This window comes from Eucalyptus grandis, chromosome 11 (genome assembly GCF_016545825.1).
Source record: "Eucalyptus grandis isolate ANBG69807.140 chromosome 11, ASM1654582v1, whole genome shotgun sequence".
NCBI lineage: Eukaryota > Viridiplantae > Streptophyta > Magnoliopsida > Myrtales > Myrtaceae > Eucalyptus > Eucalyptus grandis.
In genome coordinates, this window is record NC_052622.1 from 39,199,390 (window position 1) to 39,271,478 (window position 72,089).

The 72,089-nt window shown below is 37.9% G+C and overlaps 3 protein-coding genes across 9 annotated transcripts in view; all 3 read right to left on the reverse strand.

Annotated features, from left to right (window-relative positions):
* The window catches only part of LOC104441253, a 3,643-nt gene extending 1,177 nt beyond the window's left edge, over positions 1–2,466 (reverse strand). The window contains exons 1-2 of one of the 3 annotated variants that reach the window (XR_005547258.1): positions 1,920–2,464; positions 1,569–1,650 (exon numbers count right to left, since the gene is read on the reverse strand). Coding sequence is in view for 2 of the 3 variants with exons in the window: in XM_039304081.1 (XP_039160015.1) it covers positions 1,959–2,219 (261 nt within the window). In the remaining variant the exon portion in view is untranslated. Of the gene's footprint in view, positions 1–1,221; positions 1,651–1,919 lie in introns of those variants that run through there. The other 2 variants (XM_039304080.1, XM_039304081.1) reach the window with 2 other exon arrangements.
* Positions 2,467–4,922: 2,456 nt separating this feature from the next.
* LOC104441255 (glutathionyl-hydroquinone reductase YqjG) lies at positions 4,923–10,424 on the reverse strand. Of its 4 annotated transcripts, none has more exons than XM_010054295.3 (7): positions 10,289–10,403; positions 9,530–9,619; positions 8,453–8,677; positions 8,204–8,380; positions 7,851–8,075; positions 6,075–6,203; positions 4,923–5,460 (listed from the first exon to the last, which is right to left on the reverse strand). In XM_010054295.3, the coding sequence occupies exons 3-7, from the start codon at positions 8,663–8,665 to the stop codon at positions 5,230–5,232; spliced, it is 975 nt and encodes a 324-aa protein (XP_010052597.2). In that variant the 5' UTR covers positions 8,666–8,677; positions 9,530–9,619; positions 10,289–10,403; the 3' UTR covers positions 4,923–5,229. The 4 variants fall into 4 exon arrangements, with proteins under 4 accessions (XP_010052597.2, XP_010052600.2, XP_010052596.2 ...); XM_010054298.3 differs by having other exon boundaries at positions 9,507–9,619; XM_010054294.3 differs by lacking the exon at positions 9,530–9,619 and having other exon boundaries at positions 10,289–10,424.
* Positions 10,425–22,069: 11,645 nt separating this feature from the next.
* LOC104441256 (putative acyl-activating enzyme 19) lies at positions 22,070–54,193 on the reverse strand. 2 transcript variants are annotated; one of them, XM_039304498.1, is made up of 17 exons: positions 53,742–54,193; positions 53,051–53,524; positions 49,133–49,329; positions 47,909–48,112; positions 46,507–47,220; positions 45,755–46,419; positions 45,149–45,224; positions 44,969–45,055; positions 34,782–34,825; positions 29,946–30,054; positions 29,107–29,166; positions 27,022–27,106; positions 26,869–26,933; positions 23,892–23,951; positions 23,388–23,432; positions 22,662–22,753; positions 22,070–22,597 (listed from the first exon to the last, which is right to left on the reverse strand). In XM_039304498.1, the coding sequence occupies exons 1-17, from the start codon at positions 54,076–54,078 to the stop codon at positions 22,357–22,359; spliced, it is 3,555 nt and encodes a 1,184-aa protein (XP_039160432.1). In that variant the 5' UTR covers positions 54,079–54,193; the 3' UTR covers positions 22,070–22,356. The 2 variants fall into 2 exon arrangements, 1 of the variants encoding a protein (XP_039160432.1); XR_005547517.1 differs by lacking the exon at positions 22,070–22,597 and having other exon boundaries at positions 22,663–22,753; positions 23,892–23,941.
* Between the last annotated feature and the right edge of the window lie 17,896 nt (positions 54,194–72,089).

The window sequence follows — 72,089 nt, forward strand, 5'->3', positions numbered from 1 at the left end:
GATCTACACAGTGAAGAAAAGTAACAGTAGTAAAGCAAAACTTTCTATTGCTGAGCGCGTGTGAGAATAAAAAGTGAGTAGAGTTTGTAGTTCTCCAAGATTATCTCGTGTCTTATGAGCATGTAAGTTGTGATATAAATGTTTTCCAATTTGGTGATCACGATCCTGACCAACAGCATGAATATGAACTTCACCAAGTTGCCGGTGAGTCAACTAAGGTGACCCAGGACAGTACTTCATTTAATTCCGGCAGAAACTTTGCATGTCAATTTTTATTTAGCTATTCCTTCATTGCTCTTTCATCTTTGTTAAGAATGGGAAGGAGAGGGGAACAAGAAAGCAATAGAACATGCGCATCTTCTGCATCATGTAAAGCAGACGCACTTCACAGTATTCCTTTCACAGGCTTCGTCATGTCAAATAACTTGTGAAAGCTGCCAATAGCAGCCAAGGAAGTCAAAGTTGCTCTATGTACATAGAGAACTGTCAAAGGAAGTTCTTCAGGTAGGTGATGGGGGAAAATTGATTCCTCAGTCAATTTTGTGCCTATCCATGGACACTGTTAATCTGTTCATAGACAACTGGAACTGAAATTTTCTGCGGAATCCACATTGTGCATAGCATCTATGGAACTGTGCATCTACAAAAGTTCACTAAACCAAAGGGACCGAAGAATCAATCTCTAGCATGAAAGTAGGAGGACAATTAACAACCAGACTCCAGCCCAAGCCCCTCGTGCCATTATCAGTATCCATATCTAAGGTCATAATGATGGCTTTCATCTACATTAGGTTCATTTAAGCTTTTTCTTTAATAATAGTATATATAGATTCCTTAAAGTTAGTTAATGATTATTCTTATTCCGATTCAACTTCTGTCTTACTTGAATACTCCTAATACTCAAGAGTCCTAAAAGTATGAAGTGATTCTAAAAATGAAAGGGACAGGTTAAGCAATTATCTGTCATCCTCCCCCTACCATAATCTAGTAAGCATTTCCAGGTGCAGATTCCATCATCATCAAAGAACTATTATACGTTTCTTACATTTAAGAATTCAGATTTACAAATCCAGGAGAAACTTGAGTATGGAGTTACTAAATTATCTAGGCATTTACATACACTTGAAATGCTACCATATTAGCTATCGGTCTTCAAGCATCTCTTCTGTTTCGAATTGGGAGGTAACTTTCTGCCATCAGAACATAACATCCGAGAACCTATAGACTAATAATTTACATTCACTGAGATAGACATTGACCAACAAAAGAATAATACCCGGAAAATGTTTATAGACTAAAAATGATGCCCGATTCCAACAAGGCAGAATCATCCTTTTGATTTGCCCTCTTTTTAATCTTTTGACAGCACAACATAAGTACACTGATCCCCACTAGGCACCTTACATAAGTACATTTTTACAATACATCACCAATCAGGGTAAGTTTGATCATTTAATGGAGAGCCAAACAAAGAAATGACAAAGTGTAGTCAAATGCCTACATTGGAAGTAAACAAATACTCGTTCGTAGAGTAGGAAAATGTTCCTGCTCGTGGTAAAGGCAATGACCCGACGGTTCACTCGGAGCCTGAAACGCAACCTTCAGTCAACCTTCGAGACTGCTTTCCTCTGTCTGTCAGGTTTCAAGTGACTGATCAAATCAACAAGAAAAGGAATCAAAACTCGAACGCTGTTGTTATAAGCTCAAGACAAACATGAAAGCAAGATATTCATGGAGCGAATGACGGACTACAGGTCCGCAATGCCTGCATTCAACACGGCAACAAGCGCACACACGATACCGATTCCACAAAACTCCAAACAACATCAGCAATCAAAATACACAATCGCACGATGTCGCTACAGGGTGCAAACGAATGCGGAACGCAGTAGAAAGAGCGAATTTGAAGAGGAAATCACCCAGAGGGAAATCGCGGCATCTAGGGTTCTCGAGGAGGATTAATCGCGTTGATGGGAAGCGAGACAGACGGAGAGATCGAGCTGCGCCTGCCGGCACTGGGAACGCTTGAGGGCGGTCCCGCCGCTGGCGCAGAGGCTGCGGACGGCCTCCGACTCGTCGGGGCAGACCTCGGACACCAGGCACTGGGCTAGGGCGCTGTTCAGGTGCCGGCACGCCGAAGCGCGGGCGAGATCCGACGGGACGCGGCGGTGGCACTCGCGGAGCGCGCGGTGCAGCCGCTCGCACCCTCGAGCCTCCATGGCATGACCTTCGCGTGGAGGCGCGCGGGTGGTTCGAGGGAGGCAGAGGGAAAAATGCAAAATGGCGCACCCGCGCAGGGAAACGACGGCGTTTCAGAGGACGGCGACGGCGACGGCGACGGCGACGGCGGATGAGAGACGCTGTTCCCGTGACGCCGACGCCCCCGCACTTACGCAGATTAGAAGGGTGGAATTGCAACGTCCGGCCGGCGTCCGCAACTTGCTTTTGGCCTTCCGATGATCCGTTAGGTTTTGATGGACGGAAAAACCACGTAGCACCTTTTTATTTAATATTTTGTTATTTTTACACTAATGATGTTGATGGCGGCACGTTGATGGAAAATCTCTAAAATTTAAAAATAACACATAGTTTAAAAAGGGAAATCAAAACAATAAAAAAAATTGGAGAAAGAGATTGAAGTGTAGATGGACAGGCAACGTCATTGGAGAGGGTTGGGGACCCTACCGACCTAAGGTCACGGCAAGGATGATGGCTTGATGATGGCTTCTAACCAAGCCATCAGCAAGGGCAAGGGGCCTTTTTCGATGATGTCCTCGACAAAGCTCGCATCGTGACCACCGGAGCTAGCTCACTCTTATCTGATGGTGGCAACTTCTAAGCAAATTTCATGCCCAACTCATATATGATCGATTGAACCAACCCAATCATTACTCATGCAAACAAAAATCAATTTCAACTATAATTAGATTCATTGGGTCCAAGACTAAAGTTGTTCATTTTATGGTTGCCAATCAACTACCTAATTGTTGATTTACAAGATTAGTTGTTAACTTTGAGGATCTCCATTGATTACCAAGCAATTGGAGGTTGTTTAGGTTGATTTCCATTTATGTGAGTTGATCTTTTAAGGAGATTATTCGGCTTCAAGGTTGGTGGATGAATTTGGAGGGTCTAATCTTAGATTTGTGTATTTGGCCTTCGTGAAATGAATTTAATCTTAGTTATTAAATGTGTCGATTATAATTTTTAGTTTTTATGAGTATTAAGGGTGTCGATAATTTCAAGAGTCACAATTGCGTAACAGTTTAAGAATCCTTAGGTTATATAATTTTAAGAGTCATTTTGGTTTGCTTAATTCACTCTACAAATAGAGTATAAGATTCTTTTACAGCACAAGACTTGAATTTAATGAATACATGAATTTAAACACAATTCCAATCTGATTTTTGATTTAAAATTTATTTAAAACATATCAATAAATAAAATAAATCAGGCCAGTGATGTTGGGCAGCAACGACCAGGACCCCACACGTTCTCACCGTTGGCTTTCCTTCTTCTTCTTCTTCTTCTTCTTCTTCTTCTTCTTTTGTATTTTAGTTTATTTGTTTAATTAAATTTAAATAATATTTAAATAAAAAATAAATAGACTACAACCACATCATTTAAGTCTTATTCTTCATATTTTAGTCATGTTAACATAATGTAGAAGAGAAAAATATAATAAGAAAGTCATGTTTGTGTTTTCTATTAGTTAAACTGGATAGAATTAATGAAAGAAATTGATTACACTAATTTAATAAATTTTAAAATTTGATTACACTTTTTGAAAATTTATGACTTAATTGTACATTTGTAATAAGTTTTAATACTAGTGCATGTATCCATTCATTATATAAGCAATATACACTTTTGACAAAATCACTTTGTCAAAGTAAGGCGGAATCTTTTTCACATACTTTTGAGAAAGTTAACGGCATATACCCATCCGCATCCCGTATGTCGTATCCCGCATCGCATAACTTCCATTGTGTAAACTTCTCTTTTATTTTATTTAGAAGTATTTTCCTAAGTTGTTGGCCCCAGCATGTCCTACTTTCCTCAATCCAAACACGCTGGTTGCTCTATAGACTATTTCAATCTTTTTTCCGGAACTTGACATTGTCTTATAATTGCCTCTCTCTCTTTTTGTTCGGACATTTGTTGGGGGATTAGATCAACTCTATTATTAGCTTTTCTTCTTCAGATTTTATGTGGGTCTTTACAAATTTCACTTAATTATTCACATAATTTGACTCATCAAAATTCAGATTTATTCACCTGTGCATGTACTGGAAATGACTTGTGAAATTACTCATAAGTAAAAAGACTGAGAAGATAGTATATTGACTTGCTACACCTAGAACGGAAGATGTGAGGATTCTTTAGCTAGATGTACATGCGTGCTTCAAAATGAATCAAATTATATACTGAATAAGTAGAGAGTATCATTACACAATGCGGACATGCAGGTGGCTAGGATGTATATAATATATATGTCAAACTTAAGAAGTTTAAGAGTAAAGTTTCCCATCACATATTACAAAGTTTATCGACTCTTGTTACTCTCTCTTTTATAAGGTAGAAATTCACTTTTGATTCTTGAATTTGTACATTTTTAATCAAATCTTTGAATTTTAATTTGCCTAATTAAATCTTGAACTCACATAACTTCGCTAATCGATCCTTCCAGCTGTAAAACTGGTTAAACTGCATCTCTCTACAACCATTCGAAACGGTTATCTCGAACGTGTCACAAACTCGAAAACTAGTTACTCTATTAATTCATGCCCACCTAAATCGCAGGCCACGGTGGCTAAGTGGACAGACCATATTCAATCATGCGGGAGGTCATTCAAGCAGTACGGTCGCATATGGATAGCTCACACAAACCTCTGTGTCTTCAGCAATATTCCCAGAAAGAATTCCTGTCGTAACCTATGTTTAATCAATCAAGACGGAGCTAATATGACAAACCTTATAACTCTTTAAGTACCAACACGACAAAATCCACAAATTTTGCATCATAAGCAGGGTACCATCCACAACACAAATGGTACATGACGCATGAAAATCATGGAATATTCCTGCACAGGCGTGGACCGCATATGTCAAACCTAATGAACCCTCGGGTCGTCCCCGACCCATTATTAGATTCCGTTCAACACACTGTAAGTAAGACCGTAAATAACATCACAACATCTCAATGCTCTAGACAAGGGGGGTTGTTGATTAGGAAAATCTCTCTCTGTCGTGAGGTGAAGAGTAGTCGATGTTGGGGCCAAGAGGGATGATACCAAATGGATTGATACTCGGATGGCTTCCGTAATAATGTCGCTTGATGTGCTCCATATTGACAGTGCTACTCATGCCAGGCACTTGGAAAATGTCTTTGGTGTAATTGAACAGATTCGGGTATTGATGAAGCTGTTTTTTGTTGCACTTGAAATGAACCACATAAACCTGTCATCAAGTCATGGCAAAGTCAGAATATAATTGAATTGATGCAGACAAAGGATCTTCAGAGAAGTTTCACAGAAAATAGACGCTTGCAGATCCTCATAAACCTAAAGTTATTCCATTTTTTTTTTTTTGGGCATTCTGCAACAATTTTTTTATGCGTACACTTTGCTCGTCCAAGAAAAGAGATTTTCTTAGAAAATGACAACAACAAGGGTAGTTTCCTGGCATGATTACACAGAAACTAAAACATGGGTCTTGAAAAACAACATAGAAAGAAGGATAGTTTTTATTATCTTACCAAACTTATTTTCTAAGAAAACATTAAGAGTGAGTGCAAAGGAGAATGAGACTGCTTATCTATCACAAATGCTTGCCTGTAACTTTAAGTATGGAAAATGCACACCATTATTAAGACATCGATTTGTCCAAGCAAAGAAATTTCCCTTTTTTCCCTTGTCTTGTTCTATGACAATGGAAGTCATTCAACTAGACATGATTATCCCAGTTCTTCTAAAATGAGATTCTTATGGCTATTTACGCTTTAGTGCTAGCTTGTTTAAATCAAAGAAATGACCAGAAACTCCCAAATATCTCAATATAATAAGGGCCACTACCTCATCAAATCTTATCAGGGTGACAAATAACCGAATATCCGTTTCAGAGAGTGTGTTCCCACACATATATCTTTGCTTGCCAAGTATTTCTTCACACTTGTCAAGAGCATCAAACAATTTCTTCACGGCCTGAAGGAAAAAGAAGCAATCAAACAGAAAGATTCATTAAAAAGTACAATCAATAGACCTAGTAATCTACGTATATTAATCCACCCTTGCAATCAGGCAATACAGGATTTAAATTTTAGACGCCACCCCTGCAGAAAAGATTCTCTATAAGCAGTCCCAATCACCATCCAAGCAAAATTAAGGTAGTCACTTGAATAGAAAACCAAGAAGTGGATGTTGATCAAGACCAGTTTTGACAATTCTTTTTTCTCTACAGATAGTGTTTATAGTGAAAAGCCCAATTCACAGCGATCAAACCTGTTTATTAAAGAACCATACTAATACACCGGTCTGACAAGACGGATCAAGATTTCAGCAATAAGATTTTGCTGACATGACGTCATTAAAGACTCATAGTCACCAACACAATCAACACTCTAAAAGAATCATCAGCCATGTGCACTGACTAGAGATGATTTAGACAGTCCATTCTTGCATCCTGAAAGCTAATCAAATAGGAAAAAGAAGCATAAAATCAAATTGAGTTCTCTATTATACTTCTCTAGCTAGAAGAGCCAATCAAACACCTGAATAAATCTCTACATAGGTCAGCATTGCAAAGAAGTCATCTGGGAATATGGTTGCTGTTATTCAGCATCAAAAGCCAGAGTTCTCTCTTGTTCTTGGAGCACTGTCCTACAGCCAGCCACCGTGCCCACCACAATTTGTATCTTTTAATCAACTTCCCAATTTTTCATGTGCATGCATGCTGTATCACATGATAGCTCGCACGCGATCTCCCAAAGTATTAGCTAATATATTCTCCACATGTCCACAAAAACAACACCATTCCCTCTACTGCCAACTACAGTAAGAACATGACACCTGCTACTCTTAAAGTAAGAGTTGCAAAATCAATAGGGATAGGGCCCTCAACTGGATCCATATTCCAAGACTTAACCACATATCCAGACTTGGGGATAGAGTCACTCAACTGCGTTCATATATCCGGCTTACCGTATTTTATGGTGTCACCAGCATAATTTTCTGAAAAATCACCAACAACCGCACCACTGACAAACTCTTGTTCAGGAAAGGGGAAGCAGACAAAGGAATTTAAAGCATTTACATGATGAGCAGTGTTTAGAAAGCAGAGAAGGGAGGAAGGTGATTATTTGTGGCAGTGAAATTTCATCCTTTATTATTTAATTAAAGAACCTGACATTTGCACCTGTCCTGCTTTGCCCTGTGGCCCTAACTAGGGTCTTTCAGTGCCAGAACCTGGGGAGGGAGATTTCCTAATATAGTTTTCATCAGATGAAAAATGTGCTCAAAGGGAAATGGTCCTCGACCTATAAGCTTCTGTGGCATAGGGGATTTCATTTTCCAAGAACCTCAGTAATCAACAAATTAGCTATTTTCTATGGCATATGAAGGCTCTTATCATCAGTTGAAAAAGGTTGTAACAGGTTTTACATGAAAGAGTGCAACTAAAAAACAACCCACATGAACTTTACCAAAAAAGAAAAAAAGAAAAACAACCCACATGATGATTATCATTTTGTCGAAGGATAGATTGTGTAATTTTCCAGATTAAGTTACTCTTCTTGATTTAAGTAACAAATGGAATGACAAGTCTTGCGCAAGTACAAACTAAGAGATAATTACCTCATCATATGGCCCCTGCTTCCTGGCAAAGCCACACTTGTACACACCATTATTAATGGCATCATATATCCATTCATTGGTTTCATCAATAAGAGTTTGCAAGTGAGGAGGATATAGGTCCAAAGCAGCATTCTCTGCTATGTTATTGAACTCAGTGTTGACCATGCGAATGATCTCAGAGCTTTCATTGCTAACAATTGTTTTGAGTTTCTTATCCCATAGAACCTAATCCAAAAGAAAAAGTTTTACCTCATCAGATATGACAACAAATGAAAAAGATCAGAAAAATATATGCCGCTTTTGACAAGAAAGAAAGCACAAATAGCAGCACACATCCACATAAGGTCACTTACAGGGACTGTGAACTTCCCAGAGTAATTGGTACTAGCTAACTCATAAAGCTCTCTTATACTTTTTGCACCATTAAGAGAATCTGGTTCAGCTCCAGGTTCCTCAGTATCTGAAGAAGGGAAAACCCACCCCATATGCTCATCACTTTCCTTTGTTCTCTCCCACCGAGGTTTGACTGACTGAACATGGTTGGAGATCCCAATTTAGTAAAGTTAATCCCAATTTAACTCTAAACCCCTAATTCAATTTACCGTGAAACTGATGGCCTTGTCGAGTCCTTTGATCTTCAAGTATGCAAGACACCGGGACGCCCACGGACAGGCATATGATATATAAAGATGATAACGTCCAGATTCTGCTGGAAACTGTGAACTAGGATCCCTCGAAATAAAATTACGAAATGTTGAAGCCGTTCTGAGAAATGCACCAGAATCGGACATCTCATCAAGCGCAGACCGAGCCATCTGACTACCGTTCTGGGGACTCCACAGGAAAACATGATCAGCTAAAGAGTCTATCATCTCAAAACTACAGTAGCAGTTACACTGGAAAAAGAGAGGTCTTACAAGTAATTAAAAGATTTCTTTCCTTACAAATTCACCAACTGATTAAACAACTTCTGAAGCTGCTATTGTGGAAGTTTAAAGCTCAAACACCAATATAAAAACACATGGATGAAATGGTATCTTTATTACAAGGTTTATTCTAGAAAGTTTACATTTGATTCTCACATGATCCACACAGTCATATTTATCTAGAAAGAATTTTTCTCTCCTGATTGATTTCAAAGGCAATTTTCATGATAATTTAATGAATAACTCAAATGACACACTTAAAGGTAAAGAGAAATTCAACTATACGGTCAGCTCGAATTAATGCGAAAAAATTGTAAATAAGATTTCTCAAATAAGTAGATGAAGTTCCATGCAATGATTTTGCTGAACATGTCCTAAAAGTCAGTAACAAAGAATTCCAAGCATTTGGTGCCTCTTAACTATTCAGTAAGGTTTTGACCAAAAAAACAGTATTCATTAAGCAGGAATCTAATAATCGTTCAAAGTAAAAATTGTCCAGTAAAAGAAAAAATCCACTATCTCTCTTCAGGTTTTTCCACCAAAATTGCCCGTCGACAATCTCCAACATTGAAGTAGAGCCAATTCAAAGTGACAAGGCTCAAGTACCTTTGGTAATTGCAGACTTCCAATCAGCATGTACTACACTTCTACCATTACTATTGCAGGGAAAGGAAAAAGGAAAAGACAAGATGGAACATAAAGTGCAAGCGAAGCTAAGAATCAGCATTAACACCGAGAAGAGTTGCAATCAACCTCCAATATTCACCCAACGGCGCAAAGTCGCAATATTGCAAATGGCAATGACCACCAAATCGCCATTGACAGCAACCTTGTGGCCTGTGGCTGTAAACAGCCCCAAACTCACAGTCAGAAGAAACTTCATGGGAGTTGAGATCGACCATAAACAAAATTTAATGCGTTCAACCGGGTGTGTGAAACCCTGATTTATGCAGACCGTTGGAATCTGCTGGATGGGTTTGAACCTGATGGACCAAAAATGCATTTGGGTGGTGCCCAAAACAGTGGCTCCACGATCCACCGCTTAGAACCGGTAGATCTAAGAAAGAAACCATTAGGGCCACTGAAAGCCACGCATGGGATTCTCCCATCAATTCTAACCAAACATGGGATTTTCCGACACAGTGAGCCAAAATGAAAAGTTTCGATCACAAGTTCAGGCACCAGTAGCAGCAAAAACTCATTCATCTTTCCAAGAAATTTAGCAGCCCCCCCTCCTCGTCCAGTCACATACATGTATCGATCACGAGTGATCAGCTCAGCGCAGTGCACAATTACTAAGTACCCGACAGCCCGACACCGACCCAAAATCCCCATCCAAGAACTCTGTCGGAACAGGAAAAGACCGATGGAAAGTGACAGTCGATCTATATCTGCTAAAGACAAAAGAACCCCCGTCGGACGTTCGATCATTCAGCAGAGGACGACACGACACGACACGACAGAGATGGGGAGTGAATTCGAGAAGGGCAGCGAGGGGTTTCAGCTCGATACCTTGGACGGAATCCGAGTGCAGCAAGAGAAGCGGTTGGACTTGGGAACCAAAGCAGATGCTAAAAACTTGGGCTTGAAACGAGATGCGATCATATTCATTGGTCCCGCCATTTTATACTTCTTTTTATGGCGCACTTGCTGCGACTATTGTGGAAGATTGGTTTTGTCCTGTTATATCCGTCTATTTCTTCAGCGGTGGGCTGCGTCGGGGCCCGTCACGCTTACGCCCGTTCCAATCCAACTACCAATTCGCATCTTTGAAGTATAATAACTTTTTTTAGATTGGTTTATTATTCTTGTAGCTTTCAAGTTTCTTAAGATTAGTTAAGATATTCGACTCATATTAAAATAAAATAATCCATTTATTTTTTAAATTTGTTCAGCTTGGAAAACTATTCATCCATATTATTTGGTGACTGGGATTAATATATCCTAATTTGAGTTGAATATCTTATGTGAATAATCTACGTATTAGTTATTTTTCTATTCACCATTCAAACATATTGGATCAAAAGTCAAATTGACAAATTCTGTTAACTTGAATTAATGAAAGGTTATTATTGAACATTTTTATATAGTCTATATAATAAATTGAATATGTACTAAAAGTTCAGGATTACATTAAAGATATTAAAAGTTCATAAACAATATTACATATTGGCTTAAAGTTCAGTAATCACATTAAACAAATTAAAAGTGAATGGAAGACATTGCACATCCTATTAAGGTCCAGAGACCAATTGTGCAATGATCCTATACTTAAAAAAAAAAAATGGCGGTCATTTCATCAATGATCAATCAAGTCTATTTGAATTTAGGAATCAACTAGAATTGATTTAATTCTTGAGTTGAGCCGATTTCATACATGAAGTCAACAGATAAAAAGAATTTTTACACTCATTAAGGTTTGAGTAATAGTATCAATTATAAACAAATAATCATGTAACCTCTCGATCAAGGACATATTTTATAATGAAATGATGCAATTTCTATATAAAATTTTTAATTTTTACACGACATAAAATATGGACCGATTTCAGATGTGTCTAACTACTTGGTTCAAAACCAATTAATTCAGTTTCCAATTCCAAAATTTTGGAACTATTAAGTTACATCCACTGAGGCATATAGTTAGAGACTCTCTTTTGCCTTACCATATGGTTAAGCAAGAATGAGAAGCTGGTGTGGCAAGAGGCTCTCAGGGAAAGACTGTAAAGTTTTAACTGATCAAACCTTTTGTAAGAACCAGAAGTTGGTCTGACTCTTGCTGGACAGCTGCAGCCCATAAGATCTGTTCCATCATTGTTTCTTTCTGGTGTGGATCTTATTTTGCCCAAGAAATGATGCTGCGGTTCATACTTGTAGTATGGGGATGGTAAAAAGGTGAAGGTAAAATGGGTTGATGTCTGCCTGCCCAAGAAGGAAGGAGGTCTAGGACTCTCCAATTTTATAAATGGAGCAAGTGAGCTGCGATGAAACTACATTTAGCTCATGGATTCTAGGTCCCTGTGGACTGCATAGGTCAAGTCTCATCTACTAAAGAGGGGAAGTCTTTGGCATGTTCACAAGTACCTGCAATTTCCTCCTATATTTGGAGGAAGATCCTTGATGCGAGGAGGAATATTACCGGCAATGGGAAGGACACATTTTTTATGGCTAGATCCTTGGTAACCTTGTGGCATTCTCACATTTTTCCGTGAGAGTGCTCCATGATTCTAGATTACCTTGTGCGTGCCAAAGTAGCAGACATGATTGAAAATGGTGTCAGGGTATGGCATGTTGCATGATCAAATCTACTGGGTATATCCAAGCTAGATTTGTGGTCTTATTGAGCCTAACACTGCTCAAAGAGAAAATGTGATATCTTCCTACTCCTAATAAGTTCTTTGTTAGTATTGCTTAGAGTGTTATCACAACGAGAGATCGAAAGGTTTCTTGTCCTACCATTTTCCCAGAAAAGAGAGAGTGAACAAAACCAAGAATTGAATAACTAGAATTGTCTTTGGAAATGAGAACAAGTACTTTAAGCATCTGTTTTGTAACTAGCATGTGTTTTTTTATTTTTTTTTAAATTTTTTTATTCCTCACAGTAGAAAAATAATATAAATTTGTTTGGTAATATTAACTAATTTTTCTATTTCCTATAATAGAAAATTAGATAGGGAATAGATTTAGAACGGAAACAATATATATATAGTTTCTAAGAACAGTTTCTAAAATAATATTATTTTCATTTTTTTTTTCCTCATCAAGTGAGTCTAGCTGGTTGTCAAGAATATAAATATTACCAAAGTCTCGTCGGTTGTCAATGATATAAAATATTACCAAAGTCTAATCGGCTATCGATAATATAAATATTACCAAACGTAATTTAATAATTCTCAGATTCCTAATCTTGCTGTCAACTTCAAAATCATACGTCTCCCATCAACATCCCACCAACTGCCACCACCACCGTCCATCAGCACCACCCACCAATTGGGGTGCGAATAAAAGACCGGAATCTCGAAACCCCACCCAGCCCGAAATTCATGGGCCCAAAATGGTCGGGCCAGTCTTGAGGCCTGTTTATTTTTTCTGCTGTGGGCCAAGCCCAAATGACCCTGCATGGCCCGAATATTATAGTGTTTAAGTATATTTGTTATAACAGCAATTACAAAACGAATAGTCTTTTTTTTTTTCAAGAGGAAAATGCTTAACTCTTTGTTAACTTAGTATTCAATTATATTATTAAAAAAAACTTATACGAATGAGATTAATCTTTATGAAACTAGATGACCCAAATTAAAATCAACTAAGAATTGTGGAATTGCGTTTGACATTGGTATCAAACATAACACTACACACTTGATTTGTAATAGTATTTTGACAGAATTCAAATACGATTATAAAATAAAATAGTAAATTGTTCCAAAAGTTCAACAGAGTCACTTTTATGTGTACGCATTTAGCCATGGCACTTTAGCACTTTTGTGCGTAAATGTATTGGGTAGGTGATAGTACTCAGCACGTGTGGTACAAAAAAAAAATGAAATAAAATTGGAATGGAATGAAATGGTAATGAAGAGGGAATTAATAATCTTTTTTTGGGCTTCAACAATGGAATGAGCTAAATGAACATTCTTTTACTAGCTTAGTTGATTCCAATAGAAAAATTGTACTGAATGAAATAAATATAGTTTCAAAAAATTGTCATTGGATAGATATTTTCTCGCTAAAAAATATTGCTAAAATTAAGTGGCTAATAAATTAATTGATTCAGATTGACGTTTTAAGATGATTAATATCATAATAATTTTCTTTGAGATAAATGTGTCATCTTGTTGTTTTCTTTGAAAATAGAGAAAGTTAACACTATCTTACAGGAAGGACGTGCCTTGCATGAGCATCTATTCTTCATGTCAAGACTTCAAGAAAAGAAAAAGGAAACTGTCGACGACGGATGGGATTGGGTACTTCGAAAAGAAAACGAGGATTTTCTCGTTCCTCTCTCCAAATCACGGCATCTCCAACGCCTCTCTCTCTCTCTCTCTCTCCTCGTATCATCGGACCGCGAGCAACTGCCGGTTCACACCATGAGCCTGTGACAGCACCGCCATGAGCCCGACTCCGCAGCCAATCCTCCGGTAGAGTGAATTTGAACACAGGAGTGAGCACAGCGGTTGGATTTATTTGGTAAACGCTTAGAAAGTGGTGGCGCTTAACTAATTCGACTATTGAAGTGGCGGTGGCGCTTAACTACTTCGACTATTGAAGTGGTGGCGGCGCTAGCAATTAGGTAGTACCAACACTTTACGAGAGCTTTCGTGTCATGTCGGAGTGTCACACACTCTTGAATACTCTCTGACATTCGATTAACACATGTCAAAAAATCTAACATCTGATCAACTTTCCTGACACTCGAATTGGAATTCTGACATGTAAATTTTCGGTACTTGATTCCGATACGCAAAATCAATTTTAAAAAGTTTCTATAAATGAGGGGTCATAATGTGTGTGTATATATATAAAATAAAAAACAATAATAAAAATAATAAATGGGGAAATAAGAAAAATTTAATTTTTTCTTCTCTTCTGACTTTTACTTCTCGTGATGCACAATTCAACCCTAAAGTTTTTTCTCTTCTCTTCTGACACGTCAAACACACAAGTTCAGAATGTGAATTACTTGTTTTTTTTTTCCAAATTTTGTAAATTATTGGAATGGAGTTGAATTTGTCAAATTGAAATAATGAATAGTATTAATAAATGATGTACTAATATTTTTAGTATAAATTCATTCTAGGATTTTTTTATTATTTATTTATTTATGAATTTGAATCAAATTACATAAAAATAATAATTTTATACAACATCTCATGTCACATGTTAGTATCAGTATTACTTAAGCGGGTGGCATTCGAAGGAACAACAATGGCTTAGACTCCACCAACTTAGGGCCTGCATGGTTGCACCTTGTTTGTTCCAGGAATGAAATTTCTGTTTTTGTTCCAGGGGAACAGAAACATGTGCGTTTGTTTTTTTTTTTTCTTTTTGTTCCGCGGGAACAAAAAAAGAAACGAAACAAGAAACACAAATTTTGTGTTTTTGTTTCGGAACACAAATCGAAATTTTTTTTTTTTCTTTTTTTCTCTTATTTTTGTTCTTCTTTCTTTTGGCGGTCGCCGCCTCGGCCATGGCCGGCGACCGGCCGACCGAGGACGAGGGCGGCGGCCTCGCCCGGCCACGGCGAGACTCGCTCGCCCCGGGGCGGCCGACGCCGCGCCAGATCCCGGCGAGGCCGAGGCTCGCCGTAGCGGGCGAGGGTCGGCCTCGCCATGGCCGGGTGAGCTCGAGCTCGCCCAGATCCATGGCGAGGCCGAGGCTCGCGCCGGCCGGGCGAGGTCGGCCTCGCCCGGATCAAGGCGAGGCCGACCTGCGCGCCGACCTCGCGCCGGGCGAGCTCGATCTCGCCCGGATCCGGCGAGCTCGGCCTCGCCGGATCAAGGCGAGGCCGACCTCGCCGCCGGCGGCGAGCTCGATCTCGCGATCCGCCTCGCCGCCCGGATCCGGCGAGCTCGAGCCTCGTCGAGCTTCGGTCGCGTCCGGCCAAGGCCTTGGCGGCGACCGGCCAAAAGAAGAAAAAAATGAAAAAGAAAAAAAGAAAAAGAAAAAAAGAAAAAAAAAAAATAAGAAAAAAATAGAAAAATAAAAGAAATAAAAAAATTATCCAAATTTACCAAACATGTTTCTGTTTATTTTTTATTCCCGGAACAAGTTTACCAAACGCGTATTTTTGTTCAAAATTGTTTCCTGGTAAATACTTTTTCTATTTCTGTTCCCTGGAACAATTTTTAAACAGAAACACAACCAAACGCGCCCTTAGCTTCGACCTCCTGTGGCTCCACTAATGACGGTGGGAAAAAAAAACTTCCAGCGTCGGCAACTTCATGAAGATTCTTTGTGTCATTGGCTATCGTACTCCTGGCTTATCTCGAACCGAATTGAATCAGCCCAAAATAATTTATATTGGGCCAAGATGACTTGTTTGGGTCCATCTGATGAACTCTTAATCCCGTATTAGATCTGTTAAACGGGTGAGTAAGGTTGAGTTTGGATTAAGTTATAAAATGTCTGATTCAAATTGATCAATTTAACTTATTTATGACTTATTTATCATAATAAAATTTTTTTACCCATACCCAACCTGACCAATTTCCAAATATATACCCAACCCATTTAACTAAACCCAAAAAAACTTATTTCTTATAATTTTTTAAAACACTTTCATACAATACAAATCTAATGGATAATATATATATATATATATATATATATATATATATATTTAAAAAAAATAAGCATCTGTTTGTTTCTTGGAAGATAGAAGCATTTTCTCAAGAAAATTACAATATTTTCTAGTTTTTGCCTAAAATCTAAAAATAATTTAGAAAATATTTTCTGTCATTTGATATGAAAAATAAGATTATTTTTATTTTTTGGTGACCCGGGAAGCGCCGTATAGCTGGTGGCGTAAATCTGAGGCAATCCGTAGGGACCCACCTCCTACGTGCCATAGGTAAGTCGCACAAATGATTAGGTGGGGAGTTGAATTTTGGCCTTGCGGGTGGCCAGTGTGCAACTCCACCATCTCTGCCACCAACGGGATGGGTAAAAAAAATTTACTTAGTGCACTCATTTTAATATTTTTATTTTTTATTTTTAAATAGAATTTTTAGTTTTAATTTTTTTCTCTTTTCTTTCCACCTTTTTATTTTTCCTTCTTCTTTGACCAATTGCTGACCATAATGACAATCAATAACTAGTCAATAACTAGCCACATGCAAGCTTGAGCTCTCCTGATTCCAATGAGCCAAGCCTCGCCTTAGCCTCACCAAATCGTGAGCTCGTGCTTTGCCAATTATCATCGTGTTGGCCATCAGCTGAGGAAGATAGAAGAAGGAAAAAAAAAAGAAAAAGGAAATATAAAAAATTGTAATAATTTCGATTTATATAAAAAAATATTTTTATAAGGTTAAAGACTAAAGAGAGAAAGAGAGTGTCCGAGTCTTGGCCCTTCTAGTTGTGTTAACTTGCTGGTTGCCCTTATGACAAAAAAAAAAAAAAAAATTGCTGGTTGCCCGACCTCATGACAAAATATGAGTGGGCTCGAACAATTCGGCCTAGAGTTTCCTTGAACCCAAAAATAGGCCAGCTAGATTCAAGGGAAACTAGCCCAGAGGAAGCCCAGGTCCATTCGGGCCAGTTCGAGACTAGGTTGAACTTCACAAGAAAGACAAATCGTTCATTGTTTCCTTATAGTTTCCAACTGGATGAGATACAAAAGCGAGTTGGAATCAGAGCTTTTTTAATGTAGAATGTAACTTTATTTTAGATTTATTAGGGTTCGTTCGTTTCGCGGACAATGGACCATTTCCAGAAAATATTTTCCCAGAAGTCATTTTCCAGAAAAACGACAATATTTTCTAATGTTCGGCTAAAACTTAAAATTGTTTCAGAAAATATTTTATGGTATTCGATAAGGAAAATATTTTCCGAAACTTCACCACTTAGGCATGCAACACTTACCGACCTATAAATCCATCAAATATAAACTTGCCTTTAAATCCAGGCAAACTTACTTCATATCTTTGTTTCCTCATTATCACCAAATGCTCATTTACTCTAAAAAATGTTCGTATGGATTGTAAATAGAAGCAAAGGAGAAAAGAAGCAAAACATGTACAGTCCTCATGAGAATCTTCCAGTTAAGTGGCATATTCTCCCCCTGCGTCTTTTGTGTTCTAATAAACAAAAGAAAAAAGAAGCAAAGCATGTAAAGCCATTTGCTTGAATAATGTGCAACTGCAAGGTAGAATAAACAAAGAAAAAGATAAACAAGAGTGCAGAGCGCGAGCTTGAGATCGATGAGCTCAAGATTCACCTAGCAACGGCTGACAACTATCCAAAAAAGAAGAAGATGGGAAAAAAGAAAAGAAAAAAGAAAGCAAAAAATAAATAGAAAAGAAAAAAGGGAATTAAAAAAAGAAAAAGAAAATTAAAAAATAATTCGAACAAAAAAAGAAAAGAAGAAAAAGAAAGGGGAGAAAAAGTGAGGATTTGTAGGTGTGAGATAAGAAATATGAAGTGAGGAAAATGTTTTTCACTTTTCAAAAGTGGAAAACATTTTCTCTTAGTTTAGAAGATTTTTTTTCCTTTTATGGAAAACATTTTCCTCAAGAAATTCATTTTCCGTGAAACGAAGGGAGCCTTATTGTCTTATTCGTATTTCAAGTGATAATGCTCTTTTTTTGTAATGTTTGTTTGTTAGGAAAGTAGGTTTAACTGATTACGCTATAAATATCGGTGATGCTACAACTCCACAGTTAATAAATTGATATTGAGATTATTGAGTCATTGTCAAGAGGCGGGCGTGTCTTCCTTTTTCCTCAATTTTATATTTGATTTCCTTCCCTATCTTTTTTATTTATTTGTCCCTCCTTTCTACAATTCTCAATCGTGTTTTTGCTACCCGATTCCATCCCGCATCAGTTTGGCATCGAAGCTACATAGGTTCGTTGTGGATTGATAATAAAGAAAAAGTTCCTACGTTAATTGCCCTTTAAGATCAATTTTTGTTTAGAGATTTTGCCAATCATTGATCAAGTTAGAGCTCTAAATCTAGCTTAGCTATGTAATCTTAGGCTTTAAAAGAAAAATGGGGTAATAACATCACAAATATCTCAAATTTTGCTCGTAATACAATCGAGTACCTGAACTTTTTTTCATTTGGTCAAGAGCCTCAATTTTTCAATATTAAATCAATAGGAGGGCTTCGTTAATTAAATTGATATGTTGTATAATTCTGTTTGACATGACTCGCTAACTTTGCATAATTTAGGCACAATTTGTGACGCGGCTCGCTTACTTAGCATAAACTGTGCCATCTCCATCGATGTATTGGGTGATAAGGGGAGAGAGAGTTTTTTCTCAGTTGAATTTAACTATCCAATGTCAAGAAAATTGTCCAAAAGTCTTAACCTATTATACTTTTATCAATTCAAATATAATTTTTTTTTTAAATTTTACTAAGTCCCAAATCTTGTCACGTGTTATCATTGAGTCCACTTAGCTAATTTTGTCCAAAAATTAATAACGTGGATAACGTCTATTTTATGTGACACAACTAACACTAACGTAAATAACTATTTTAATATTTATTCATTTTTATTTTTCTTTTTCTTTTCTTTCGTTCTTCCTCCTTTGGTGAGGCTTGCCTCCATCACCAGGGCAAACCTCATTGTTGCTAAGTGAGTTTGACCTTGCCATGAACAAGCAAGCTTTGCCAAAGGCTAACAAGGTCAACCTCGTTGACCCTCACCTCTAGCCAGTTGTTGAGGTCTGGCAATCGACCGTAAGAGAAAGAAGGGAAGAAAAATAAAAGAAGAAGAAAAAAAGGAGAAAAATAATATAAATTGTTTTAGAAATTATTATTAAAATTTATTCATGTCAATATCGGCTGTGTCACATAGAATAATTAATGTCCACATCAATGATTTTTAGTCAAAGTTGATCGGATACACTCAAGGTACAATGTGAAAAAGTTTATAACTCAATTAACAAAATTAAAATATATGGGATTGATTTAGTAAATGTACAATAAATTTATGACTTTTTGGATAATTTTCCTATCCAATATGTGTTTGTTGAGTGCTAGTGTCTCAAGAGGCTACATTGAAAGCCAATATTCCGTTTGCTATTTTAATGTAGGCATCCATTAATCTACATTTGAAAAGTTGAGACATTTGATTGAATAGGGAATCAAGGTTTATTTAACTAATGGTAAAATAGACTAAAGCTCACACACTTGAAATGTCATTACCAGGAAAAAAAGGGAAAGAAGAGTATCATATCCGAGTTGTCAATGCATTTTCTAGGAAACTCAAGTGCATATCAAACTTTGACCGATACGCAATTGTCATGGTCCGTGAATCCTCCCGTACTCGTAACACTTGTGAGTGGTGGTTGGGGTTATTAAGTGAAAAGTGAGGATGCAGATGGGACGAACACAACTGGTTCGTGAGAGTGGCGTTAGGACGGTTGGTGCTAGGAGTTCTAGGATAGAAAGATTATATCACTTAGGAATTCTGAAGCGGAGTTGGCCTCCCGTGCACAAACTGGTTGGGGGTTGATGCCGCTCTTCTGATGAGATCATGGCAGGTCGAAACCAGTTATTGAACCTAAAGAGATCTGCTATCTCACTGAATAGACTAGATGCCCGAGCGAAGCTGGGCGTGGTACGATCTCGTACACAGAAGCATTCACCATATTGTGCTATGAAACAGTTATAGAAGGAAGATTGGTCTGGCGAATTCCGCTCGCCAAGCGCCGTACGGGTCGTTCCGCGGCCAAGGAATCTGTTGGCCCGTGACACAATCACGAAGAAAATTCACATCATCTTGCATAACAGGTGACCTAATTATTTATGACCCTGTATTTTGAAGTATGCCATGCATAACATCTGACATAGGATGAGACATTGAATGTCTCATATTGAGAACGTTATGAGCGAATGATGTGGCAACTAAATATAATATGAGCAAGCTAAATAACATGGAGTACAAATATGACACGTATGATGATGAGGCAATCAAATATGACGTGCAAACGATATGCAAAATGACATAGTAACCCAATAAGAGATGTACGACTGACAATGACGAGCATAATAATTTAGCAATCCACTATAGCATGGGTAATCATGACATGTAAGAATGCATTAATATAATTTTAAAATTCGTGGGGAACCATGTTTTGAAATTGAATTTCTGAATAATAAAATGACGATTGGCACGCGCAGGGCCTCGGTTCATGAACTTGAATTGGATGTCTACTAGGCATTGACCTTCGATCGCAGCACTATCGCTGTACAACCCAGTTCAATCCCTTTGATATGAGTCTTAATTTTTTTTTTTTTTAATAAAAATGTCGAACGTCTTAACGGTTGGCTTGCAAAATATGAGGTATATTCTAGCACTTCCAATATATATCCACCTTATATCGTATTTCAGAACTGCAGACTTTATAATGTATTAGTAAATATTATGTTTGGATTTGGTGACCGCCTAAGTGCTTGGTTAATTACTTCTTTGTATTGCATATTTTTATCAATAATCTACTCTTACTATTAAACGATTTAAATATTTCTTCACAAACTTAATCTTTCACATATCAATTTCTTATAAACACACAAGGCGCGTTTACATTTGCTAGTATTTTAAAGGAAAACTTCTCAAGGAACTCTGTTCATTCTAACCAATCTTCGCAAGCTCTAATCTATTGCTAACTTAGCATTTTTAGTCTTTTTCTTGAACTCCATTTTGTTTTTTTGTTTTTTGTTTTTATACCCAGGAACTCCATTTTGTTTATATAAATCAAAGACAGAAACTTTTTAAGAAAATCTAGCCATTCAAGTAACCTTAGCAAGTTATACCCATCGCCGACTCAGCAACTTTAGTCTTTTCCTTTAACCCAAGTTCGTTATTATTCTGTATTATTTTTGCCTATGGACCTGAAAGTTGACCATTATGTCCATTTCCAATTAATTGTTTCCTTAACCTGTGCTAAAGTATTTCTTTTATTCATATCGATTTTAATTCTCTCTTTCCTTGGCCGAATGCCATATTATTACCTACCATAATCAACTCCATTAAAATAATAATCTATTCATCCCTTTAATGCAACATTTCCAATTCTGTCGTCATTGTTACCAATTATCACATCTTAATTTAGCCTTTTGTTTTCTCTCCTTCCTCTGACTCAAGGTCTTCAACTTCTGTCATTTCCCCCCTTTTTGTTCATACTCTTCTGATTTTCACTTGGATTGTAAGCATTTCCTCTTTTCCACAATTCACGATTTTGCCCGAGATACCCGACTTATTTTAACATATTATTTTCCCCAATTGATGCGAGGGGCCTTAAATTTCCTCTTTTCCACAATTCACAACTGTTTTTGTCGAACTTTCCTTTTATTTCCAATGAAAGAATTAATTTATATATACGCACGCATTTGTTACACCATATCGACTCAAGTTTTGTCATTGCTTATTTTACTATTTATATCTTATGGGTTATCACATCACAGAAATGACACCATCTAAAAGTCCACAAGTTTATCTGAAAAAAAACACGGAAATTCTGGCACCTTGATTTTTAAAAGGTTATAATTTTTTAACCGAGCGAAATAAGAGGACCCATAAAGATGATGTTCAAAGTCCTTCGTATTGTTAAAATTACTTGCCATCCGCAGAACGAATTTACGTTAGAATTAAGTCCTCCAGGTCCTAAGTCAACGACCGTCAAACCTACGTGGCTCTTGCTACCCGAGTACCCTTCTCACATTGGGTCGTGGACCATGGCCAATTAGGCTCGGGGCTGCCTGCATGCCGCTCCTAGTCACAGCCAGCCGGTCTCAGTAGCCGGCAGGATCCAGCACACCTACAAGAGGATCCAGGCCACTACCACTTGGAGTGGAGATGCAGCAAACGGGCGTGGCGAAGATTAAAATAGCACCATAATGTTTTATCATACTACTCTATCACTGAACTTTGTGATCCAACAGCTATGCAATGTAAATTATCGTCTCTGCAACCAATGAAAATAACGCCACCAATCATCACAGGTGAAGAAAATACATCTCCTTCCAGCTCCAACCTCGCAAACTCTTGAACCATGCACCTATCCTCTTTCTGCTGGTTCCTTTCCCTTGCTACATCCTCCTCAATGCGAAGCACCAACACAGATCCCGAGCACGTACAAATGCAAACCAACCTGTAAAAGCAGTAATGTTATAAATTACAAGCATTAGGCCAACAAGCTTATGAAGTGTCTTTACCTGTCAGCTGAAAGTCGCAAATGCTCATCAAGATAGGCAGATGCAGTTATTGGATAGCCAGCATCGTATTCCCAGTATATCTCCCCATTTTCCTGAAGAATCCCCATAATGATAAGAAAATATGACAGCAAATTGATCGAAGGTCACAGTTTAAGAATAGACGGGGAGAGAGAATTTCCATCTCAGTATCATTTTTTGATATCCAACTTAAGAAAAACTGATGAAAGTAGGCCATGGGAAGATAGTTGCGGCCCTGGGAAGTTTGATAATGGGTGACACGCAGATTGCAGGGGTTTGTCGACAAGCAGTGATTACACCAAGAAACAGCAATGAAGTGAATAGAGAGAAAAATGATCGCAAGAATTGTTTTGTATGGTTAAATGACACAGAAACTTATTTTAAATGTAGGGGAAGATTTTTTCCTCAATGCCAATCAAAAGCAAAAGATTCTTCCAATATTGTGAAACTAAAATGAAGTTCGTCAAATTGAAAAGTTTGGTAGGAACTAGAGAAGAGACAGGTACTAGGTGGCAATGCCATCTATATGCAAAACTACCTGCAGAAGTCTTCAGAAGATTGTAGTAAAACCATAGCAACTAATGCATAGACTTACCAGTTAGCCCCAGAGACATGGTTAAAAGACTTAAAAACAAATGGTCAAACTAGATCGATACAAATTCTTGGACAAGTCAAGTCAAAGTGAATATGATAAGAGTTGGACCATACTGGTTCTAGTGAAAGAATACTTCCACTTCTGGAGCAAATAAGCACCTGCATACAAGAGAAATCCTCACTTAGATCAAGAGCGAAGGTGGTTCCTTATTATCCTGTTCCTTTCAGTTTATTTCATGCTTTTTCAAAGATATCTCATATCAAAGCAATATGATAGTAAAGTAATTCATCTAGCAAATAGAGCATGAAGATGGATGAGACGAAGTCTAAAATTTGGATCACTTTTTGTGCACATTTTGCCATGCTTGTTTGTACCAAGTAATCTATTTCATTTTGGGTTATATTCACTGCATCCAAAATTGGCAATGCTGGTCTTCTTTTTGTTTAAGATATTTTCTGCAGTTTGGTTTTACATGGATTCTTTAGCTCACGTTACTTTATTGCCTCATCACGCCCTTACTGGAAACTTGTCCAAAATTTTCTTTAACATGCTACCCGGGACACATCTTGCACATAGAATGGACTTCGCAAAACGAATTCTCTACAGAAGTGTTTTACCTGAGTAGGGAGAACAGAAGTTATGCTGGCTCCAGCAAAAATAGGACCACCTGTTCTCCGCTGTTCAAAGTTAATAATTAGAATAAGATACAAAGCAGAATGCATTTGATAAGTTGGAAAGGCATTACAAAGTGAAGCAAGATAACTTGCATCCATTTAGTAAATAAAATGTCATCCACAATGGTAAAAATCAGCACCCTACTAAGGATCAATGGGACTGTCTAAGGATTGGAATTGAATCAAGGATCGCAAGATCCTAGAAGTTTATTAGAATAATTAAATATTAAACCACACCTTCGTCTAATAACTTAAGCTTTTAGAACGGTCGGCACTGGTCCCACCAAATCTTTCATGATATCAGAGCAGGAGATCCTAAGTTCAAATCTTTCCAGGACCCCTTTGCCTCCCCAATTAAATATGTCCACAATTAGTATCAGGCAAAAAAACCAAATTAAGCGTGAGGGGGAATATTAGAATAGTTAAATATTAAACTACACCTTCATCTAACAGCTTAAGTTTTTAAAACAATCGCCAGTGATACCACCAAATCTTTCAAAGTTAAAAAATGATCAAGTAAAATGTAAATGATCTTTTGCAAAATCAACTATGAGGTTTTTGTGAGATTAAAACTCCAAAGCAGTACTACTTTGAAGGCCTACACCTTCTAGAAAAGTCAGAACTTCTTCAATTATGTTCAGATTTTTATCCCTATTTATTAGTCTTGAAGAGTTTCTTTCATATTAAAGTATTTCGCCATTATAGAATAAAGTTTCTTTTGGGAAGTTGTTCTATCCTTTCTCTGGCTTTGATGTCCAGAAGAGAATCTTTTAGATTGTGCATTTCCTTGTGAATGATTCCTATTTGCTCCTTCAATTCCGTTCTTGGTGTTATACACCTTGGGGTTTTCTTACCGACCTCACATATGGCTGTAGATATGATTCAAATGATTGCTAAATGGTGGGTGTCCATCCAACAGCTATGCGAAAATCATCATTCCTCATTCTCTGAATTACACATCCAGCAAGTCAAACTTCCTTTAATATTTAGAGATGCACACCATGATGGTTGTAGAAATTGTAGAAGCTCAGTATTGTAACCATGTGATCCAATTCAGTATTCAAAGAAGAGGAGAATATGAGCAAGAATCATGCAATTCAACAGAAATCAATTCATAATTTGATAGGATCAACAACTTTCTAGCGAAACACCAATAAATGCAGCTTGCTAAAACGTCACCATAGAATTACAAGCTAAGCATCATGGTTTTTCTCAATCTAGTGAGTAAAGGAGACTTAAGATCTAAAATGGACACGATTCTAGACTGGACTCTAACCACATTACCAACACAACTATGAGGGTGGTCCTCGGGGCTTCTTGGGCACCCAATTAATTTCCACCGGGTGTGAAAGTCTATCCACCCCATCGTACATACACCTGGCAATTTCCGAGGATTTACAAACCTGTGCTCCTGGGGGTGGTCACAGAAAATGCTTAAGTGGGGTGATTTGAACCAGGCTTTTAGTGAGGAAGACAAACATGCTAACCAGTTAATCAACCCTTAGAATAGATATTGGTGGTTTTAAAAAACCTCATTTCGGAGAGATCAACCCATGAAAACTTATGAGACATTCCCATCTTGCTAATATATGGAAGGATACTCTACTTCATCTTCTCATTGGTAATACTTAGTTACAATACTGCCCAATTATGGATGAAAGCTGTCACATAGTTACGTTATTAAGCCTTTGCTCAAGAGGGACACTGTAGAAACACTGCCATTTCACCCAGAGATAGTGACAATTTGACAATGAACATTTATGCACAAGCTAGTAATAAGTTACTAAAATAAAAGTCGTTAAATATGTCATATGTAAATTATTTTTCTAGATATTTCAAGTTAACACCAATTTTCATTGAATTTTGATTCATTTTCCAGCTATCCTACAACTGTTTACCAACTCACAAGAGATTCTGCATGTAAAAAAAATAAGCCTTTCAATTTACACCTTTAACTTGAAACTATCACCATAGCTACATTCGGCCTATACAAGGGGACTGACAACATGACCAATATAACAGAGGTAAAACACGGCAAAGTAAGCTCTCTTACTGAGACAATAAATGGGGAGGAGAAGCTACGATGCATTGTTCATTAAACTGCAAGAACTAGAGTAACACTGGACCCCGTGGAGTAGGCATTTCTATTGCACATTGGGGTAGGTCCACGATGCAAGGAAACAACACACAACATAGATTGCCAGTTACTTGAAAAGAAATGATAAGACCATCTGTATCAGTGTCCACTCGTATGCCAAGCTATATTTATGTCTGTGCTTACTGCTTGTGCATATAAATGCAGATTTCTGCATCTCTGGCACTTCATCTACAGATGCAACTCCATGGAACAATAACATGGACTTGTTGCAGGACAACCCAATTATGAAGTTATAAGCTGAACTATCAATGCTCTAACTGTGAGAAGAAAATCAGTTGAAGAATTTTTTTTCACTGATGCGACATTTGTCTGCTTCCATGAAAGTTCACATTTCATGGATAGTGAACGTTTTCTAATGGATCACAATAAAAGGTAAGAAACTTGGTATCGAGAACACAGATCTGCAGCCATGTTGCATTAATAAGATATGCCAAACTTATGAGACCATAAAATGCAGATGTATAGTCTCCGACACTTTGCACTAATCAATCTCTCACTTCCCAGATTCTAGTTCATTAGAATCACAATACCAATAACTCAAATTGAAAAATCTCTGACACGTTGCACTGATCATTCTCTCGCTCGATAGATTCCAGCTCATTAGAAACCCAATACCAATAACTCAAATGTGGAAACAATCATCAAAATTGAACTTTCCAGAAATTTTGGATTTCTTAAATCATTTGGACTGCTGACTTAGATCAAGTGAAAAACTGAAAAAAGAAAAATCCAAAAACATTAAGTAACAAAATTATGTCGTACCTTCCAAATAATTGATCCAGTGGTATCTAAAGCCACAACAGATCCATCAACCAAGCAGCAAATAACTGTTGCAGAAGATGATAGTTTAGAAAAATACCACATAAGTTAAGAAAAAGTAGACTAACAATCAAGTGAAGACATTTCGTGGACTACCTAGAGCAGAAGAAGAACACACAGAGAGAGATCCGAATACTGGTGCTTCAAATTCACATAGCCAGAGAACATAAAATGGTACAGCCTGCACATTTCATGTTAACTTCTGGATCAGAATCTCTTAAACATGCTAGGGCCAACAATCGTATGATTAGGCATGTTTATAGTATAGAGAACACTATATCAAATAGCAAAAATTGCAAGCACTGCACCCACAACAGAAGGCATAGCTACAAACTGGCCATTGTAGCAGGGTAAAAAAAATAAAATTCCTAGCCACCACAGGATCATTGCATAAATAACAACACTGGCTACTAGCTTACCTTCTCTTACAAAGGAAGAGCTATTGAAAGACAATGGCCAGCTAAACTCATTCTGTCCCTGTTGCCACTAATTTCCACCATGGGAAAAATATTTTAGAAGTCCTAGACTTTCTGTATGGAGTGCAATTGATTTCCAAACACTTCAAAACGTGCAACCAAATCCTAAACCTTTTGAATTTTGTGCAATCAAATCCTAAAATGGCCATTGGTGATGTCAAATTGTTAGAAAATTGGACCTTTCACCAAATTTAGCATAATTCCAATCCTATCCAAGCACCCAGGGTTTTTGTTGCCCATTGATTATAGGCCTTGACTATGGAAGATAAGAATTAGATATCACATGAAATTGAGGAAACCAAGGTTTGAGTAACAATCTAAATTTGGTCATGAAATTTCAAAATTGAATAACAAACTCAAACAAAATTTCTGCTGACCAACTATAGGTGCCTAAAATCATGCATCAGTTGATCTTGACTATTCATTTTAGTTATTTTATCCTGATTTCATCGATTTGAATTAGAATCTTGATTTTAACATTTGGCGACTCGACTTATCAGTTCAAATTTGTTGATTTGGATTGTTTTACTGAAATTAAACTAGTAAGTCATATTAGTCTATTCAGCTGCGGTATCTAAGAATGGTTAAACATTCATTGATCATCTGTGGTTGAATTTTAGATTTAAGCACTGATTCTAGTTTTACTTTTTAGATCAATCTAAATTTAAAATTGAGCTCTATTTTCAATTAACACTCATAATCAAGCCATACTCAAGCCATACTCTGACTAGACAACAAAAACCCCCAGTTTTCCTATTACACAATAATGGTAGAAACCATGCTTAACTTGGTATAGCAGATGGTTTTCCCATGGCTAGATGCCAAAATGGGGGCATTTGTTGATTGCATTAATTTCAAAAGGTATGAATCAAATGCATTAATTTCAAAAGGTTTAGGACTTGATTGCACTTTTTGAAGCATTTAGGACACTATTGAACCCATTTTTAAGGAACTCATAAAAAAATTTAAAAATTGCAAAATAATTATTTTCTAGTTATACAGGTTTTAAAAAGAAAGAATAAATTCTTTATAAACCTTTCACAAGAAAAAAAAAGAAAAGGTCATGAAAAACATTCTATTTTTAAAAGGAATAATAAAAGAATGCAAAACAGAAAGCCAATTCAATTATTTGGACTAAGAGAAATACCTAAATTGAGTGAAACTTAAAATGAAAAAGATGCTATAATCCATAATTGGATAATTAATTAGCTGCAGAGGTTGAACAACTTTATGAGGTGGATAGAAAAAGATCAGAACTCTAACGAAGGTTCTTCTTAACTTGAATGAAGTTGACTTATAACATGGTCCTCTTACAAAAGACAGTCATATTTCATATTCTAAAAATTTAACATTCTTCCCATGAAAGATGGATGCAAAAACAACTCAAGTTTCAATTAGGACTCTGCATACTGGGGGTGGTGTAAATCTTGATATCAAAGGTTCCAAGATTGGTCCTTTCATTGTATAAAACTAGCCAACCCATCCACAAAAATTATCCTAGTGAGCAAACATCTATGAATTTTTTTTTTTTTTTTTTTTTGGGTCAAAGTTTTATCTATATTTGTTCTGACATAAGCAGGTTGGGATATTTACAATTGGAGGTGGTCTTCAATGGTATTTGGACGTAAAAAGTGGACAATTCAGCATCTGCCATCGAGGTATTCAAACTCCAAGGAAGTAATACGGATAAAAAGTTCATATGTACCTTAATACAAAGAGCTGTTACACGACCACTAGTGGATCCTACATAAAGAGTGTCACGCACCTGCAATGAATCAATTGAATTTTAATTTTCTCAAGGATGGTTTCTGAGCAACTGCATGGTAATTAAGGAAACTTATGATACTGAAAAATGACCTATCAAAGACACGTAAAAACTTTTCACCTGAAAATTCAAGAAAAATCTCAAGCATCAAACATGTCAAATATGACAGTTTAAATCAATTGCACCAATTGTAAAATAAATCACACAAGTCCTTAGGCCATATTTGGTACAAGGAATGGAATGGAATCATGATTGCCTCCTCCAGGTTTTTTCTCTTGTTTAGTAGTATTGTAGAATTGAACAGGGTATTCCCATCAATTGTACCAATTGTAAATAAATCACACAGGGTATTTGCTACAAGGAATGGAATGGAATCATGATTATCTCCTCCAGGCTTTTTCTCTTGTTCAGTCGTATCGTAGAATTGAACAGGGTATTCCCAATGGAAGGCCCATTCTCTCTTTATCAGGAATTGGCAAAGAAGGAAAGTGACTTCCTCTCTAATTTGCCTCACGGCAGACACAAGCACACACATAATCAATTTTCCAGCATATCCATTCTCATTTTTTTTTAAAGGAATATCTGAGATTCTACAGTATCCCCTTTGGATGTCCATATTGTTCTTTTGTCACAGCCAAATGTAGGATTGAAAATATAATTTGATTCCCTTCCGAGTTTTATTTCATTTCTTCCTCCATTCCTTCCCATTCCTCATACTCAAATATTGTAGATGTTTCTCAAACCAATAAAAATATAACATCAGGAAATGCCAGATTCACCTCGTCAATCACAGGTGAACCAAAGATACTCCCACCACAGCTAATATTGAAAAGACATTGATGATTCTTGTAGTCAAGAGCATATAGGTTATGATCGTGAGATCCACACCTGCACAAATCCTTTTTGTGTCATTTGTCTTGAAGCAACATATAGAGCATCAAAATTGATAAAAGAGAATAGGAAAGATGAAAATTTAGGCTACCTAGGATAGTGGAACAGACATTGTAGAAAAAGAGCGTATAATACAGTGAAGAAGCAATAAAAAGGGAGAATAAGTGCCAGCAAAACAACATGGCCTAGAAAGGGAAAGTGAAATCTAAAGTCTAAATATTTTATTTGATAGAAACGTGTCAAACGGTGGGTTTTGAGCGCAAGAAAATATGGGTTGGAGATCGCTATCTTGTGAGTATCCTCTCTATTTTCTGGCTGTTTTGGAAAAAGCAAAGAAAGCAAGCTTTTGAAGTACAGGAGTCTTCAACCTGTAATTTTTCATGAAAGGTGCAAAACTTATGATTTTAGCATAATGGAATTACTAGCAGATGCAAATGCATTGGTTGCTAATATATGCTTTCTCTCGTAATAAAGATCTTTTGAATCTTGACCTCCTTTCGTACAAGGCTTTCCCCATCTAGCACCCTATAGTGAATTTCTCATTATCAATGAAAAGTGAGCTTTCTTGCAATAGCCCCCAAAGAACATGCACACTATTTTCCTTATCTTGCATCAAATCCCCAGTAAGAGGCACAAATTCGGTGGCTTCTGGCATCATCTAGCCCCATTCTAATCTGAACTGCTTCTCCTTAGTTGTGGTGCCATCACAGGCACAGGTGCTCCAAGGATTTATCTTCTCCACATTTGTAGGAATCTCGAAATATAATAGAGAAGGATAAAATTCTTTTAGTTGTTGGATTAGATTTGAATTCAATAATGGGTGTGGGGTTCCTTTCTGACAAAAAAAAACTGGCGCACAGACATTCATCTTAAATGTTGCTTCCCCACTCTCTTATCTCACTCTACTGACCAGGATGCGCTGGTTTCTGACCAGGATGCTCTGGTTTCTAACGTCTTGTGCATCAACACCAGCATTGTACTCAGAATTTCCACCTCAATTTATATTTTAAGGGAGGTTGATGTGGTCTGCACATTCATCTCTCTCTTTATAACCCAAGGTTAAAGGTATTGGAGAAGGACATACTCATCTAGAATTTTGTTAAATGCAGAGCCTTCTCTAGTAAATCTTATTATTTAGCCATCAGAAGTCTCTCTATTGACACCTTCAGACAATTCGTGCTAAAGCCATTTGGCTTCCTAATGTGCCCCTGAACACATCCTTTTTGTGCTGGGCAGCTACTTGGAATATTCTCATTTTCGAGAATCTCTGATAGATGAACAATTAATCAACTCAGTGCACATGGAGAATAGAAATATTGTAGGATCTTCAAGAGAGAGGGAGAGGGAAACAATGAAACTACATCTTTACTAGATAACTGAGCCTGTTTGGTTCAGCTTTCCCAATGGGCTTTGAGCCTCCGAAGCCCCGTGGGAAAAATAAAAAGTTTTTTGGTTCAATTTGTTGAGGCCTCATTGGCCAAATGTTAGCATTTGGAATGCCGAAAGCCCAAAGCTTTGGGCTTTCAACATTTTCTAATATTGCCCTCACTAATAATCATGTTTTCCTTTTTGGCCCTCAAAAAACACCATTTATTGTCTTCTTCCTTGGACTTGCTGGTCAACCGGTGAAGCTCAGCCAGCGGAACTCAGCAACCGGCAGCGAGATCTGGCTGTCGGGAAGCCTCACCTGAGGTTGTGCGACCTCAGGCGTCACGACCCAAGTGCTGCTACCGAAGGTTGAGCGACACAGGCGACGCTGCCTGAGGTTGAGCAACCCATGCGGCTCAACCTCCCCACCACCACCACCAGCTTGAGCCGCCTCCCTCACAATTTTGGCCTCTCTGATGCATCTGCATCTCCTCCTCTGTTTTCCTTTTCATTTTTTTTTTTCCTTTTTCTTTTCACCTCAAAGATGCTTTACAAAATATATACCAAAATGAGTATCCAAACACTCTTGCCTTCACCAAATGCCCATTCATTCAAAGATACTTGAGGAAATGCAAAGCCATTTTCCTAAAGTTGAACCAAGCGGGCCCTTAATAAAAAAGTACATGAGATGGCTTTACTTGTAGAGAATGAGAGACACTAACAAAACCCTAATGTCCTTTATGATCACCTACTTAGATATATATTAACACTCCCCCTCAGGCTAGAGCATCAGGTTGCATATGACAAGAAGAATTTTCTTCCATAGTCTATGACTAAAGCGCTGTGCAAGCCAGACCTTACACTAGATAAGGGATGTAGATAAATAAAATGGATTTGAGACAATGACAATGGTGCAAGCCGGAAACTTACACGACAAACTGAATGTAACCCATATCAACACCAGATTTGACAAAATAGTTGAGGAGACAAGTCAAGATGGGAAAGTTGACACCTTTCTCTACCTAGAATGACAAAATTAACATCGAGATAACCCTGACTCATGAATTGAGGCAAACTGAACCTCATCACCCCACAACTCTCGACTCTGGCTACTCAACAAATGTGTGCTTCACTCTTGAGCTCACAGCTGCCTGGAAACTTGATGGAGGCTTCACTAGTCAATGACGCCCACAATTGATAAGAGTCTCACAATGAATATCATCCACATTATTAGGCATGTTGAGAGTTGACTTGGGGAACTTTTTTAAGATAAGGCACTGCAGATTGGAGAACCAACACACCCCAGAATGCCTTTTTCTTTTCTGGAAATTGGGAAAGACAACAAAATAACAAACCTAAGACCAAAAACAGCAAATGGATGAGAACAGTAGCTTGCTTGTGACGGAGAAGTAGAACCAATAACCACGATTGAGAATGAATACATGACAGAAGGACTAGAGAATAGAGAGGCTCTAGTCTTCACCAGCGATAAGGATCTTGGCATAAAATGGACGAGGCTGCAGTGAATGACCACGACTCCCCCTTGACTACGATGGAGACGGAGAAACCACCGGCTCATGAGAGAGCTCTAAATCTCAGGGACAACTCAAGAGAACGCAACAAACATGAAAAAATGATGCCACTCTTGAAGTGTGGCTGCTCTTGAGGTTGACGAGGTAGAAAACATGATGGCAGAGATGATTTTTTTTCTTTAATAAGATTGCCAGCTAGAAAATAGACAAAGTAAGAAATTTTGGAGTTCATGGTTTTATTATCACCTTTGGTTGCCTAAGATCCCACTCTCTTGGTGGCTCTATTACTATGTAAATATTTTAGAATTTTCAAGAGAGTAGAGAGAATTAATAAAGACTACATCTTTACTAAATGATTGACAAATAGAGAACATAAGATGGCTCTATTTATAGAGCATGAAAGACGGAAACAAAACTCTAATTTCCTTATTTATAACCATCTAATAACTACAACCAAATATACATATATATATACTCAAAATAGAGAACATACGCACCATCAATTCCTTTATCAGGTGATGCTACCAACTGTTCTACAATAATTTCAATCGTTGAATCATTGCCCTGGGCCATGCAAATCTAGGAAATCCTCCATTTGATCTCATATGGTGCATTTTGGAGGGAATATAAGAAGAAGCCACAGCTACTTTCATCTTTATGGTTTTTAGTCTTCTTTGGTTTCGTGTTGCGACTCTTCTTTGCTACAACTCTATTATTTGAGTTTTGAGTTTTCTATTTCTTGTGGGGAAAAGAATAGCTCAAATGCCAAAACTTGACATAAGAGGACACTTAAATGCCAAAAGTAAGAAAAGTGATACTTAAGTGTCACTTTTTTTGAAAAATAGGACACGTGAGTGTCAAGTTCGGCAAACCCTGCTGGAAATTTTACATGGGAATTTTTTTATTAATATTGCTCATCTACGTGACTCGCCAGAGAGCTGATTTAGCAAAGAAACGCCAAAACAACATTGTTTTGCTATTGACGTCGATTATATTATAAATATTAATTAAATTAGATTTAAAACCAAATAAAAAAAAAATGAAAACAGTTGCATAATGATGAGGGCTTAGCCCTCGTTGCCGCCTCCTTGCTGTCGCCAAGAAGGGCCGGTGACGATGGGAGAGGGTTGCTGGATCTGGGGCAGGGCCTTAATCCTCGCCCGGATCTAGGCAAGGGCTACGAGCCCCATCGCTGGTTAGCCAAGGTCGCGGCCCTTGGCCAAGGCCCGACGACCCCAACCGACCCTTCCCCTACCGTCACCAGCCCTTCATAGCAATAGTGGGGAGGCGGCGGTGAGGGCTCAGCCTCCCTCGCCGCCTGCAATCTCCATCTTCCTTTTTTTTTTTTTTTTTAATTAAAAATTTAGTTATAAATTTAATTTAATTAATATTTATATTAATTGTGTAGCCATGTCAGCGTGCAAAACGACATCGTTTTGCACTTGCCTTGCCAGAAAATCGCCATGTCAGTATTTTGGCCGAATTCTCTCGCCGTTAGCACTTAATTAATTCATTTTATTCCGATTTTGGCATTTAAGTGTCACTTTCCTAACATTTAGCACTTAAGTGTCCCCCATGCCAAATTTTGGCACCCCAGATGTCCCAAACTCGTTTATTGTGTTCTGTTTTATATTTTTATACTAGAAAAATGTTTCTTGTAATAATTGTTTTTGCTTACAGAAAAAAGAAAGTGGTACCGTATCGCAGCCTGGCAATAATTCATGGGCAGAATCTCGTATTGGTCACTCTCCCTATGTCCAAGGAATAAACATGCCAAAATACAAGTAAAAGAAAATATTCACTAACAGAAAGAACTGGAATTACCATATCAATTGCCGTCGCCCATCAGCAACTGGCTGTGATTTTACCTATGAAGCAAGGAAAAGGGATCTGGTGAACAAACATAAGTCAAAATAAAGATTATAAGAAGCATATAGAGGGAACATTCAGCAGAAAGGAAATCTCCAAAAAAAAAAAAAAAAGAAAAACAGAAAAGAAAATAGAGCAAATGCTGGATGGAAATTGTGTGCAATTGCCCAGTTAATGGAGTAAGGCTAGGCGTCTTGTTTAACTTTAGTAAAAGACCAGTACAACCAACATGATAAAATGCCTCCTGAATCAATACAAATTCATCAATATCACAGACAGACATTGCACGATACTTGAATTACAAGATAACAGGGGTATCCAACGTTGGACCTCAATCAAAACATAAAACCATATGTATACTCTGTTTTGACAAGACACATTTGTCATTTGTACGAGAGTTTTTCATGCACTATACGCATGCCTGTGATGCAATTTTGTTCACAAGAGCTTTGTGGCATGTTCTCATCCTTTGTCATGACAATGTCAAACCAGCGCATCCCATTGTCAGTATCAAACTAAGTGTAGCTTTTTCTTTGTTTATGCCAAAAACTGATTGGAGTGAATACTGATAAAAAAATAATAAAAGAAAAAGGAGGAAAGACCTGTAGCTAATTTTCTGATTAGAAGCGTAATTTTAATTTTAGAATTTAAGTATTTTCTTCTTTTAATTAGCCTTTACTTAGGCTTTTAGGGTTTGTTAAGTTACTTTAATTGAGTTTCCTTTATTATCGAGTTTTATTTCCTTTTTTACTTACATAAGGATATTATTGTTATATACAATTTATATTCAATATAAATACAATGGGTGTAGGGTTTACGTGATTACGGAAAATACAGCCCTCTCTTTCTTTCTTTTACGTTCTCTTTCTCCTCCTCTCTATTTCTTCTCTCTTCCTTCTTTCTCTCTTTCTACTTGCTGCGGGTTCTCTAATCGTTTTGTGACATGGTATCGGAGCGGGTCTAATTGCACGATTACTTGATCCTATTCTTTGGTTTGAGAGTCCCCTAGGGTTGGTGCACTGACCACCTAAAGCTGTAATTTTGATCGGTTTTTCTTCAAGTTTTGATACATATGAGATCGGAAGATATCAAATTCATCACATTTGGTTTGTGAACATGGATTACAACACTTACTAATTAGCGGATTCAAGAATCGGATATTTATTGATTATGGTTGACCTGTCTTCTTGGTTTCCATCAAGCATATAATTATTTGAATCGAGATTTGTGGTAGATATATTTATAGTGAGATTATCATCATGAGTGATACTACTACGACTCCTACTATGCTATTCTCTTGCTCTTACTCGTTATTGCTATTGCCGCTATTGAGGCTATTCTTTCTTTGCACTACCGTTGCTCCTACTACGCTTCTATTGCGGCTACTTGCTATCAGCGTTGTTGTTACCGCTACTACCACTACCATTGTTCTTTGCTCTTTCACCGCTACTACCACTACCATTGTTTCTTCTTTGCTCAAGCACGCTCCATCTTTGTTACTACCGTTTCTTGCTATTATTATTGCCATCGCTCATCGCTACTACTACCGTTCTTCTTTTGCTACTATCGTTGTTGTTGCTACTGCTACTGCTACTACTACTATTACCGTTGTTCTTTTCAGCCGCTACCACTACTACCGATTCGCTTTACTATTTTTCGCACGCTTGCTCTTACTACCGTTCTTCGCTACTATTGTCGCTCGTTGTTCCTACTACTACCGTTACTCCTACTACTGCTGCCATTGCGGCTACTGCTACCTACTACTACCGTTGCTCCTACACGCCATTGCGGCTCCGCTACCGTTGTTCTTTCTTTGCCTACTGCCGCTACTACCACTACCGTTATTCTTCTGCCGGCTCACGCTCTCTGCTACTACTACTACTACCGTTCTTCGCTATTATTCTTTGCTACTACTACTACTACCGTTCTTTGCTATTATTGCCGCTCGCACTACTAAGATTCTTGCTATTATTGCCGGCCTCTTGCTACTACCGTTCTTTCAACCTCACGGTGCTACGCCACTACCAGATTACCGCTACTCACGCGGTTGCTACCTGTTATTCTTCTTCTGCTGCTACTACTATCGTTAACGCTATAAGGTGTCAAAATGAATACTTAACCCATTTATAGACCCATTTATAGTAAATGGGTCGTTAATGGTGTCAAGTGCACCCATAATGGGTTTTAAAAGTAAAAAGCTTAAATAAATGGGTTTTAAATGGGTCTGTTCTCAGACCCATTTATGACCCACTTATCAACCCACTAAAGCGAACCCATTTACTCTCCCTCTTCGACGTCTTCGTTTTCTCGCTTTCCCTCATCCATCGTACGACGTACTGCAAGTCGCGACTCAGAGGCCGAGAGCTCGCCGGTGAATTCCTGTCTTTTTCCGAGCACTCCTTCTCCTTCCGCCATCAGTCGCCGCAGCCACCGCCGTCATCGCCGTCTTCGCCGTCCGCGGAAAGCGATTGCGCTTTGATTGGGCGAATCTGCGGTCTTTTTTAGATCTCCGTCGCTCTCGTCCGGCGCAGTTCGGCCACAAACCTAAGCCGTTTTCGTAACAGCCGGGTAAGTAATCGTGTCGCGGGCACGCCCTTCTCGCTTGTCTCGTTTCTGGGTTTGGCCTCTTCTTTGGTGGCAAGCTGATCGGGGCATGGGGCTTGCTGGGTTTTTCTATGGGATTGAGTTGCGATGTGGGTCATTCCGATTGGTTAACCTCGATTGGGGCTCCAAAGGTTCTTATTCTTCGGGTGAAACAATGGGTCTTTCATTACCAATAAAATGCAGCTTAACCTCAATCACGGGCTCCGTAGATACGTGTTCTTCATTTGAAAGCCAAGAAATTGAATCATGGAACTCGTGACTGTTGCTAGGCGGATGGTAGCTAGGGCCAAAGTGATTCATTCATGTTGTTTCGTCTGTTTGTTCTTGTGATCTTTACAATAAGAACAGTGTTCTTGAAATTGTGCGCATGTATTTTTCAAAAGGACCTACGTGAAATAGAAAAATTATTACTTGATTCCCTGGTCTTGTTATGAAAGTGTCTGCATTGCTTGGTGTATTCGGCTTTTTAATGTTCATGATTTTTATGTTATCCTAGAGGTTTTGCTTAGAGATGAGTCTTTTGCAGCATCTTCACCATCTGTGTGCAGGCTTGGTCTCTCAGACTATTTGTAGGGTTTGTGTGTTTCAGAGTGAGAGTATAGATTTTATGGGGTAACTATAGTTTACAGGTGAGTGGGTATGTGCAATAAAATTGGTTCGCTATATAAGTTCCTGTTCATTTGGAGATAGAAATAGAGATATTGGTGATGTCACAATTAAACTGTTAAAGTGATGTTTGGGGTTTGAGTGACATTTCTTTGCAAGTGCTTGTAAATTTGGAACAGCTAAAATCTTGATTATGTTTGACGAGTATCTTTTTTGGAGAACATGAAGATAAGATTTTGCTTATAAATCATCGTTACTTCTGCATTTGACACTTTCTTCGAATGAATGCCAGGACGAGGAAGAGGCAGAGGCGGATACCAATCCGAGGGCCTAAGGGGACGCCTGGGTGGTCAGAGTTTGGGCAGGGGAAGCAACCTGGATAATGACTACAGCCGTCCGAGGGGCAATGGCTCCTACTTCCATGGTTCGCAATGAGTTATTCGTTCGACCTTTTCGAACCGTTATAGCTGTGGCCAAAGGCTCGTTAGGTTGCTATGGGTGATTCCATGTACGATGGTTTCCTGAAGTCGTGGTCTATGCTTCTTGAGGTGTGTTTCTTCCTTTTTGGCATGATTAGATTGTTAAGACCTTTTTCACCTTTTGGCCCTTGCGGAGAGCTTAGATGAGCCTTTCCCCTTGAATGGTTTTGTGATGCAATTCAAGCGGGAGTTTTGGGCGCCATCGAGCCTTTACACTGTGAGGGCTGGTGAATTAGGTTCTATATTGGAAAGTTTGTAACTGTTCGACGGTTTTCTGTTATCTTTTGTTCAACGGTATAATTCCTACCTTTGCTGTGTATATAACCTGTTTATGCTACCTGCTTCGAGTTGGGTTTATACGAAATCAGCTGCAGGGTGTTTACTTTCTCTGTTTTTATTATGATGTTTTAGGTGCTTTCCTCCCTGTTTTATCTACTATTTGCGAGAGATATTACAAAGTCACAGCAGAAGCATTACGAGTTTGTGGGGAGCTTGTTTGTGTTGTTCGCCCAAATATTGAGGTGGGGCTTATCTTATGATTTAAGATTTATTAGTTGACATGTCAAGACATAGCGAGGATCAAGGAGAATATTCAACTACCGAACGATCCAAGAGAGTTACATCCTTAGTTCATGAGGATGAGGAAGATATCTCTACTTCCTCTAAGCGTTCAAGAAAACACACTTCGATTGTATGGTCGAATTCGAAAAATTCACGAGATGGTGATGGCATGAGTAAGGCTAAATGTAAATGGTGTGAAGTAACTTATATGGCTAGCCATGGGACAAAAAAAATTTGTTGCGTCATTTAAATACTTGTCCCAACCGAGAGGTTAATGTTGATGGTTCTGTGGTACAATTTGACCAAGGGGTGTTTAGAGATATGCTTGCAAGAGCGATAATCAAACACAATTATACATACTCTTTTGTAGAGCATGAGGCAACAAGAGAATTGTTTAGTTACCTCAACCCTAATGTGAAGCACATATCAAGGAATACAAAGAAGAAGTGATGTGCTAAAAGTTTATGAGAAAGAGAAGGGAATTTTGAAATCCAAATTATTGTCTCTTTCGAGCCGAATATGTTTGACTTCTGACCTATGGACTTCTATTACTACGGATCATTATATGACTGTCACTGCTCATTATATTGATGATGATTGGGAATTGCAATCAAAAGTCTTGTGTTTCTCCTATGTGCCACCTCCATATAGTGGTGTCATACTTTTAGAAAAATTGCTGTCTTTGTTGAGAGAATGGGGCATTGAGAAAGATCTTCGTATCACTTTAGATAATGCATCATACAATGACAGTATGATTGATATTTGGAGAAATACACCTTCTGTGAGATCTTCTTTGTTATGTGATGGACAATTTTTTCATGTGCGTTGTGGTGCGCATGTTTTAAATCTAATTGTACAGGAAGGTTTAAAGGTTATTGATGGATCCTTACATAATATTAGAGAAGCTGTCAAGTATGTGAGGGCTACACAAGGGAGGAGAGTTAAATTTGCGAGAATGTATATTGCGGTCGTGCTTAAAGACCGGTAAAAGGTACGTCAAGATGTGGCCACCAGATGGAATTCTACATACCTAATGCTTGAGGGTGCCCTTTTCTTTGAATGTGCATTTTCGCATTTGAAGTTAATTGACTGTAACTTTGTCACATGTCCATCTTCTGAAGATTGGGTCAGAGGAAAGAAAATTGCTTTGTTGTTAAAACCCTTTTATGATATTTCTACTCTATTCTCACGGAGTTAGATATCCCACGGCAAATTTATATTTTTATGGAGTATGGCGATTCAACTTCGTTTAATACGGGCAAGGGATCTCTTTTGAGGATGAGGCTATTAGTTCTATGGCTAGGGCAATGCTCAAAAGTTTGAAAAATATTGGAAGTGTTATAGTGTTGTCTTATCATTTCTTTGTTATATTGGATCCTCGTTATAAGTTACACTTCTTGGAGTTTTGTTACTCAAAGTTGGATATGGATGATCATGTAGAATTTATGCGGGGCATTAGAAAAACTCTATACACTTTTTGATGAATATGTAACCTCCATGTCTAGAGATGATCGCTCTACTTCTTCAACAAGTCGAGGTAACATTTCAGTTGAGGGCATCGATGAGAACATTGGGGATGACATTGATGAGTATGATGCATTTGAGAGTGAACACTTTGGATCACAATCTACTAAGTCACAATTGGATTTGTATTTAGAGGAGAATAGGCTTGACGGAAAGAAGTTCCCCGGATCTCAATGTCCTTGATTATTGGAAGACTCATTCTCATCGATATCCCGAGTTATCCCTTATGGCACGTGATATATTGAGCATTCCTATCACTACCGTTGCCTCGAATCAGCCTTTAGCATTGGAGGACGTATTTTAAATAAATATCGCAGATTCCTTTCCGAAGCGTAAAGAGGCCGATTTGTGCACTAGAAATTGGTTATTTGGAGTTCTACCTGAGGAAGATTTGGATGAAGAGTCTCTCATCATTGACTTTCAAGACTATTTGCATTAGGTACTTTTTTTCATCTCATTCTTTTTGTTTGCTCATATGATTTCATACACTTGTCTTTATAATGATGTATTCTTTTCGGGTTCTAGACTAGTGTTGGGTCTTAATTTGAAATTCCTTTTACTCGGGTATCAAGTTGATACTAATGCCTTTTTGTCAATGCTGGCGCTTCAACCTATTCCGAAGATGGAATCGGTGCCTACCATTGTTGTGGGGCTTCCTTTTTTCCTCTTTTACCCCAAATTGACGGTCAAAGACGATTGGATTGGTGGATTTTTTGTTACGTGAGTAATGTTCATGGGGCGGTTTGTGGTGATTGCGAGTTGGTCTCGATTCTTGTTTCTTTCTTTTGCATTTTCATTGGCTGATTGGTGGGCTTTTCTCGTTTTGCGAGATACTAAGCGGAACGGCCGTATGGACAAAGAAATTTACAATCAGCTGGTTCAAGGCTGAAGAAGAAGGGTATGACGTGAGCAAGTTCCACAAGACTCCACATAGCAGCAGTCCACCGGAAGAAGAAGGACCCAAGGACACCAAAGGCGTTTGGTGGATCAAGTCCATTCTAGGAAGATAGGGGGAACTCGATTTCACAGCCAGCTTGATGAAGATGATGCAGCAAAGGCTTCATGGAGTTCTGAGTACATATGAGTTTTCATAAATAATCAGCATATGATGTACCCCTTTGTTTTAAGTTAGATTGAAATCTTTTAGTCTCGAGACTACCATGCGTTTGTTTTGTTTGATGTATATTTTGCTTCGCTGTGTGCGGATATTGTATCAATGATGAGAGATTGGCAATGAATAGGAGCTGTTCAATTATGAGATCATTTTGGGATTCCTTTCTGCTTGACGGAGTGTGGGTCGTGGCAAATTTCAATACTTGTGACCTCTTAAAATTAGTCTAGGCATAAAGGTGGCACTTTGTAGAGAATGTTGCATCAAAGTTATTTGTTCAATGCTCTGACAAAGGGCTCATGAAGATCTATAGACACTTGCTCAACTATCAAAGTACTGCACTAATATTCCTTAAATTCTTACATCCATTGAGACACATTCCATCTATAAAAAAAAAATTCCTTAGAAAAATCAGTCACTTGGCCAATTGGAAAAATGATACTAGAGAAGGATAGATTAGTTTCTCTTTTTTCCATTGCTTTATTTTGGCCTCATAGTAAAATGAACAAATGCTTGTAAAGTAGAAAGAAAGCAACTTAGCTGTTCTTTTAACGTATGTTGGAACCCTTATGAAAATACTTACATAATTTGCTCGATCATATTGCAAAATATATATATATCCTCTAGAGCTCGTCGAGCGAGCTCGAGGCTCGCTTATGGCCAATTGCCGGCCGTTGTCGTGGCCCAGCGGCCGGCCAAAGAAGAAGAAGAAGAAAAAGAAAAAAAGTTATATTTAAAAAATAAAAAAATTAAAATTTTATTTTTTTTAAAAAAATAAATAAATAAAATTCGATTTTTTAAAATAATTATTTTAAAAGTTATAAAAATTGTCCATTAAATTTGTGTTGTATAAAATTATTTTAGCAATACCATTTATATATATATATAAAATAAATTAAGTTTAGTTAAATGGGTCGGGTATGGGTCGGGTATGGGTCGGGGGTATGGGTCAAATTTTTGCATTGCAATAAACGGGTCATAAACGGGTTAAATGGGTCGATTTGGGTCGGACCATTTATGACCCGACCCAAACCCGACCCGACCCACCCATTTAACGGGTCTAGTCTAGTCGCTAATACTACGCAACTACTACAACTACTACTACGATTCGATTGGGCTCTACTATCTATAGGAAGAAACAAACTAAGAGGCTGAATATCGTGCTGACACATACTGTGGCCAAATTGTTGTGGTTGAAATCTCTTCTCTAGGAGCTTGGATTTTCGATTAATCAACCTATTGATATGATGTGAAGTAGAAGCTGGTTGCTACTTTCTTATGTTGCCTCTAGAGATCAGTTTGCTGATATGTTTACCAAAGCATTATTTCGTCTTACTTTGGTTGTTCCAAGTCGGGGCATAGGTAGGCGACCTATATGCTCCAAATTTGAGGGGAGTGTTAAGTTACTTTAATTGAGTTTCCTTTATTATCGAGTTTTATTTCCTTTTTACTTACATAAGGATATTATTGTTATATACAATTTATATTCAATATAAATACAATGGGTGTAGGGTTTCGTGATTACTGAGAAAATACAGCCCTCTCTTTCTTTCTTTTACGTTCTCTTTCTCCTCCTCTCTATTTCTTCTCTCTTCCTTCTTTCTCTCTTTCTACTTGCTGCGGGTTCTCTAATCAGTTTTGTGACGGGTTCATGAGTGGTCATGTGGAAGTCCTGCAGCTTTTAATGAGCTCCACTGGTTGAGATTAGAAATTATTATGTTAGATCAAGGGTTAACATTGTCTTACATCTGTAACCCTAGCATAAATAGGCCTTTATGTCACTTTGCCATTGGTTTTTCTGATTCAATAAAAATCCAGAAACCACCCTAAAATATCTTTCTTTATTCCAGATTCAATTCATCTCGATTCTAGCCATCATTATTTTTTTCTTTTTTTGGTTGTCTACTCTCTGTTCTTTTGCTCAGTATTAAAATTGATGCAGGGAAAACCCTAACAAGGGAGCCTGATACCATTTTCACAAAGTGGGAAAAGTAAAGTGCAGCAGAAGAACCAAAAAGAGGGCTACAATAGAATCATTCTCCCATTTGGAAAGAATCAAGCTCGAAATGAGAAACTTGGACTACTTCAGGTAAATCTATAACTGTCTCCTTCAGCATATATCTGTAACCATCTCCTCCTCAAGAAATCGATGTGCTTGTAATAGCCAAAATTATGCAACCATTTTAGTAGGAACTTTCTAGGCATGTTACCCTTCCGGGTCAGCATCATTTTCCCCTTATTTAGGTCCATTAGAAAGTCATTCGATGTCTCAATTTTGGACAAAGAAGACATTTACCATAGACGTATGTTAGCAGCCATGCTGGAATTGTAGACTAAGGAAGAGACTCGATGCATGTCATGAAGTGAATTTAATCTAGTAAATACGTAAGCAGCCAATTTACATTTATGTTTTAGCAAAAAAGATGAGGTACTCTCTCTCTCTGAAGCATGTGATTAAGTTCACTTTACCAAGGGTGAATCTCTCCCTAAAGCAAGTAATTGTGGCACTTCATGAAGGATAGAGATCACTAATGGAGGCAATGCAATCTAGTTAGGAGAATATGAGAATCTAAGAATGCTCATGCAGTATACTACTGATGCTTTCTTTGTAAAGAGAAGGACAGACAGTAAATCATCTGCTCCTGTCACATAGCTGGTCTGGTAGTCACTGTTTTACTTCTTTTCTTTGTTGGGGACCAACTAGATTTACAGAGAATGTTGTGGAATTTACTGCAGATGGCAAGAATTGGAACTTGGAAGCTGAAGAAGAAAGTTATTTACCAGGATTCTCTCACCATCTTTTGGCTCCCATGCAAAGAAAATTATAGCTTTTGAAAGACTTAAAAAGAGTCGGTCTGTTTGACAGATGCATGAAGTTTAGATCTCTCTTTTGTATATTGAGAGACATTAATTCTCTTAACATGTCCTACTAGACATTGTAGATGTGATTGCTTGTATCTTCAGCTTGTATCTTCTCTGAGAGTTATCCCCTTGGTGCCTTCTAGTGAAGCTTTCTTACTAATCAGGGAAGGAGAAACTGATTGTACTTCTTCCACAGATTGCATATGCAGGCAACTATGTTGAAGCCACTTAAAGCAGTTATAGGTAATGCCAATTACATGAGATCTGCTAATCCTAAAAAGGATTCACAGTGTTGTGCTTCATCAAAAATTGCACTCATGTGAGCCTTCAATGGTGACTGCTATCCATCAATTAGTAAATCAATAGAAAACGATACAAGTATAAAACTGCCGTACCTCACCACCAGTTTGAAAAGTCCAACAGATTTTACCATTTGAGAAATCAATGAAATAAATTTTCCCATCATAACATCCAACTACAACCTGAAATGACAAAATAGAATCAATCGTTGTGTCTATAAATCAGGTCTTCACAGGACACGAAGGCAGATTATGCATGCAAAACTAAGGACAGACCTGAGAAAAGTCACTTGTAACAGCAGCTGAACATTCAATTCTTCCATCTAGTTTAATCTCCCACAGAACATGACCACTAAATGATTCGTGTTAGAATCAATACTCAGAAAAATAACAGTCCATTAACAATGGATCAAAGAATTAAATCGCACATCATTATGATAATGCATGTTCGAAGAGGACTTGAGGCCATCTAATCATTTATCTTCTTCTCTCCTAATCTTCTAACTGGCCAGCCTAAAGCAGTTTTTGATTGGGCTTCGGGTTATCACTTCCCATAAAAATGGACACAAGATCAACTGGCTATTCATCCCATACATCATGGCTACAATATCAATTATGAAAAGGAAACAAACACGAGATTATAATTGAATATCATTTCTTTGATGTTGGCACAATTGGAACACAGGAAAGAGTAGCTGAGATAGATCACTTCATCACGGTACCAGATATTTCTACATTAACTAATTGACATCGCTTTTTAGTTAAAAATAACAGTTTTCACATTGTATTAGTATATTATTAAAGAATGAAAGGGAGCATGAAGTAACTTCATTAAAGTGTTTGGATAATTCAGAAGTAGCTGAAAATAAAATATTTGCATACCTTTTTGCATCAACACGGACAAATCTTTGTGAATGAGAGCCAATAAACACACAGATCTCTTGATCATGGACCACAAGCAGTGGTGATGCATCAACGCAGGACTCCATGGGAACTTTCCATAATTCATGCATCATACCTTTTAAGTCTCTTGAGAAATCCAATTGCAAACTCTGTTGATCCACATCTTTCACACTGTTTTTGTCTTCATACATAACCCTATTGCACCGGCTTAAGGAACATGGCCCTAACAATGACACAGATTTCCAGAGACCCTCAGAAGTAAGATAAACTTCAGAGCTGAACTTCAACCGCTTTGATGTAAGCTCGTCATTCTTGGAGTCCTGTGAGATGGTCCTCATCGATCTCCTCTCCCGCCCAAGGCCATCAAGCTGGAATGAATTTACCTTATCTACATGGGAGCTTTTCCTCTCACTAGCTTCAGAATTCATTCCCAAAGCATTGCTTACATTGAGATCCATGCTTCCTAATCCTTGCTTTTCTAGAAGGACAATCTGTAACTTAGATGGAGTAGGGAAATCATAAAGTGACTTCATGCTAATCCCAAGATTATGAGAAACATGAGCTGCAGCAATAGAATTACCGCCTAAGGAAAAGAAATTGTCATCATCAGAGACCTCTTCAATCATCAAAGCATCACAAAAGGCCTGACAAAAATATGGTGCAGGTTATGTTTCTGCATTGAGCAATTATATCAGTCAAAAAAAATTTCTGTAGGAGAGGTCAAAGAAAACCTTTTTTATAACTTCCAAGACATTGCTACTGCCGTCAGTGTCAATATTATCTTTGGAATGCATCAAAACTGAAGCAGACAGAAACTCATAATCCACTTTTCCACTCGAAGTCCTGGGAAATGATTCTAGAAAGATGAAATGGTGTGGAACCATTGCATAGGGAAGCTTCTCAACCATCCAATGTCTAATCGATCTGGATACTTCACTGGGTCTTTTCTTTTCATTCAACAATAGAAATGCTTCAAGCTGCCCAAGTTCCTCTGGACCTATACGACAAACCACAGCAGCATCAAGAACAGATTCATGTTGTCTAAGCATACTTTCAATTTCCCCCAGAGCTATTCGCTGACCATTAATCTTCACAATATGATCTTTCCGCCCAAGAAAAACATAGTCGCCGCTCGCTAGCTGCCTTGCAAAATCACCAGTCCTGATGAATAATTGTCTTTGATATTCTTCATCAGATTGGTAATGGGATGAGTTGTGGGGTAATTCCACATAATCTAAAGAGTCTGCAGATGGTTCTGACATGTATCCACTTAAAATGCAGACACCACCAACATATATCTCTCCATGATTCAATTCATCATCTTCACCAACAAGCACAACTTCACAATTAGAAATAGGAAGGCCAATTGGAACATTGGATAATTTCTCTGCTTCCAACATCATCGGCAATCTTTTGCAATCAAAATATGTACAATCACCAGCCACCTTCAAGAAAAGTCAAATGCATTTACTAAAATATTGAAGTAATTGGTTTTAAGAAAATAGCAGTGCTGCACGCTGACGCAGACTGTCAAAGTTTTAGCTGGCAAAGTGAGACAAAATAAAATTTATGAAGCAAAGTGGTATAGAAGACACTTCTTGGAGCAACTCTTTTTCTTTTTTTTTTTCTTTTTTTCCTTTTAAATTTAACTATGGTTTAAAACTGCACATGCAGCACGTCAAGATCCTTTCACAGTGAACAGTATGAAAAGAGCTATCTTGCTTCTCAAGTGTCATGTCACAGAATAGTGCTGCTTCTGATGGGAGAACAAAATGGAAAATGCATAACAAAAAGCAGTGCAAAAGTAGCATTGCTATTTTTAGGCTTCCACTGGGAAAAAGGAAAAGAGAAAAGGTAATCATTAAATCATTCTATTAAGAAAGTAGAGATGTAAAGATGCACAAATTGTGAAAATACCATGATATGAAAATCATGAGGTGAGACTCATAGGAGGTATACACTGTAATTCTTTTGCAAAACCAATCTCATCTTCTAAATGTGTTCCACAAACCAATTAAAATTACCATTTCCAGACACCATATGGAAGCACCAAAGAACTTAACCCACAGGTAGTTTAAAGCTGTTGAGATTGATTTTGAGCAAAAAGAGAAAGCGTGAACATTGATTCCAGACCTCAGTACTTCCATACAAATTCAATATAGTGGTCTTGGGTAATAATCCGGCAAGTTCCTTCCACAATGATACAGAAAATTCTTCACCACTGAGCACCAATAACTCCAATGAGTGGGGGACTCGCGTGTTCTGTCGACTTAGCATGGCAGGAACGATTGCCTTCATCAATGATGGAACAGCAGTTAGCCTGCTGATGTGATATGCCTGCAGAATCATTCACAAAAATGGCGATTAAATCTTACTAAACAGTGAAAGAATACAGATTTGGACCATTCTGACAATATACCATACTTATTAAGAATACATCAAAAGATAAGAAACTTGGGCATGCTCACTGCCATATATTGTCCTGATATAGTGAAATAAATTCTGTACTCCCACCAGAAAGAAAGGTTAATATTATCAAAAAAAATATCCATCAGTATTATTAAAATTGTACACAAATAAAAAAAACCTACAATAGAACTAAATATTAGTCACTAAATATGAGAATACTTGCAAAGGAATTATCCTAAGTCAGCAATACATTTCTTGTAACTCAGTCAGTAATACGTCTTAGTTTAACAAAAATGAACATTCCATTCACAATCAAGCTATTACCCGTGAGTTTCACATTATTTAATTTTGAAAATCCTAGTGAGATTCAGTGAAGTTCAATTAGATCAATGAAAGTTATATAATTTTCAGCACATTGGACTTTTCCTTTTACATTTTGGCCCCCTATTGTTGTATTTCTGGATCCATCCCTGCCATTGGGGTAATCCCACACTTGGAAGAAGTTGAAAAGGAATTACATATATGTATGCATGCATGTATGTGTGTGTGCATGTGTGTAGAACAATCCATTCTTTGCCACTGTAGTAAATTGGGTAGAAAATCTGATTTCTTTCTGACTTAGCCTAAAAGGATTTCCTGACTGAAAGTATTTTAAAGATACAATGGAAACTCACAAACTAATTGAGATGCCAGTAAGTAATATGTCACAAAAACAAAAGAAAAAATAAGTAGAATATCATGTACAAACTTAATAAATTAGATCAGAAATGCCACACTTGGTTTAGTAATCAATTCATGCAATTCATAACCATGTAGAACAAAAAAACCAGAAAGAAATATTTTACAGCCAGAAGTCACACGCTTGGTAATGAGGAAAGGATAGAAGAAAAATCCCAAGGCAAAGCACCATATTAAATAGAAATGAGATACTAAATAAGTACCTCATACCTCAAGAAAATCAGCAACAACTAGAGCATCGTGCTTTAGCTTGTCGAGTGGAGGAACAACCAATGTACAAGCACAAAGAATAGAAACTAAAAATTCCTGCAGGTGGTCAACAAAGCTTATTGATGTCTTGAACAGCAGAAGTTCTTTTCCATGCAAAGGATACAGTCTTTGCATCCAAGAAAAACGATTTAAGAGACCTACAAGAGAGAGAAAAGGCATGATCACTCTTCACAGAGTAATCCAATAGCAGAACAACTTCAAAAATGAAAAAAGTGGTCAGCATGATAATTCCTTTACAAGTACCACAAAGAATGCTTCTCTTACTAGATGGAAGCCACAATATTACTTGCAAAAACATCACCTACATATAAAAACAACAAATAGAAGGTAAGAGAAAAGAAGCCTTGTACACACAATTCAACCGTGAAGTGGATAATTACTTCTCCAAGGTTGATGTGAAGGCCATCTACTCCTTGTAGATTCCACGTTTCTCAGTTTCTTCATGGAGTAAGATTTTAGCAAAGTCTATAGCCATGATGTTCTCTCCCTATTGAGAAGTTTGAAGGACTGAAAGTATGTAAACCACTGAGTTTTAAGCAGTTGTTTGCTTTCCGATTGTGTGGTGTGGTATTTAAGAAACTACAGGTGTGATGTTCTGTCAAGAAACTTTAATCAAACTTTTCTCATGATGCTTCATCAGATTTTCCAATAGTCTTCCATCATCTTGCAACCCAAGTATCCAATCACTCTTAATAGGTACTGCTAGTACCTTTAGACTTGCTTTTCATTCTATTAGAGCTTTCCTAGCCTCTGTTTTATGGTGAAAGGCTGGTGGTCTGGGGCAAAAAAAGTAGGTGGCTCGCTGCTGCTGGAATTGCAATACTTTGGCCTTCCTCCTCAATAGAAAATTTTAATGATTGGAGGACATACGCCCACAAAGAAGAATAAAAATAATATCACACAAAGGGAAAAGTCTCTTTCTCCCATGAAGAATCTCTAACCTTGTGCTGCTCTACCAATATGGTGTCTTCCTATGCCTATTCCATCACCATGCACGAAAATCATGAGTGGTTAAAAAGTTCGACCAAAAAGCTTAAGCTATTAAATGAAAGCATAATTCAATATTTAACTGTCGTAATAATCTCCCTCGTGCATAGGTTGGGTTTGGCCTAAGGCTCTTGATTCACAAAATATATAATTGAGGAGACAAATAAATGGCCTAGAAAGGTTTAAACTCAGATTTCACTGCTCTGAAATCAAGAAGAATTTCTGTGGGATCACTACCAATTATTCTAAAAACTTAAGCCGGTAGGAAAGAAGTCAATTACACACATATAACATATTATATATTAGTTCCAAGCCTTCAACAATCACTTCTTTGAAGCAGCATACTCAATGAGTTCAAATCTGTTTAGTTGAATGTGGCCGGTAGACAGTATACTGCCAACAATAATATGATAGGTGGACTATGAAACCTGAATAATGTAGCCAAACTTATGCCAAAACTGAACCCTTTAGGGATATTAAGTCCGCATTGCAAGAAGGTGAAGACATTGAAAGATATGTCACCCTTAGGATACATGGACAGAACTTAGAGAGTGCACTTGATGTTCTTGTGCATGGTAGAGGTAGATCAAAAGTTATGGGAAGCTCAAATATGATGACAAAGAATTTAAAGGACATACAGCTGGAGCTAAAAAGGCATTGTAGTGGAAGAATCACAGAATTACAATTCTTATTGCCCACCCAACCAGGATGAATACTTTGTTCCCATTCACATCGGAGCTTAGTCTAGCCAAGTCAATGAGGCATATAAACTATAATCAAATCTCACAAAGAGAAAGCAATTGCAAGACAGAATCCCAGTATACTGCTCTTTGATGCTCTTCTTCCAATGTTTCTAGTTGGCAACAACTCTAGAAAGCTAAAGTTCCATAAAAAACAGCAGTCTTGCCTGGAAAGTCATTTTCGGTTTCAATCTAGAAAATGACAAGACATTTTGAGAAGTGCCTAATTCCTTTGGAAAGGCTTTCATCGGCCTTTGGTACCTACATATTTTCAATTCCCAATTCCCCTAGTTCGAAGGAAGAGTAAAGACTTGAAGCTGCTTGAGAATTCGCTTCAAAAGGCTCTATGTCTGGTTAGCAGGTGAGGGCAGCATTGTTGTTCCTAGTTTGTGTTAGCGAGCCTACTGAGCTGAGGCAGCCCACAAGGCCTGCATGGCGCAGCAGCCCAACCCCAATGCCAGGGTAGGAACTTTTAGGAGCTGGTCACTGAGGTTGATAAACTCAGAGTGCCTACTGTACTTGTTCCCCTATCCATCCCTCTCTATGTAGGGAAGAGAATGGTGTATTAGGGAACTCCAAATCAGCCTTCTCTTGACTTTTTTCTTGTATGCTTGGGAAACTCGTGCCTAAGTGTTTAAGGTCATTAAGTGCCTTCAGACAAGCACTTTCAAGCTCTCGAAGACTATAGGAAGTGCCGTGCTCTCTCTTACGCGATATAGTGATTTAAGTAGAAGAGAGAATACTGTCTTTCTACTCGTAGTTCCTCTGACACAGTATTGCTGTGGAATGGTACAATTATGTATACATATTTGGCCCCACCATTTCACCAAAGCTTTTGAAATGGCTATAGTGCTTTATAATTGAAAAATCTCATCAGGAAAAAGAGGGTAACAGCCGCAGCGTAGGTAATTAGATAACCAACCCAAGCAGACAACAAAGACTTATCAAGGAAGGGAAAGTAATTAACCTTACGTACATATAATTAACATGAGGACAAAAACTGTTCTCTATTCAGGTAATATTGCTGCTGTGCTAGTTCAAAATTCACATCTGTAACCATATTCTCCAGTGGAAAAATTGCGCACAACCCAATTTCAATTAGCAAGTAAATGTTGATCTTTGCAATTTCCACACTTCCAGTGGGTCATGTAGTGATTGCTTTCACATTTTGTGGGGAGCACCCGTGAGTAAAAAATTTAGAGGGGAGGAAGAGGAAGGGCCCATTTATCAAGGTGGCAAGCTGATGGTTTGATCAATCAAGGCAAACCTTCTGATTGTTAGATACTAGTTAACCGAATTGGAAAACCACCAAAATCAGGAAAGGTAGTTTTTTTTTTTCGGGGAAGGGGGGAGCATCAGGTTTCTCCAGAGGCACCTCCCTCAAATGGCTGCATAGTGCCATTATTGAAAATTAGGTCTATGAAGGAACCTATAAAAGTTTGCAGATCTCTGGAGCAATAGCAAGCAGATGACTTTGACGCACCAAATTCTTAAGATTTCAGCTTGTGAGAAAAGAACAAATGGAAAGGGTAACTTCTTTCTTCAGATTAGTTGTAATGGATCTAACTGAACTATCTTGGGTGTCAAAGAACTGTTGCAAGGCTGGCAATCAAAACGAGATATGCTAAGAGATACATCAGACAGTTCTACAAAAGAAGATGTTGTCAAGTGGTCCAAGGAAAATGAAAAATGTTCACGAACAAATTTTTTTATAATTACCTCATTCACCCAAACTGCATTACCAAAGCTAACACAAAAATTTTGCTCCAGAGAGAGCAGTCTCTTATGTTTGGCTAGCACTGGAAATTCTCAAAGCCAGACAGTATTACACAAAGGGAAGCCATCTCATCATTTACCTCACCAGAGTTGCTGTCACCTAGTACAATGTCACTGGGATATGCTTATAGTGACTAGTGTTTTGATAGTATGAAGATGAAAGGCGAACGACACAATATATATTATACAACAGAAGCCAAAAGACACAGGTGAAAGCATAAGGCTTCTCTAAATTGACTCTCACTAGCACCAAAGATAATGCTAAATAATATAATTTCACTTAGGGGGCAAATAAATGAAATACTACAATTCACAATGCGAAAATGCTAGCAAATGGAAAAAGCAAACTGCACACCTTCTTCAGTGCCACAAACTCCTTTAGGCTTTCCAGTTGATCCTGAGGTGTACATCAAATAACAAAACAACCTTCTTTTCTCCCGCACACAAGGACAAATGATATTTTCATACCTACTAACTTTTGTGGTATTTTCTTCCATGGAGAACAGCACCACAGGACAACTCCCAGATTCCACTATCCAATCTGTTTGCCGACTGTGGCTTCTACCAAATGATGACTTGGATGCAATAATGAGCTCAACATTTGAACGAGAGACGATCGACAACATCCTTTCCTTTGGCCACATTGGGTCAATAGATAAGAAAGCTTCCCCACACTTCAAAACAGAGAGAACAGAGACAATGTACTCCACCGAAGGAGGTGTATAGATTGCAATTACTTTTGGCACATAGGCATCCCCCGACTCCATCAATTGAGCTGTACCAGGTTTAAATGTATACGCCGCTTCATCGCCACTATGATAAGTTTTACCTAGAAAAAATTTGAAGTATCATTTCATCCGCTTTCATAACAAGGCCATCTATGTCAGAAATCACCGCCACTAAAGAAATGATCGTCACAATATTCGACCTTCACCAAGGATCATAGACAGAAGCAACCTTCTAAAGTTGAAGACGCAGTGTGCAACACTCATCACTCAACCAAATGCCAGCATGATACAGGGTTAGCATGGATGGAAATTCCACACCTGAAGGTTTGATGAGGTCGGGGTCGTCTCCGCCGTTGAGGATGTTGCAGAGACGAGAGCTGAGACAATCAACGGCCAGCGACACGTCGGAATAAGTAAAGCACCGGTCCCCGGGGTAGAGCGGAGGGGACAGGGACCGCGCGCGCTCATCGCAGAACCGATCAACGGCGGCGGAGGAGCCGGGGTCGGCTGCGACCCTCCGCCGCAGCTCGCTCGAGACGACGGCGCCGCCCGAAGCGTGTACGACGGCGATTTTGCTAGGGGCTTTGGAGGCGGCGACGGAGAACGCGTGCGACAAGCAGCAGGGGCGGGGCTGCTGCCGCTCCGCCTCGCTCATTGCTACCGCTGAACGGGGAACACTCTAGTTCCTCGAGTTTTATATGCTGTTTCCGGATTGCATCTCGTAGCCAAGCGATTGGAGCTCGAGCACGCGAAGCGAACGATTCGTGTTCATCTCTGCTACGAAAAACTCCTGTCAAAAGTTTAAGTCGGTGCACACGTAAAAAAAATTATTTTTCATTAATTTTCGTCAAATATTCAATTTAGGGGAAACACTAACTAGGAGACATGTGCAAGGTAGGGGTGAGCGGCGGTTCCGACCATGACCACCAACTGGACCGGCCCAACCCGCCTCCTCGGGCCGGTTCCTCAAGGTGACGGGGCCTGCCTAGTCGGGCCAGGAAATTCGTGACCAACACTGCGCGGGGCCGGCCTCTGGCCCCGAGAGTTTTAGGTCGGTCCCAACCCCTGACCAACCCTGTATATTATATTATATTATTTATAATTCTTTTATATATTCAAACCTAAAAATGATGTTAAAGTTGTTGACTCCTCATGCTCACAGTTGCATCCAATTCCAAAAGGCATGAAGTTTACACCGTAAAGGTCTTCACGGCCTCCTCCTCCACAGTCTAGACTCCAGTACATTCTTCACCGTGAGGACTGGACTCTATAGTGGATAATCAAAAGTTAAGATCCAGGGTTTCAAAATTAAATGAGGGACTCAAAGTCTTAGCATCCCACACTCACCCCACTCAACACTTGACGCTTGTTCGGTACGAGTAAATCAAAAGGAAAAAGAAGAAGCCCTAATTAGAAACCCTAATGCTCAGCTTGCCCTTGCTTTCCAAACACAACTGACTAGTGATATCTACTTTGTGCTTCATTTGAGATCTTGTATTGGTATTTATAGTTTAGTTGCACAATCTTGCATTGTCGATGGATATATAATTTGAATTTGTAGGTTTACTTTTTTAGGGAATATAAAAAACAAGACGAAATAAATTATCGATCGGTTCCGGGTTGACCCTAGAACCGGACCGAACCCATCGGGTCGGTCCGGTCCTTGGTCCCAGGCTTAGTAGGGTCGGTCCTCGGTCCTAAAAATTGAGGACCGACACTGTACGGGTTGGTCCTAGGGTTAGGGGGTGGCCCGGACCAACCCGGACCATGCTCACCCCTAGTGCAAGGTGACTGGTCTAAGTGCGATAATCAGAAGTTAAGATCCAGGGTTTCAATTAAATGAGGGACAAATTAGCATCCCACAACGCCCTTTTGGTACTACAACTTCTAGTTGAGACTTAATTTGTATTTATTGTGCATTTTCCTTAAAAGAGATTGCAAGTGAAGTTTTGACCAATATATAATTAGGTGGAAAGATCACATCATTTTGCTTATCGGGTGGTCCCTTTATATGTAAAGGTATATTCCATAAACATGTCATCACGTGATATGGAAAAGGCACAGAATGAGACACGATAGAGACTTGGAAGTCAAAATTGAATTTCCAAATGCAATTTTGAGAATTCATGTGGAGTCATGTTTTGAGTTTGTGTTTTTGAATTATTCATGTAACTTTAGCAAATATCAACATAGTCATCATCCACTTGTTTCTCTCTCGCTGGTAGAGATCCCCTCTCTCACGGCAGAGCTCCGCTCTATCCCTTCTATAGGCGATGGTGAAGTTAAAACCCTAAAACCCTCTAAAATCTGATCCTTCTTCATCCCAAATGGATCATTGCCTCATTTAATTCCATGATGCAATAAGTTTTCTAATTCACAAACTCTGGTTCTCTCTACTCTACCACTGGTCCAAACCCTAAAATCTCCACCAAGATCATTATGGTTGTTCCATTCACCCCATCCATCTCTTACTTAATATACCATCTCGAACCTTGGTTGCCCTCAAATAACCTTCTCCTCAAATAGTAACTCCTTACACTCTCTCCATCTCGCCTTTCTCTCTAATTTTTCACAATGTCAAGTCACTTTCTATTCTTGTCACTACAAAGCTCCCTTCAATCAACCCTTACCCTATCCTTTCCAAAAAAATCTTAGTCCTTCAGACTTGCGGAAGCTGGCTCCTAAAACACCCATGGGTACACATGTCAGTCTGCTGAGGTTGAAAGTTGGGCGTCATATTACCATATTCTAGACTTCAGTTAGCTTCAAATAGAGTCCTTGCAAAATATTAAAATGGAGAGTGAGGTTAAGAATGAACTTCGTCTAGCTGCTTTATGTAAAGGTTTGGGTCCCTTGTTGTTGGAGGAGGATGTCATGAATGTGAGAAGGGAGGTCCCAATTGAAAAGCGATTGGAATGCAGCCTCACTATATATGGTAAGCTCTACTCAAAACCTAATATAAATTTTCAAGCTTTTCTAGGCATAATGAAGAAGGCTTGGAAATCTGATTCAGTGGTCTATACCTGAAAAGAGTCGAGTTTTTTCTTTTTTGTGTTCGAGTCGGGAGATGAAAAAGAAAAACCATTACAAGTGGGACCTTCGTCTATTGCTAGCAATTTACTAGTTCGAAAACAATGCAAGCCTTATATCCCAGAGCACTGTTATGATTTCTTTCAATATGCTTTCTAGGTTCAAATAGTACGAATATCCCTAGGGTGGATCTTAGAGGAGGTTTATTCAAATTTGGCTAGAAAAATGGGTAGAGTTCTAGATATTCGGCTAGAATCCAAAGGAAATGGTCCCTATAGAGCAAGAAAGGTGAAGGTTGAGTTGGATTTGCTATCTCCTTTGAGAGTTGGAGCTATAGTCAACTTAGGGGACAATAAGCTACGGGTGGAATTCAAGTATGAATGCCTCTTGCATTTTTGTTTTTCATGTGGGAAAATTACTCATCATGCATTGTATTGTGAATAAATTTCATATGAACAAACACGTTAGGCAGAAACAAGTCAAGGAAATATGGCCCTTGGCTCAAGGCAAAAGTGCATGAACGTAGCCCTCATTGGGAAGCATTTTATGGAAAGTTAAACCTAAACTTTGAGGAGGAAGAGATTGTTCTCAACACACTAATCCCATCATCCAACATGGACATTGTGGTGAGAGATGAAGTAGTAGCGAATGTAACCTCTCTTCGCAACAACAACAACAACAAAAAGGCAAAAAGTCCCTCTCTTAAGGATGCAATGGGTAAATTGGCTACAATATCAGCAATTAAGGAAGGTAATGTGAAACTAGTAATGTATCTAGAACCCCAAAACCCTATAGCATTAAAACATTGTGGATATAGAATAGAATAGATAAAAGACTCTAGTTCCTCAATTCTTGAGGATAAGTTGGAAACCCATATCCAGGTGGTGAGAGAAGGGAAAGACTAGGATTTGCTCGCTAGCCCTAATAAGTCATTGAAAACGATATGAAGATTATGAGCTGAAAGTGTTCAAGAGTTGGGCAATTCATTCACGTTTCAAAAGCTAAGAGCCTTAGTGGCTCTTGAAAAGCCTAACCCGTTGTTCTTGATGGAAACAAAAAATAAGGAGATGCTGGTGGACTAGGTCAAACCGTGTCTCATTTTCCCAAACTCATTTTTAGAGTAACCAAAAGGAACTGTGGGGGGTTCAGCAATCATGTGAAGTAAATATATTGTATTAAAAGTGATCTTTAGTTTTAAAGAACTCATCGACCTAAATTGCAAGGATCCTATCAGTGTTGGTCAAATGAGGATTCCTTTCCTTCATGCTCCAACGAATTTTTGAGAGAGACTTATTCTATGGCAACAAGTACAAAGCCTCCAAATAAGCCAACTTCCCTGGATGTGTATGGGAGATTTTACCGAAATCTTGTACAATTAAGAGAAGGTAGGCAACATAGAGGTAGACTACTACATAGATAGTAAAGGATGCACATATATGTGGGCTAACAACAGATAAGGGGAGGCCTTGTCAAGAAAAGGTTGGACAGAGTCTTATGCACAATGGAGTAAAGAATCTCTTTTCCCAATGTAGAGGTTATGGTTTTACTCGCTGTGGGATTGGATCATAGCCCACTCCTACTCTCCCTACATCCAACTTATAAAAAAAGAAAGAGATTTTAATTTTGAATCCTTTTGGCTAGAAGACTAATAATGTGGGGATATCATCAAAAGAACCTGGAAGGAACTCCTATTGCATTACAAAAGCTTCTTAGAGAAAATCCAAAAAATTTCTAAGGAACTCATATTATGGAGTAAAGGAAAATTCTCCAATGTATCATATCAAATCAAGGGTCTTAAGAAGAAATTAACTAAGATTACCAATAGAGCGTTTGGAACTTTATGCAAAGAGGAAACCTAGGAAATTGTGGAACCTAGAGAATAATTATGGAGACGGGAGGAGATGTATTGGGGTTTGAAGTCTCAAATTAATTGGCTCAAATGTGGTGATGATAGAAATACAAAATATTTCCATGCCACAATGATACAAAGGAGATGTTAGAATATGATTATTAGGGGTGAGTATATTGGATCGCTCGAATCGGGAACCACTTGAACTAGACCAAACCCGCCAATTTGGTTCGGTTACCAAGGGCATCAATCTAGTTCCCAATTCTATAAAAATAGAATTGGTGATTTTTGGTCCAATTCTCGGGAAAATTGAATTGACAGACCAGACCAACACTTTTTAATATATATATATATATATATATATATATATTAGAAAAGTAATAAATTCTAAAATTGTAATAACTCTAGTATTTTTTTTAAATTTTTAAAATTTTTTTTTGCTAAGTGGTTAGTCTCATTGAATTAGACCGAATCGGTCAGTCCGGTCCGATTCAGATTCGGTCCGATTCAGATTTAGTCCGATTCTTGATCCTAGGACTATTTGATCCAATCCCTAGTCCCAAAAAATGAAAAGCAATCACCCTTAAGAATTACGATGCTGAAAATTGATGAAAACAATTGGAGCAAGGAACCTTTTTAAAGAATGTGTAAGGTACTTTTCCCCTTCTCTCTATGAATTGATAGGATCGAGGGATTTTCAACTCATTCTAGACCAATACCCTAGCCCAGTCGATGATGAAATAAATGACAGTTTGACGGCTATTGTCACCTTAGAGGAAGTGAAAGATGTTTTCTAGTTACGTGCTTTAAAAGCCCCAGGGCCAAATGGACTTAATGCCCAATTTTATTAGCATTACTCGAAGGAAATCAAGATAGATTTGTTTTGGCTGGTTCAAAACTTCTTTGAGTCAAGTTCTCTTGATGCTTTTCTCAACAATACACACATTTCTCTCATCCTTAAAATTAAAAATCCACAGTGCATAAAGCCAATTTAAACCTATTAGCTCGTGTAAATTTAGCTACAAAATCATATCAAAAGTGTTGGATAACAAGCTGAAACAATGGCTACCCTAGTTAATAGCTACAGAACAAAGTGCCTTTATCAAAGGCCGGCAAATTCAAGATAATATTTTAATTGTTTAGGAAGTGTTACATCAATTGAGGATTGAGAAAAGAATGAAGAAGTTTTAGGCTATCCTAAAATTGGATATGTAAAAGGCCTATGATATAATACAATGGAAATTTCCGAGAGCAATATGTTAACGTTGGGATTCTATGAGCAATGGGTTGCTTTGATTATGCAATGTGTTTCAACTATTTCTTTTAGTGCTAAAGTCTACAGGAGTTGACACAATATTTCCTACCAACTTGCAGGATTAGACAAGGAGATCCACTTTCCCCTTATCTATTCATTCTTATGGCTAATGTTTTCTCATGGATGATGCACAAAGCTATTGAGGATAGGAGCCTCAAAGAAATTGCACTCAATAGGTACTGCCCTAATTGTCATATCTATTGTTTGTTGATAATGCCATATCTTTTTTTTTTTGGATGGGACAGTTAGAGAATGCCAAAAATTGGTAGCTATTTTAAACCAATATTGCTTTGCCATGGGACATGTTATTAACCAGAATAAATTAGGTGTCTTTTAGTAGTGGTTGTCCTTAAATCTTAAAAAGTAATATGGCACAATAGCTATGAGTTCCAATTATAGATAAGATAGGATAATATCTTAACATACCATCTAAATGGGGTCAATCAAAGAAATAGATGTTTGCATGGATCCTAGCTAAAGTGAGTATGAAGCTTGAGGGTTGGAAATAAAAGATTCTCTCAAAAGCAAGTAAAGAAATCTTGATAAAAAATGCAGTGCAAGCTTTGCCTCAATATGCAATGTCATTATTCAAGATACCCAACTTTGTTTATGATGCCATTGAACAACGGATTGTTTTATTTTGATGGAAACAAAACAACTTGAAAATGGGGATGCACTAGAAGAAATGGGATGTGCTGAAATCTAGAAAAGATGAAGAGGGCCTCAATTTCAAAGATTTGCCAATTTATAAAAAAGCCATGCTAGGCAAGTAGGCTTGGAGACTAGCTAAAACCTCATCAGCTTTATGGAGTGAGATCCTTAAGGGAGTATAATTCCCAAATGGAGATTTGTGGGAGGCTAGAAAATGGCATCGATCATCCTAAGGTTAACAAAGCATTTTTATGGGAAGAGAATTAGAGGTAAAATGGATGGTGGATGATGGAAAGTCTATTAACATATGAGAGGATAAGTGGCCCACAAATGAAAGGATTGAAGGCATTGCAAACAAGAAGATCCTGTAATGGTGGCAAAATTAATCAATGAAGAAATGAGGGTATGAATTAACCCAAGCTTCGAAATCTCTTCAAAGATCAAATTATTAATAAAATCCTTTCAATCCCTATTTGTCCTAGCTTTGAGGAAGATAAATTATACTAGGTGAGGAACAAAGAAGGCTCCTACAAAATGAAGAGTGGCTATAGTAAGGCATGCTCCAAGATTACAAAACTAGACATCAATAGAGCCACAACATCATATTAGCTCATATATCATTATGGACTAAAATATGAAATCTATCAACTCTCCCCAAACTAAAATTTTTCCTATGGAGTCTCTACCAAGACGCACTACCAATGAGAGAAAATCTCTTCAAGAAAAAAGTGTCACTTAACCCCCTTTGCCCCCTCTGTTTCAGCCATCCAGAGATAGTTGAGCACTTGTTCTTGCTCTATGAATGGACAAAAGAAATCTAGGCATATCCAAGAATTAGTTTCAATAGCAGCACCATCGACATCACTAAAATGGATAAATGGCTTATGGACTTCCTTAAAGTAAAGATCGACCCACCCGAAGAAGAATTGCTCGCAACCGTGTTCTAACTAATCTGGAAATCTCACAACAACGGTATTTTCTAAGCCTACCCCCCAAACCCCAGCACCATGACCAACGCAGATCAAGCACAAATCAAGAGCTTGAGACGATGGAATCCAAAGAATAGGAAGAGGAAACCTAGAAAGATGAGCTCACCTATTAAGTGAAATCCACCATCAAAAACTCCTTGAAGCTAAATGTGGATTGTCCTTGGATGGATAGTGAGGAGCCAAGCTCAATTGTTGGAATTTTTCGCGCTTCAAGTGGGATGGTCGTCAACGGTTTTGCAAAGGAAGTCCGAGCTTCTTCTCCACTGCAAGTAGAAGCCCTAGCCTTACTACCCAAACTATAGTATCTAAAACAGAGAAAAGAGATGCGCGTGGAGAGAGTACAAGCACCAGAAATGTACCGAGAGTGTGAGAGTGACAGTTTATCTCTAGTGGAGTTCTTGATGGGTCAAGAAGAACCGCCATGGATTGTGTGGGATCTCTTTGATGAGTGTAAGGGGCTTTTAGCCTAGCTCACTTTAGCAAACCTAACTCATTGTCCTAGGGAGGCCAATCAAGCTGCAGACTGACTCACTAAAGCTCATCATATTAAAACCCTTCCTCCAAATTGGGTATTTTGACCTCCCCAGCCTTTTGGGACATTTTGTGTTTAAAAACTTATTTATCGCTTTCCTATACCTCTCATTTTTATGAATGAATGAAATTACTTTTCATGACAAAAAATAAAAACATAGCCATCGTCCTAACAACCTAATTCACATATATGATTCAAAACTATCCTTATGAGGGCCTAAAAGCATAATGATATACTTTTAAACTAGAAATTTCATCCCAACATTATGATGGCCTAAGAATATGTGGTTTACAATTATTCAAACAAATAGCACAATGAAAAAACTTTCAATTCTTCAATTCTAAATGAACATTACAACATCCTAACATGCATTTCTATTTGAAATTGAAATCAATGGTGTTAGAATTTACCTCAAAAGTGCGAAACTCAAAAAAGTGTGAGGACTGCGACTTAGAGAAAACTGCAAGGATTAGGAGCAAGACCTAATCTCCTCTCAAAATGAGCAGAAAATAAGGACCTACTTATAGACAAAATAGGTTACCTCAAGATGAAGTGGCAATAGTAACATTCATGTAGAAAACACATTTTTTTGGCCAAGTTAAAATACCATGAAATGAATTATCATATGTGAAAGGCCTATATTCATGGGTTTGAATTGCGATTGACATTGACTTTTGACCTCCAGCTACATTGAAATGATCTATCTCACATGATCCCACTTTCTTTGGTATGCAACCCATGTTGACTTAAACGAAACATTGAATTCTAATGTAAGCACTCGCCATGTATTAATCAACCCATATCTCCTCCAAATTCCAAAGATTTATATCATTGACAATTGTAGGCTACATTCTAAGGTTCAAAGCAGTCATTTCGACAGCCCAATTCTAAGACTTGAGATATACATTTTGGACTTTTTAAATAGGCAACATAATGATGTATTGTAAATCTCGAGATTTAATATTGCTATAATGCCATTACGATGACCTAAAAAAAGTACTATTGACTTTTCAAATGAGTATTATAATAATGTGTTCTAAAATTCATGAGAAACTTATAGACATTTTAGAGGACTTTAGAAACTCATCATTTTTTTTTGGACGAAATACGCTTAAACTTTCATTGAAAACCTGAAAATGATCCACAAGAGGTTCTATAGTCATGACAAAGTAATGACCGAAAGAAATAGGGAGGTTTAGAAAGCCAACTCAAACCTAGGGAGGTAGAACGATGGGCCTTTGTCACCCAATCTACGGCCTAGTTTACATCCCTAGGGCAATGGGCTAAGGAGACCCCATGTTGTTGAGCCAATAGTTGCTTCCAGTAGTCTTCTACAATTGAACCCACAATCATGGGCTTTCATCTTGGCCCAGCACCCACAGTACTTTAATGAAGATTGTCTAACTCTACTTCAACCTTTAGATTAGATACGCATCTAACCTTGTCCTTTTCCTCCCCAGTTTGACCCCAAATCTTCAACAAAGACAACAACCCCTCTTGCAGAGCTAGAGTTTCGGCTACACTTGTTGAGGGAGCTTGAAGTTTCTTCACAAAACCATAGATAATGTCTCCATCATGATCTTGAAGCAGTCCCGCAGCTGTAGCCTTATAGGATTCGCTGCACCAAGCCGCAATTATGCTCAATTTGAAGCTCCCTTCCATCGACTGAGATCATCAAGTTATTGAGGTAGCCTCATTTTGTATCTTATCTCTTTTGTTGATGCTCAACATCTCTCACAACTTATAATCGCAGATTGCCTTATCTACTATGCACCATGGGTCTGGTTGACGGTTCTGAAAAATTGCTTCCAAATCAATCATAGTACACCCATGAAGATCAATGACGAAGGAGGGGTTTTCGTCGAGATGTAGTTGTCACTACACATCAAGTTGTCCACAAACCATTTATCAATTCTTGAGATGTTGGTAGGTGAGACATCGGAATTTAGTCAAGAGTCCAACCGCACCTATTTTGTCCATTCCCATAAGAGGAGGAGATGTTCAAAAGATTCCAAGACACGTTGGCATAGCGAGCATAGAGGATCAGGTGCCAACTTTCTTCTGTTGAAGAAAACTTCCTTATCTGTTTTGAAGTTGACAAAACATTTCCATCAGTCAAGTCTAAAGATTTGCAAACTCTATCATCAAAGTCTGAAGACCTCCAGACTTAAGATTCAAAGTCTACCATCACTGATAGTTTCCAGACCGACAAAGAAAAGATTTATTCGATGAAGAAGACTTATCCAGATACAAGTATATTTTTAAGGATTTTGTTCATACGGTTGAAGATGCTATCTTCAACCAGCATCTTCAACCGTACGAACATTTAGATCCGTTGATTGACGATAGCATCTCATGATCAATTATTCTTATTGAAATTAATTTGAATATTTAGATCCGTTGATTGATGAAGTATACTTAGAAGATTTTACTTATGGAAACCTAAATCCTGATTGTATGGGCTAGCAGGATTGATGGGCTATTATCACATTCCTTAAATAACTCGAGATCTTTCGAATTGATTCTGTCAAATGGGTAGATTGGAAGAATTCCTTTGGAAGGTGCCGACGGTTATGATGGCATGAAGGAGTATATAAGGAGGACACTCAAGTTATTTGAATCTATGCATGAAAGAAAAATTCCGAAGTTTGAAACTTTTAGTTCTTTGCTGTTATAATTTGTTGAGCTCAAACTGTACTCAAAAGAGAGATCAAATTCTTGTGAGACCATGATAAAGTGTAGTAGAGCCTCTACACTATGGAATCAAGGATGTGATATTGTAAAATCTCTTTTGATTCTTAGTGGAATCTAGCTATTGGGTTGTTAGTGCGGAAGAATGGACGTAGGCTTGATCTAAGCCGAACCACTATAAACCTTGTGTTTCAATTCTCTTTCCCTAATTTCTTTACTTAATTTGCAGTCGTATATATCAGTTTACAAGTCTTTTATATCTACAATCTACTGTTTTCATCCAAGTCAAATTAAGTTGTTAAGTCTTGCAAAAACTTCTTTAACACCTATTCACCCCCCTCTAGGTATTCATACTAACATTTTCAATTGGTATTAGAGCATGTGTACTCAATTAATTGAAGTGTTTTTACTTCTGAGTTAAAGATCCATAGCTAGTATGTTGACTCCAGGTTTGGTTGAAGGCCAAAGCAACACAAGACTGCCTTATTTTGATGGAAATGAATACAACATATGGAAAAACAAGATGAAGGCATTCCTAAGATCGAAAGATCCTCTGGAATGGGATGTGATAGAAAAAAGGAATTATTCCTAAAGCTATATCAGTTTCAGAAAGGGGAAAAGAAGTTGTAGACACTGGCGAGATGACTCAAGAAGAAATAACTAAGAGACAAGCTCTTGATGCTAAAGCAATTTACTCCTTATATTGTGCTTTATTTCCTATTGAGTATAACATAATATATTCTTGTGAAACATCCAAAGAAGTCTGGGACAGGCTGCACATTACCTATGAAGGAACTGATTGAGTGAAAGAAACAAGGATCAGTATTCTACTCGGACAGTATGAAGCCTTCAAGATGAAGCAAATCTTTGGCATCGAAAGCTTGGCCATGTCAATTTAAAGCAGCTTGCTAAGATCTCTTCTAAGAATCTCGTTCGAGGACTGCCTAACCTGAAGTTTCAAAAATCTGACTTATGCACACCATGTGTATTGGGAAAACAGGTTAGAAATTCTTTTAAACCATTAAATCAGGTTTCTACTAATCATGTTTTGCAACTTCTGCATATGGATCTCTTTAGGCCAACCAGAACCAGAAGCATAGGCGGAAAGAGATACTATCTAGTAATCGTGGATAACTATTCACAATTCACTTGGGTTTACTTTCTAGTAAGTAAGTCTAAAGCCTTTACTTACTTTTCAAAGTTTGTTAAGAAAGTTCAGAACGAGAAAGGATATGCTATTTCAAGCATATGGACAGACCATGGAAGTGAGTTTGAAAATCAAGACTTTGCAAAATTTTGTGATAAATAAGGTTTCCAGCATGTTTTCTCATCTCCATACACTTCCAAAACAGAATGGAGTTGTGGAAATAAAGAATAAATATTTGTAGGAGATGACAAGAACTCTTTTAATAGAAAGTAGTATTTCCTCTCATTTTTGGGCTAAAGCAGTTTCTACAGCATATTATATTATTAAAAAGGTCTTTTTAAGACCTATTATGGAGAAAACTCCTTATGAGTTATTCAAAGGAAAGAAGCCAATTGTTTTTTACTTTCATGTATTTGGTTGCAAATGTTTTGTTTTGAAAAATGCAAATGATCGAACTGGTAAGTTTGAAGAGAAATCAGACGAATGAATCTTCCTTGGATATTCAACCACCAGCAATGCCTATAGAGTATTCAACAGAAAACTCAGTCTGTGGAAGAATCTACGAATGTCAAATTCTAAGACTCCTTGCAAAATCAACTAATTCAGATTCATCCTGAAGAATCTGAACCTACTCTAAACTCTACAAAGTCTACCTCCCCTGAAACAGCTCAAATCTCTGAAAATCAAAGAAAGGAAGCTGGAGAATCAACTGAAGTAGAAGAACAGCTTCCTACCGGATCATCAAGCAACTGGAAGCACAATTTAGTCATCCTAAAGAACTCATCATTGGTAATATTGATGAAGGGATTCGCACCATATCCAAAAGACAAGAAGATTCTAGCACTATAACACTTATTTCTGAAATAGAACCTAAAAGCATAGAAGAAGTTTTAATTGATGAAAGCTGGATTGAAGCAATATAAGAAGAACTCAGACAGTTCAGCATTAACGATGTATGGGAGTTAACTCCTAAACCAAAAGGTAAATATATTATTGGAGCTAAATGGGTTTTTAGGAACTTTCCCTTTTCTTAATATGTAATTGATGAAGGACTTCCTAGACTACTAATATGTTATCTTGAATTTGCCTTCCACTCACGAATGCACTTTGTTCAGTGGCAATAATTTCAGAAAGCCAAGGTTTAGCCATGACTTAAGATATGATATTGTAACTAAAATTGCATAAATTAATCAGCCTATATTGAGTGATACATCTTGGATTTGCCACCTTCAGGACAAGGAAGATATATGTATCGTTAAGAGTAGAATCAATCGTACCTGGCATGAAGAAATTATCCACCAAGAGATGGACATCATGTTGTATGCTTTCCCAATAAAGTTAAAAGAATTGTCCATTAAGCTTGTCTGACCCGGGAGCCTTGGTTGCACTCATTTGAAAAACCGCTTTTTTCACCTCTTTTATGGACACTCTTTCATTAATACCTCATCCATTCCCTCTCTAGGAGTATATGGGCATTGATCAATCGCTAGTTGAAGTTTCTTGATCCTGTGAATGCATATAATGACTGAAAGAAGGATCTAATGCGTAACCTGAGTTTTGATGGCTCCCTACTCCATCTATTATCCTCCACTTTCAGCATATATGTTCTATTTCCTTGTCTCATTTGAATCATTGTGACATGAAAGTATTTAGTGTTTCTGTCTCCTCATTTCAACCAATTAATTCTGGATCTAATACTCCCTTACATCTCTTCTTGCCTCCATAACCTCTCGATTTTCTCCTTGATTTCCTAGATGTCATCTCTCCCTCCAACCCCAGTTGAACGATTGGTAAGTGTTGGAGAAATCTTCCTGGAGTATTTTGAAGCTGACAAAACGTTTCCATCAGTCTAGTTTGAAGATTTGCAGACTCTTCTATTTAAAGTCTGAAGACCTCCGGACTGCCAGACTCAAGACTCAAAGTCTATTATCATTGACAATTTCTAATCCGTCGAAGAAAGGCTATCTAGGACTGGATGTTTCGTTAAAGATTTGACCTTATCGACTGGAAAAGATCTCTTGGATGGATATGACATAACGGAATCCTTTATTAACTCAAAGATTGAGGATCCGATGATTGGCGAAGTATATTTAGAAGGTTCTACTTATGGAAACCGAGATCCTGATTGTATGGGCGAGCATCATTGATGGGCTATCGACATGTTCCTTAAATAGCTCGAATGATCTTCCTAAATTGATTCTGTCCAACGGGAAGATTGGAAGAATTCCTTTGGTAAGTGCCAACGGGTATGATGGCATAAAGGAGTATATAAGGAAGACGTTCTAGTTGTTCAAGTGTGTGCGCGATATAAGAATCCAAAGTCTGAAGCTCTTTGCTCTTAGTTAATTCATTTTCTGAGCGAAATCTTGTATGCAAAAGAGAGTCCATATTCTTGAGAAACCTTGAGGAAGTGTGATAGAGTATCTACACTGTGGAATCAAAGGAGAGCCTTGCTGTAACATCTCTTTTGTTCATAGTAAAATCCAGCCGGTGGGCTGTCAGTGCGGAAGAGTGGACGTAAGCTTGGAATAAGCCGAACCACTATAATTTCTGTGTTCATTTTCTCTTCCCTACTCTCTGCTTTACTTTGATCATAATTCGCTTTGTTAACGAAAAGAGAATTTCCTTTCTATTGTATGCTTAGTATTGCTCTCTTATCTCAAGAAAATATTTTTTACACCTATTCACCCCCCTCTAGGTGCTTATACTAGCTATCTCAATTAGTATCAGAGCATGTGTACTCACTTTGTTTGAAGAGTTTTACTTCAGAGTTAAATATCCATGGCTAGTATGTTAACTCCAAGGCTGATAGAAGGGCAAAGCAATACCAGACCGCCTTACTTTGATGGAAAGGAATACAACATATGAAAAAACAAGATGAAGGCGTTCCTAAGATCAAAGGATCCTCTAGAATGGGACGTTGTAGACAAATGAATCATTCCTAAAGTTGCATCTGTCTCAGAGAGAGGAAAAGAAGTTGTTGAGTTTAGTGAAATGACTCAGGAAGAGATAACCAAGAGATAAGCTCTTCTTGTGTTACAGCGAAAGAAGTTTGGGATAGATTACATATTACCTATGAAGGAACCGATCGAGTGAAAGAAACCAGAATCAACATTCTCCTTGGTCAATACGAAGCCTTCAAAATGAAATCAGGAGAATCTATAACCGACATGTTTAGTCGTTTTACGTAAATCGTGAATGGTCTTGAAAATCAAGGTCAACAAATTTCGATCCCATGAAAGTAAACAAGCTACTGCGTGGACTCTCCAAGGATTGGAATCACATAAAGACCTCAATAAGGGAGATACAAAGAATTATGCCACTATCTGTCGATGAGTTGGTTGGGACTCTTTAGTCTTATGAAGTGGAACGAATCAATGAAGACGAAGATCCTAAAGGTAAGAAATCCATTGCATTAAAATCCAATGATGATTATGATGTTACAGATTCTGAAGATGATATGGATGATGAGGAGCTTGCTCTCATGATAAGAAGATTCGAAAGCTGAACAAAAAAGGAAGAAGATTTAATCCAAAGAAACAAAGTTTTCAAAAGTAAAGACTAAGTCCGTTGAGGATGATGAATCAAATAGAGATGTAGTCTCCGCTTTGAATGTAAGAAAAAGGGACACATCGGACTCCAATTGTCCTCTTCTGAGGAAGAAGAAAGGAAAAGCTGAAAGTATTGAAAGGCTTTTAAAGTAGAAACCTGGAGTGATACAGAATGTGAAGAAAGTGATGATGATTATGCCGATATATGTCCGATGGCACAATCGGATTCAGATTCAAACTCCGAGACGTACTGGATTTAGACAGTGAATTTGAGGTGAGTAACTCTAAAATCCCTATTAAAGTTTCTAAATACATTGATGAGTTGTGTTTTAGTCTTAAGACCTCTCTTAAAAGGATTTCCGAACTTAAAAAGGAAAATTGTGCACTGAAACGACAGGAAAATGTTTTGAAAGAAAAGGTGAAATGTTTAGACATGAATGTTTCTACTCTTAAAGAAAGAGAAGACAACCTTTCGAAAGAAAATGTATTTTTAAAAATGACATATCAAATATTTCCAAAAGATTTTCAATAGGATCTCGAGAAATTTGAGAAAATTCTTTCAAAGACAAAGACCTTATTTCAATAACTCTGGTCTGGGAATGAATGTGGAAACCATTCATTTAATTGATTTTCCTAAAGTGAAGGAAAGAATTAAGCAAAGACCCACAAGAGATGCTTACAAAAATCATTTTAAAAAGGTCTTTGTAAAACCATTAGGTCGCAATGCTCTCAGATGTTTAAAGTGCAATAGTTCAGATCATTTTGAGAAAGAATGTCCTATGGTTTGGAAACTTGTTAAGAAAGTATGGGCAAAAATCTCATATCATACTAACACTAATGGACCCAAGAAAATATGGGTACCAAAGAAAGTTTGAGTCTCTTTTTTTAAATGCAGTTACTATCAAGAAGAAGGTAAAATGGTATCCGGATAGTGGATGCTCAAGACATATGACAGGAGATTCAAATTGCTTTATAAAGCTCATTCAAGTAAATGGTGGAAAAGTCTCATTTGGAGGAAACAACAAATGAAGAATTGTGGGATTCAGAACTGTAAAGATTGGAAACCTCACAATTAGCAATGTTTCCTTAGTGGAAGGACTCAACTACAATCCGCTCGCATCGGGCCACCGTGCGATACCGGTTTCAAAATCAACTTTCAAGAAGGAATATGTTTAGGAACCAGTAAAGATTCTACTCAGTCATTCATGGGTCGAAGACATGGAAATATCTACCTCTTGGACATGAAACCAGATGAATCGCAATGTCTAATCTCAATTCAAGACGAAGCGAACTTATGGCACAGAAAACTTGGGCACATCAATATGAAGCAAATAGCCAAAATTTTAGCAAAGAAGCTAGTTTGTGGTCTACCCAATCTGTCATACCAAAAGTCTAATCTATGTACACCATGTGTATTGGAAAAGCAGGTAAGAAATTCCTTTAAACCAATAAATCAAGTTTTCACTAATCGTGTACTGCAGCTTCTGTATATGGATCTCTTTGGACCAACCAGAACTCAGAGCATTGAAGGTAAGAAATATTGCCTAGTAATTGTGGATGACTACTCACGATTTACTTGGGTATATTTCCTGACAAGTAAGTCTGAAACATTTTCTTACTTTGAAAAGTTTGCTAAAAAGATTCAAAATGAAAAATAGTATGTTATTTCAAGTATAAGAATAGACCATGGAGGTGAATTTGAAAATCAAGATTTTACAAAATTCTGTGATGAATCTGGTTTTCAGCATGTGTTCTCATCCCATATACTCCAGAGCAAAACGGAGTTGTGGAAAGAAAGAATAGGTTGCTTCAAGAAATGGCTAGAACTCTTTTAATTGAAAGTAACATCTTTTCATGTTTTTGGGCTGAAGCAATTTCTACAGCATGTTATATTATAAATAGAGTTTTTCTAAGGCCTATTTTGGGAAAAAAACCCCCTATGAGTTACTCAAAGAAAAGAAGCCTATTATTTCATATTTTCATGTGTTTGGATGTAAATGCTTTATATTGAAAAATGCAAATGATCGAGTTGGCAAGTTTGAAGAAAAATCAAACGAAGGCATCTTCCTTGGATATTCTACCTCAAGCAAAGCCTACAGAGTTTACAACAAGAAGACTCAATCTGTGGAGGAATCAATGAATGTCAAATTCCAAGATTCTATGCAAAATGAATCTATTTAGACTCATCTTGAAGAATTTGAACCTGCTTCAGACTCTACAAAGTCTAAATCTCAAGAAGCAGCTCAGACTTTGAAAGACTAGCATCAAATGATTGTTGAAGATTCAAATGAAGAAAGTGATCATCAACCTAACAAATCAACCAAGAATCGGAAGCATAAGTCCCAGTCATCCCAAAGATCTCGTTATAGGCGACATTAATGAAGGAATTCGCACAAGATCCAAAAGGCGCAAAGAGTCTAGTGCTGTGGCTCTTATTTCTAAAATAGAACCCAAAAGTATAGAAGAAGCTTTATCTGATGAAAGCTAGATTAAAGTTATGCAAGAAGAACTTAGGCGATTCAGTATTAATGATGTCTGGGAATTGACTCCTAAACCGAAAGGTAAATCTATTATTGGAGCTAAATGGGTTTTTAGGAACAAGATGGACGAGAAAGGAAAGGTCGTAAGAAACAAAGCAAGACTCATGGCCAAGGGATATACGCAAGAAGAAGGGATAGACTATGATGAGACTTACGCACAAAGAGCGAGGTTAGAAGCAATTAGATTATTACTTGCTTTTGCTTGTTATAAGAATTTCAGTTATTCCAAATGGACGTCAAAAGTGCTTTTCTGAATGGATTTATCCATGAGGAAGTCTATGTGGAACAACCACCTGGGTTTGAAGACCCAAGGAAACCAGACTCAGTATTCAGATTGAAAAAGGCCTTATATGGTTTAAAGCAAGCACCTC

What these genes read in the sequence shown, in the direction of transcription:
- LOC104441255 (XM_010054294.3), bottom strand. Translation starts at nt 10,399, where the DNA reads ATGGCGGGACCAATGAATATGATCGCATCTCGTTTCAAGCCCAAGTTT. An exon ending in GCACTCGGATTCCGTCCAAG is followed by an intron (nt 8,678 to 10,288) that starts GTATCGAGCTGA and finishes TGGAGTCCCCAG; the next exon opens with AACGGTAGTCAGATGGCTCG. An exon ending in AGCAGGGGCCATATGATGAG is followed by an intron (nt 6,204 to 7,850) that starts GTAATTATCTCT and finishes TTTTTCCTTCAG; the next exon opens with GCCGTGAAGAAATTGTTTGA.
- LOC104441256 (XM_039304498.1), bottom strand. Translation starts at nt 54,078, where the DNA reads ATGAGCGAGGCGGAGCGGCAGCAGCCCCGCCCCTGCTGCTTGTCGCAC. An exon ending in CTTTTCAAACTGGTGGTGAG is followed by an intron (nt 34,826 to 44,968) that starts GTACGGCAGTTT and finishes CTTGCTTCATAG; the next exon opens with GTAAAATCACAGCCAGTTGC. An exon ending in GTGTTCTTCTTCTGCTCTAG is followed by an intron (nt 26,934 to 27,021) that starts GTAGTCCACGAA and finishes CTTCTGCAACAG; the next exon opens with TTATTTGCTGCTTGGTTGAT.